This window comes from Lithobates pipiens, unplaced genomic scaffold, assembly GCF_037356315.1.
Source record: "Lithobates pipiens isolate NorthernLeopardFrog02 unplaced genomic scaffold, aLitPip1_a1.2 Scaffold_8, whole genome shotgun sequence".
NCBI classification, from domain to species: domain Eukaryota; kingdom Metazoa; phylum Chordata; class Amphibia; order Anura; family Ranidae; genus Lithobates; species Lithobates pipiens.
In genome coordinates, this window is record NW_027507903.1 from 545,139,968 (window position 1) to 545,206,781 (window position 66,814).

General features: G+C 45.2%; 1 protein-coding gene across 1 annotated transcript; it reads right to left on the minus strand.

Annotated features, from left to right (window-relative positions):
• Positions 1–6,552: 6,552 nt before the first annotated feature.
• LOC143962251 (olfactory receptor 5AR1-like) lies at positions 6,553–42,080 on the minus strand. Its single transcript, XM_077471572.1, has 2 exons — positions 42,054–42,080; positions 6,553–7,496 (listed from the first exon to the last, which is right to left on the minus strand). Exon 2 carries the CDS (start codon positions 7,486–7,488, stop codon positions 6,553–6,555), a length of 936 nt encoding a protein of 311 aa, XP_077327698.1. The 5' UTR covers positions 7,489–7,496; positions 42,054–42,080.
• Between the last annotated feature and the right edge of the window lie 24,734 nt (positions 42,081–66,814).

Genomic DNA, 66,814 nt, shown 5'->3' on the forward strand with positions numbered 1-66,814 from the left:
TGAACCCCTGAAGGTGGAGACAGGTATTCAACAGTCCAGAGGGCACAAGTGCCTGGTAGACGGTATTGGTCCGGGAGGTCAGCTGGGCACAGATAACAGGCTGGTATAGCGGATGGTGCTTGACTGTCGCTGGCAGGCACAAGTGCGGGAACTGGCTGGTGAGCAGATGTTCCGTAATGCAGGAACTCAGGTAGGTAGCAGGAACAGCGGAGTCAGATACAGGCCGGGTCAGCAGGAGACGATCAGCAAGGTACAAAGGGATGAGGCAGAAAACGTGGTCAAACAGGCAGAGGTCGTAGGCAGGCAGCAATCGATCAGAGTCAAGGAACAAGCCGGATGTCAGGAATCAGATAACAGGTTCGGATACAAACAGTACGGATCACGGACACGCTGTAGACTGGACAGCACAGATGGAAGGGAGCCAATGACTAAAGAAGGCTTCAGGGCGCCAAGCGAACGTACGACGGGTCAGCGCGCCCTCGTACGTAGACGTGCACCCGTTCGTGACCTACGTGTGCGCGTGTGCGCGTTCGTGTCGACGCGAGTGCGTTCGTTAGCTTTGACGCGCGTTGACGGGAAACGACGGACTCTCCACGACAGGTTCCGACGGGTAAGGTTTCTATGTCTAGTCGAGACGTTAGGGCGATCGTGACATTGCCCCCCCCCAAGGGGCAGCCCCCGGATGCCCAACCGAGCCCACTTGTTCGGGTGAGAATTCTTGAAGGCGCGGATAAGTCTCTTGGCATGAATATTAGCCTCTGGCTCCCAGGAATTCTCCTCGGGTCCGTAGCCCTTCCACTTAACTAAGAATTGGACCTGGTTTCCTCTTTTCCTACAGTCCAGGATGGCCTCAACTTCGAACTCAATCTCTCCATCGACCAACACAGGTTCCGGAGGGCAGGAGGTCCTGTCAGAGAAAGGATCCTCAACTGCAGGCTTGAGGAGCGATACGTGGAACACCGGGTGAATTCGGAAAGACTCAGGGAGTTCCAACTCAAATGCCACGTCATTTAGTTTCCTTTTGATCGGGAAGGGACCCAGGAATTTTGGACCCAATTTCTTGGAGGGACAGGATAACTTGAGATTTAAGGTGGACAGCCAGACCCTATCCCCGGTCTTGAGATCCAGCTCTCCTCTTCTTCTTCTGTCGAAGACTTTCTTATTATGTTCCTGCGACTTAGTCAAGGTTTCCTGTAAGAGTTTATTATTCTCTTCAAAGAAAGCAAGTCTCTTCTGAAGCGCTGGTACCGGACATTCAGGAAGATCGCCAGACAGGAACAACGGATGGTACCCGAAATTTGCATAAAAAGGGGACTGTTTGGTGGCTGAATGGACTGAATTATTGTAGGCGAACTCGGCCATAGGTAGCAGGGAGACCCAATCGTCTTGTGAGAAGGACGAGAAGCAACGCAGGTACTGCTCTAAGGTCTGATTCGTCCTCTCGGTCTGACCGTTGGTCTGCGGATGGTAGGCTGAGGACATGCAGAGGTCGATCTTCAGAGTTGCACAGAGTGCCTTCCAAAATCTAGATGTGAACTGCACCCCCCTGTCAGACGTGATATTGGCGGGGATGCCATGAAGTCTTATAACTTCCTTTATGAAGACGTTAGCTGTCTCTGCGGCAGAGGGAGTGCCCTTCATGGGCAAGAAATGAGCCATCTTCGTGAGCCTGTCGACTACGACGAAGATCGCTGTATGGTTCTCCGAAGGGGGGAGTTCGACGATAAAATCCATGGAGATCATTCTCCATGGTCTATCAGGAACAGGTAGAGGTCTTAGTAAGCCCCAGGCTCTGGACTTGTTGCCCTTATTCCGAATGCAGGTCGTGCAGGCCTGTACGTAACTCTTGCAGTCGTTCTTCATCCGCGGCCACCAGAAGTTACGCCTGAGTAATTCTAATGTTTTGAATGTTCCAAAGTGGCCGGCCATGGGATGGTCATGACAGGAAGCCAGAACCAAGGTCCGAACTGTCTGGGGGACGAAGATCCTGTTCCCATGCCACATAAGATCATCGCTGGAGGACAGCGGGATACCGGATGGAGGTGAGGCGCCTCTGGAAGCCTGTTTAACTTGAGAGACCACATCTCCTTGGAGTAAGAGGAAGTTTCCAGCAGAAAGGATGGTGTCACTGAGAGGTGGATCTTCCGGCTGGCTAAACATACGAGATAAAGCATCTGGCTTCGTGTTCTTGGATCCGGGGCGGAAGGTTATGTGGAATACGAACCTTGAGAAAAAGAGTGCCCACCTGGCTTGACGAGGCTTCAACCTTTTAGCTGTCTTCAGATATTCGAGGTTTTTGTGATCTGTATAAATCAGGATTGGGTGGATAGCCCCTTCTAGCAGATAGCGCCACTCCTCCAGTGCCGACTTAATTGCCAGTAGCTCACGGTCGCCCACGTCGTAGTTTCTCTCGGCTTCGGATAGTTTGCGGGAGAAGAACGCAACTGGGTGGAGTACGGACTTAGGTCCCTGCCTCTGGGACAGCACAGCTCCGACTGCCACCTCCGAAGCGTCAACCTCAAGAGTGTATGGCAGGGTAGGATCAGGATGTTTCAGAATTGAAGCTGAAACGAATAGCTTTTTCAGGGTTTCGAAGGCCTCTTGTGCCTCAGGTGTCCAGCGGAACTTGGTGCCCAGCTTGGTTAGCCCGGTAATGGGGGCGATGATGGAGGAGAATCCCTTTATAAATTTGCGATAGAAATTCGCGAAGCCCACAAACCGCTGAACTCCTTTTCTATCGGATGGGGCAGGCCAGTCCTGGATTGCAGTTATCTTCTGGGGATCCATCTCGACCCCTCGAATCGAGATAATCAGACCAAGGAACTGGATACTCTCCTTCTCGAAAACGCATTTTTCAGGCTTGGCATACAGGCCGTGAGAGCGGAGGCGAGTCAGTACCTTCTTGACATGTTCTCTGTGGGTGGCTAAAGTGGAGGAAAAGATTAGTATATCATCCAAATAAATGATAACAAACAAATCTAAATAGTCTCTGAAAATGTCGTTCACAAAATGCTGGAACGTAGCCGGGGCGTTACATAACCCGAAAGGCATCACTAAATATTCATAGTGTCCGAAGCGGGTACGAAAAGCTGTTTTCCACTCATCGCCTTTTCTGATACGGACGAGGTTGTAAGCCCCCCGAAGATCCAGCTTTGTAAATAGTTTAGCGGAACCCAGTCTCTGGAAAAGTTCAGGTACTAATGGCAGAGGGTAGCGATTTTTAACTGTGATTTTATTTAGTGCCCGATAGTCCACACACGGACGTAAGGATTGGTCCTTCTTCTCTACAAAGAAGATCCCAGCGCCGGCTGGGGAGGTGGAAGGTCGGATGAACCCTTTTTTAAGATTATCGTCCAGGTAGGTCTTTAGAGTACTCAGTTCGGATTCGGACAGTGGGAAGATCCTTCCGAACGGAATTTCTGCCCCCGGGAGCAGTTCAATAGGGCAATCATAAGGCCTATGAGGAGGGAGAGTTTCTGCGCCCTTCTTGCTGAAAACATCGAGAAACGCATGGTATTGCTCAGGTACAGCTTGTCGGGTTTCTTCATCCGCCTCCAGACAGAGAAGGACTGACGAGTCCCCATTGGGAGTCGGACAACAATGCTGGTGGCAGTAGTCAGAGGGGAACTTGATTACTCCGGTGGCCCAGTTGATGTGTGGATTGTGTGCCTTCAGCCAAGGCATGCCTAGGATGATGGGGAACAGGGGAGACTGGATGACATCTAGGCAAAGGAGTTCTTGGTGAGACCCGGCAATGATGGCGGGTAGAGGACTGGTCTCCTGAATTACTGGTCCTGATTCCAAGGTAGACCCATCCGCCAGGTATACCGAGAGCCCCTTCCCTCGTGGTCTAAGAGGGATCCTGTTCATTCGGGCGAAAGACGAGTCAATAAAGCCACTGCATGCCCCGGAATCGATTACCGCGTGGGTTGAGATAGTCCTTCCTGGGAGCTGCAAGAGAACAGGAACAGCTAGATGGGAGATGTTATCTGGCAACATAGGAGACGAGACAGGTGGAACACGGAGGCACTTACGCATCTTCGCCGGGCAGGAACGAACAAAGTGCCCTGGTTCCCCGCAGTATAGGCATAGGTTATTGACCCGACGACGCTGGCGTTCTTCCGGGGTCAGGGATGGGCGTAGTAGCCCCAGCTGCATAGGCTCCGGAGCGTCCGATGTGGATGCAACTGGAACAGGCGGAGGTGGGTGACTAGGCACCCGTGGTAACATCCAAACCGGACGGGGAGTTGTGGTGGATCGTTCTTGGCGGCGCTCCCTCAAACGCCTGTCAATCTGGATAGCAATGTCAATCAGGGCCTCCAGGGTTTCAGGAACACCCACTCGTGCCAGCTCGTCTTTCAGGGCCTCGGAAAGCCCCATGCGGAACTGGTACCGCAGGGCCGCATTGTTCCAGTCCGTGTCTGCACTCCAACGTCGGAATTCAGAGACGTAGTCTTCTACGGGTCTGCGACCTTGTTGTAGGGCATGTAGGGCTGCTTCGGCAGTGGCGGCTAGCTGGGGATCCTCATAAAGCCTGGACATTGCCCGGAAGAAAGTGTCCATGGAGTCTAGGGACGGATCCTTCTGTTCCAACAGTCGGTGTGCCCAGGCCTGGGGTTCATTGCTTAACAGGGAGATGACGAACCCCACCTTCGTTGCCTCAAGGGAGAAAGTTCTGGGCTGTAGGGCGAAGTAGAGTTCGCAGGAGTTGCGGAATGCCCTGAACTTGCTCCGGTCCCCTGTGAACCGTTCCGGGGTTGGGACCCTGGGTTCAGGTGGCAGCATCACGACTGACGGCGGGGCATGGGCCCCAGGAGCCGCTGGTGCAGAGGCGGATAGCGCCTGGATTTGTTCCTCCAGTCTGCCGTAGCCCTCTTGTAGGTTCTTAACTGCCTGTGTAAGGCCGGCCAGATGGTGGCAGAGTTCGTCCATGGGGGAGGCTCCCTGCGCAGGCTCGGACATGGCTGTCCAGTACTGTCACGTACCTGGTGGTTGAGCCTGGAATGCAGGGAGCGGCCCCTCGTATCCCCTGGCTATTGAACCCCTGAAGGTGGAGACAGGTATTCAACAGTCCAGAGGGCACAAGTGCCTGGTAGACGGTATTGGTCCGGGAGGTCAGCTGGGCACAGATAACAGGCTGGTATAGCGGATGGTGCTTGACTGTCGCTGGCAGGCACAAGTGCGGGAACTGGCTGGTGAGCAGATGTTCCGTAATGCAGGAACTCAGGTAGGTAGCAGGAACAGCGGAGTCAGATACAGGCCGGGTCAGCAGGAGACGATCAGCAAGGTACAAAGGGATGAGGCAGAAAACGTGGTCAAACAGGCAGAGGTCGTAGGCAGGCAGCAATCGATCAGAGTCAAGGAACAAGCCGGATGTCAGGAATCAGATAACAGGTTCGGATACAAACAGTACGGATCACGGACACGCTGTAGACTGGACAGCACAGATGGAAGGGAGCCAATGACTAAAGAAGGCTTCAGGGCGCCAAGTGAACGTACGACGGGTCAGCGCGCCCTCGTACGTAGACGTGCACCCGTTCGTGACCTACGTGTGCGCGTGTGCGCGTTCGTGTCGACGCGAGTGCGTTCGTTAGCTTTGACGCGCGTTGACGGGAAACGACGGACTCTCCACGACAGGTTCCGACGGGTAAGGTTTCTATGTCTGGTCGAGACGTTAGGGCCATCGTGACAGCTGCTCTGATGGGGCATGTAAGGAGGGACTCTGCTGGGGGCACCTAATGGCATCTGGTGGCAGGCAACGTGGCTAGTGACACGCTCATGGCTCCCACTGATTCTGCATTATGGTGAGTTGAATGATTTCATTTTATATTACAATGTAGTAATAGTAATAATGCGCTTCAATCATCCTGACACCATAACAATCATGGCGCAGGGATGATTGAAGCGCTAACACCAGGTATTTGGAGTGAGTATCTTTATCTGCTGATTGTCAAACTCTGGAAAACACATTTTGCTATTGTGGTGTAGGATCTGGGGTTGCTGTCCCTCCATCCTCTCCCCCCCTTTCCCTCTCCATCTTGCATTCATCTCAGACTCTAACCACACCCCTTTGAGCCACGCCCATTAAGCCACACCCACTATTTTACGCAAACCGCACCCATTTTTCGGCACACCACATTTTCACATTTTCATATGCCACGCCTATAAACGCATGTCCTGCCCCCTAATTATAATACAACCCCGCCTACAGCCAAAAAAGTGTCCCGGAATTTTTTTTTACAATGTTGGCAACTATGTAGAGGTTGTAGGTCACCTCTTAATAAGAGCAGCGCTATACCTATCCCCTCTTTTTCAGATAATTCTTGATGCAACCACAAAGCAAAGCATTGTAGCTGCAGCATGTGTGCAATCCAGGCAGCTACCTCTGCAGCTAAAGGGGAAGCATTTGGGGGCTGGAAAAACACAGCTTAACCTATTGATTTTACCACCCCCCACCCTCACATGCCACTGAGCCCTTAGACTGTGGTGCCTTGAGACTAAGAATATTTTTAAAATGTGCCGTGACTTAAAAAAAGGTTGAGAAACTTTGATTTAAATCATTTTGCCACATACTTTTTTAATAGCTTTTAGTACCTCTTTGTTCCTTAAGCTGTACACAAGAGGGTTAAGCATAGGAACAAGAGCAACATACAGCAGAGATATGACCTTATCTATTTCCATTGAGTCCTCAGACTGAGGTTTCATATATAAAATAAGAACTGTGAAGCAATATATTATGACAACAGTGATGTGTGAGGAGCAGCTGGAGAAGGTCTTCAGTCTACCAAATGTTGTGTGGATCTTCATGATGGTAGATATAATATACCCATAGGATGTTAAAATCAGAATAAAGGGCAACATACCACAGAAGACCACTTCAGATGATATTATGGTCTCGAGGCTCGTAGTATCACTACAGGAGAGCTTCAGCATGGTCTTAAGATCACAGAAGAAGTGATTAACTTCATGGGAACTACAGAAATTCAGCTTAGACACTAGCATGGAGCACATTATTGAGTTCAGGGCCCCCAAGAGCCAGGAGGTAACAATCAGAAGCATGCAGGTCCTCCTGTTCATGATGATAAAATAATGCAAGGCTTTGCAGATAGCCACATAGCGATCATATGCCATGGCTGTCAAGAGGAGAAAATAGGTATCAATACAAAGGGCAAATACGGACATCTGGATAAAACATCCATGGAAGGATATAAAGGTGTCTCCTGATAAAGTAATGCTCAGCAGCTTAGGCAGGATGGAAGAGACATACATAATATCTAGCACAGACAAGTTACACAGGAAAAAGTACATAGGCTTGTGTAGTTGGGACACCAGAGCCACCAGTGTAATGATAATGAGGTTGCCAAGGACTGATACAAGATAGATTATTAACACAACAAGGAATACAACAGTCTTTAGCGGAGCATATTTCGTAAATGCCAAGATAGAGAAATCTTCCTTAAATGTGTTGTTTTTTAAATTCTCCCCCATTTTACTTCCTGAAATAAAATATATTTTCAATGTAAAAATAAATGAGCACAATCACCTTTTCCATCTATGCACAGCTAAACACATTCTAATAATATGTTTCTTTACTTGTAAAATAGTCAAATGGAACAATTAGTTTAGTGTAGCAGCAGGTGACTGACATATCCTTCTGGAAAAGAGGCAGGGCAGACTGCTGAAGTGACCAGGGGTGTATTTGTGAGCCCTGACCAATCCCCAACTAGGATTGGCAGAGGGCAGGCCTCCCATATATACCCATGGTCAGCCTGTTGTGGGAGGAGTTGTCGGGTGGAAGAACTGAATGATGTAGTGTTAGGCTGTCATGGTTTGAGGGAACCGACTTTCTGGGTGGGGGGGGTGAACTCAGGCCTGGAGCTTGGAACAGGTCATTGAGAGGTGTTCTGGAACAGGAGGACGACAGCTGGGCAAGTCATTCAGGAGGGATCCATGCTGGGGTCGGTGAGTTAGAAGCACAGTGTGAAGCTCTGGGAGAGACATGCCAGGATGGGATGTGGAGCCAGAGGAAGAGACTGTGGTGTTGTTTTGGAGTCAAGTCGTTGCAGCCACAAGAGCTGGTAGGATTTGCATCGGATGTGCTGGGAGCAGTAGTCCACCAAGAATCAGTTAGCACCATTATCTCCTTCATCTAAAATGGTTAGGAAAATGTTAATTCAGAGTGAGGCCTAGCCATGTGCTAACGGTGACAGGAATCTGGAACTGGACAGTAAGGAAACCAGGTGATCTCAAGTAGTGTGCTAGAGGAGATATGAAGTAGCAGAGATTGTTACTTTAGATTCAACTACATTTATTTACATTACTAAAGATTCATCATTTGGGCATCCCATGTCCCTTTTCCACATCCAAGTTTAATCCCCTAATAAAAACAACAAAAACAAACAAGAGACTGTTCATTGACTGGAAAAGTGTGCCTAAAATGGATGACTGACCAGTAGGGTGATGTGTGGATGCTGAAACATGCAGTGACCCCACAGGGCACAGCTACATCATTATTATTCATTATGTAATAATCTGAGTTCATATGACTATACAAGTGAAGACTGTACAAAAAGCAAACTTTTGGCCTTGGTTTATCACACCATATGTGAAAAAACAAAACACAACTTGTAGACCTTTTGCACCAGTTTGACCAAAGTACACCTTCAAATGTTAATGCATATTAAAATACACAAATCTGATTTTTAAATTGGCAGATTCTTGAGAGAAAAAGAAAATTGCCATCAAGCCCTAGTGGCCTAATGGACAAGGAACTGCCTTCTTAAAGCAGAGGTCCACCCTAAAGTGGAGCTTCCGCTCATTGGAACCCTCCCCCCTTCGGCGCCACAATTGGCACCTTTCAGGGGGGAGGGGGGTGCAGGTACCTGTACAGTACAGGTATCTGCACCCACTTCCGGCGTAGATTCTGCAAAAGCTTCCCCCTTTCCGTAGAATCTACACCCCTTTCCGAAGGTCCCCCGCTGCCTGCTGGGAAACACATGGATCCCAGAGACAGCGGGGACCATCCTTATTGTGCAGCGTGACTCGTGCATGCGCAGTAGGGAACCGGGAAATGAAGCCGCAAGGCTCCATTTCCTGATTCCCATACCCAAGATGGCGGCGGTAGCACCCGAGAGACGATCAAGAGATCGGCTTTGGGTGCCGACATCGCGGGCGCGCTGGGCAGGTAAGTGTCATTATTTTAAAAGTCAGCAGCTGCAGTATTTGTAGCTGCTGGCTTTTTTAAAAAAAAAACGGCGGACTCCCGCTTTAAGTCAGGGTTTGTGGGGTTTGAGTCCCATCTAGGGTACTTGATAAATTGCTTGTCTTTTTTTTTTTTTTTTTTATGTTTCAATATTTTTTATTGAGTTTAATTGCTTGTCTTTTTAAAGTGTAAGTTCACCTTTTCAGAAAAAATAAAACGGTGAACTAGCACCAAACACCCTCCTCACCCCCCAGTCCCAACTGCACTTTCCGATCAGATGCCAGTACCAATGCAACCAGTGCACCACAACGGGGACTTGAAATCCTCGCTTTTGTCCCGTTTTTATTCAGGGCTTCGTGGATCGATCTAAGCTAGTCTGGCTGGTTAGCACATCAGAGCATCTACAGCTTTTATGAAAAGGGTAGTTATATAATGAAGGTCCCTTTTCAGTTAATTTTCATTATATATAGACAGCTGTCTCCTGATTTTTTTCCTACATTGCACCCTTTTATACTGTATGTGCTCTTAACCACTTAAGCCCTGGATCAATTGTCAGCCTAAGGATCAGAGGTCTTTTTACAATTTCGCACTGCACTGCTTTAACTGGTAATTGCGCGGTCATGCAATGTTGTGCCCAAACGAAATTTGCGTCCTTTTCTTCCCACAAATAGAGCTTTCTTTTGATGGTATTTGATTGCCTCTGCAATATAAATTTTTACGATATAAAAGGGAAAAATACTGAAAATTTTGAGAAAAAAAAAGATATTTTCTACATTTTGTTAGAAGAAAAGAATCGAATAAACTCAATTTTAGTCATACATTTAGGCCAAAATGTATTCAGCCACATGTCTTTAGTAAAAAAAAAAAAAATAAAAAAAAAAATTATAAATGTCAATAAGCATATATTTATTGGTTTGCACAAAAGTTATAGCGTCTACAAACTAGAGTACATTTTCTGGAATTTACACAGCTTTTAATTTATGACTGCCTATCTCATTTCTTGAGGTGCTAAAATGGCAGGGCAGTACAACCCCCCCCCCCCCCAAATGACCCCATTTTGGAAAGTAGACACCCCAAGGAAATTGCTGAGAGGCATGTTGAGCCCATTGAATATTTTTTTTTTGTCCCAAGGGATTGAATAATGACAATAAATAAATAAATAAATAAATAAAATGTTTACAATAAGTTGTCACTAAATGATATATTGCTCACACATGCCATGGTTTTATGTGGAATTGCACCCCAAAATAAATTTTGCTGCTTCTCCTGAGTATGGGGATACCACATGTGTGTGTGGGACTTTTTGGGAGCCTAGCCGCGTATGGCACCTGAAAACCAATCACCACCTTCAGGATTTCTAGGGGTGAAAATTTTTGATTTTTTTTTTCTTTTTTTTTCAAATTTCAAAACTTTGTGACAAAAAGCGAGATCTGCAAAATACTCACCATACCTCTCAGCAAATAGCTTGGGGTGTCTACTTTCCAAAACTGTGATTGGCAGTGAGGAGTGAAATAAAACACACGGTCGAACTTTTCCACGGGCAGGCCCACCGTCGGAATTTCGACCGTATGTATGCGCCTTTTACTAGCAAAATCTCTCCTCCGCCCCTGCTGCCCCCATGCTTCGGCATATATGCTCTTTTTTTTTTTTAAACTATAGTGGTGAAATCACCTCCTACAGCATTGGAGTCACAGCTTTATGTATCGTGGGAGCAAACGCTGTTGCTGTCAAGATAAATAAATCCGCGCTGCAACTGAATGGCGTACCTGCTAAGCAAATTATGGTTAACATTAAAACAAAGTAACATTACAGTATAACAGTAAAACCTTACCATACCATACCTGCAAAGCAAATACCAAAAAATAAATAAACCACAGTAAAAAAGAAAACATTTTTTAACGCAGCCTGTGCCTAAAATATATATATATATATATATATGCCGAAGCATGGGGGCATCCTCCCGCAAAAAAGTTATGCCGTGTACACGCGGTCAAACTTTTCCACGGGCAAGCCCTCCGTCGAAATTTCGATGTACGATAAATAAATCCGTGCTGCAGCTGAATGGCGCACCTGAAAACAAAAAAAATGGTTAACAATAAAACACAGTAAACAGTAAAGTATAAAAAAATGTCATACCTGGAAAGCAAGCATGATAAAACATAATAAAATATTGCAGAATAGAATACAGTAAAAAAGCGCAACGATAGAGAGAGAGAGAACAATAAAACGACAACTATTTTCGGTTTTTATATATATATATATATATATATATATATATATATATATATATATATATATATATATATATATATATATATTTTTTTTTTTTACACTTTTTTTTTGAACTGTAACAACTGTAATGGTTCGGGTCTCTCAAAATGCGATGGCATCTTGGGAGACCCTGTGTTAGTGTGTCCTAGCCTGTGAAATGCTGTACCCAATGCTAAAACTTCACTAGTGTGTGGTAGCATTCAAAACATTCACCAATGCAAAGACCAGAATTGCCAGGACAGCGTAGACAATAACAACGGGTGTCACGCCTATATCCGCGCTTGGTACAGACACGACATCTTCTTTGGGGGGCTCGTTGGGTAGGGGTACTCGGGAGAGCCGATCTCCATGAGGACGAGGGTCTCCACGAGGGCGACAAAGTTCATTGTCATTGAAGTGCATGAACCTCAAGATCTGCTTGTATCGTTTCCTGGACATGAAGTTAGAGAACACGGGTATATGGTCAGTCGGATGCGTGGACCAGCATGTCTGCAACGTCATGAATTTATGTGTGCCCATGTTGAGGGAAAGGCCCAGAAAGGTCTTAAATTCGGAAACCGTAATTGGTTTCCAATCTCTGGCAAGGGAAGGCAACTGGGGATTAGCGGCGATGTGTTGACCAGCATATAAATTAGTTTGGTCCACAATAGATCTATAGAGATCTTCTGTGAAATACATCGAATAAAAATCAAGTGGCGTAAAATCAGCTGTATCCACCTGAATACCAGGTTGGCCAGTGAATGGGGGAAGTACTGGTGCTGCAGAAGTGGTGGGCACCCAATCAGGATTGGCGAATTCTGCAGGAAGGGCACTATGGGAACGACAGGCCTGCCTTTGTCTTCTTCTTGGTGGCAGCGGGACACTACTTGTGCTTGCCACCTAGCCAGCTTGAACTGCACTTATGGGACTCACCACGTCACCACGTGTTACTGCAGTGCTGGATGTACGTCCAGGGTGTACTAGGCCGCTGGTGCTTGCCAGTTCACCAGAAGGATGCGCGGCGCTAGTACTTCTCTGCTCCATACGAGGGACCTGCGGTTCTTGCACCTCAACAACTTTAGAAGATCGGGGTCCGGTACACCTGACCTTAGCAGGGACCTCATCTTTGTCCTCAGAGCTATCTGTCAGGGAGCCGCTGTCCTCTACAGGATCTGATTCTGAGCCTGAATCTGACAGATAAGTGTCTTCCTCTCCACTATCTGTCATGCTCAGAAACGTGTAGGCCTCTTCACTAGTGTACCTTCGCTTTGCCATTTTGGGCTCTAAATTTAGTGGTACAACTAGTGAGACTCACAGGTAAAAAAGCACCTAGGCTGTCAGCGACTGTATAAAACGCTACCAAAAAAACTGTTAGCGATCGCAGGGATCAGTTATGTGTGTTGTGTTTTGTAAGTGACAGTGATCGATCGATAATGCACTTGGGTGGGCTGGGCTGGGCGGAGGGACAAAATGCAGGTGCTAGCAGATATCTGGACTGATCCCGCTAACAATGCTTTTTTTTTGGAACCCTAAACTGCTGGGGACGCTAGTATAGATCTTATCAGATCAGATATTGATCTGTTCAGATTCTATACCACTAAGGGAGGTGTATGCTTTGCGCGTGGGTGTTAGCGGTACTGGCACTAACCTAGCACTGCCTGGGGCGACGCAGACCCTATCTGACCCTAAAACCTAATTGATATCACCCGCCGGGTGATCAGAGGGTTAAACCTTTATTGGGTAATAAATGGCGGGTGACCTGATGCTATAAAAAGCGAACTAACTAACCAGCGTCACCTGTGACATATATGTGAATGGCAATCAATGAAGGTATTTAATGGGGACATTCTGTTATTGACCTGGGTCTCTGTGATCCACTGGGAGCTGTGACAATATGGGAGGGGGTTTTCTGGGTGGTAGGTAGGAGCTATCAATGTTAGTCAGGAATGACTGGACCCTGCGTGGTCCTTTCTTTTTTGTGGTTTTTGTTTTTCGTTTTTCGTTTTTTGTTTGCCTTAAATGTAAACTTCAATAAAAAGAATTTTATATAAAAAAAAAAAAACCAGCGTCACCTGTAACACTTATACGGTGATGACTGGTGAAAGGGTTAACTAGGGGCAATCAGGGGGTTAAAACCTTTATTAGGTAGTATATGGGGGTCCCTGACGCTATATAAAAACCTGACACAGAACCTAAATAACTAAATAACTAACTGGCTAACTGGCTAACCAGCGTCACCAGTGACACTTATACGGTGATCACTGGTGAAAGGGTTAACTCTAGGGGCAATCAGGGGGTTAAAACCTTTATTAGGTTATATATGAGGGTACCTAACACTATAAAAACCTGGCGGTGAACCTAAAAAATAACTAGCTACCTAGCGGCACCAGTGACACTAATGCAGTGATCAGAAAAACTATCGCTTAGTGACACTGGCAAAAGGGGGCAATCGAGGGGGTTAAACCTTTATTAGGGGGGGTAGGGGGCTACCCTGGACCTAAAGGGGCCTAACACTAACTGCCCTGACACTTTTTACAGTCACAACTGACACTAAATGCAGTGATCAGTAAAAAATGATCACTGCAATCAGTGACACTGTGACTGGGGGGCGGGGGGTGATTGGGGTGATTTGTGTGCCTATGTGTACCTACGTGTCAGTGTACTGTTGGTGCACTTACTTTGATGTCTTCTCTCTTACGCAGGCAGTGGAAGCTTCTCATTCGCCGGGAGCGATTGCGAGGGGATGGCCATAAACCAACGGCCCTCCCCTCATCCCGGATCACTCCTGAAGCGAAACGGACCGCCGCAGCCGTCAAAATTGATGTCCTTTTTTTCCCACAAATAGAGCTTTCTTTTGGTGGTATTTGATCACCTCTGCGGTTTTTATTTTTTGGGCTATAAACAAAAAAAAGCGACAATTTTGAAAAAAAACTATATATTTTACTTTTTGCTATAATAAATATCCCATTTAAAAAAAAAATAATAATTTTTTCCTCAGTTTCGGCCGATACGTATTCTTCTAAATATGTTTGGTAAAAAAAAAAAACGCAATAAGCGATTATTGATTGGTTTGGGCAAAAGTTATAGCATCTACAAAATAGGGGATATATTTATGGCATTTTTTTTTTTAGTAATGGCGGCGATCTGTGATTTTTTTTTTTCGTGACTGCGACAATATGGTGGACACATCGGACACTTTTGACACATTTTTGGGACCATTCACATTTACACAGCGATCAGTGCTATAAAATTGCACTGATTACTGGGTAAATGTGACTGGCAGGGAAGGGGTTAACACCAGGGGGTGCGGCAGGGGTTAATATGTTCCCTATGGGAGTGATTCTAACTGTGGGGGGAGGGGACTCACAAGGGGAGGAGACTGATCGGTGTTCCTCTGTACTGGGAACACACCATCGGTCGCCTCTCCTCTGACAGGATGTAAACACACAGATCCTTGTCCTGCTGTGTTCCTGGGCAATCGCGGGTACGTGCTTGTGCCTGTCCGTGCCATTGTGCCGACGTATTTTTACATGCGGCGGTCCTAAAGTGGTTATTGTAGATTGCAAGCAGCATTTGCCAACACACATGATTGATCAGAAACAATCCACTGTAGTTCCTTTTAGGAAGCCAGTACAGAGCAAGAATGTACAGAAGCTAGTGCACATGCATACCATGCCTTGAAAAAGTATTCATACCCCTTGACATTTTCCACATTTTGTCATGTTACAACCAAAAACGTAAATGTATTTTATGTGATAGACCAACACAAAAGTGGTACATAATTGTAAAGTGGAATGAAAATTATAAAATTGTTGTAAAAATTTTTTAGGCTCCATTCACATTGGGGCGTTGGGGGCGTGGGCGGTAAAGCACCGTTATTTTTAGCAGAGATTTACTGTTTTTTGCAGAGGTTTTTTAACCCTCGATAGCTGCCGGAAAAGGGTTAAAACTGCCCACAAAGCACCACTGCAGTGGCGCTATGTCAGCAGTTCGGCGGGGCCGCCCATTGATTTCAATGGGCAGGGGCACTTTAGGAGCACTGTATACACTGCTCCTACGGTGCTGCAAAGATGCGGCTTGCAGGACTTTTTTTGGGTCCTGCCAGTGCACCGCTCCACACTAGAGTGAGCGGAGAGGCTCTTTACAGGCACTTTGCAGGTGCTATTTTTAGTGCTATAGCGCCTGTAAAGCGCCTCAGTGTGAAAGCGGCCTCACAAATAAATATGTGAAAAGTGTGGTGTGCATTTGTATTCAGCCGCCCTGAGTCAATATATTCTAGAACCCCCTTTCGCTGCAGTTACAGCTGCAAGTCTTTTTGGGGATGTCTACCAGCTTTGCACACCTAGAGAGTGACATTTTACCCATTCTTTGCAAAATAGCTCAAGCTCTGTCAGATTGGATGGAGAACTTCTGTGAACAGCAAGTTTCAAGTCTTGCAACAGATTCTCAATTGGATTTTGGTCTGGGCTTTGATTGGGCCATTCTAACACATGAATATGCTTTGATCTAAACCATTCCATTGTAGCTCTGGCTGTATATTTAGGGTCGTTCTCCTGCTGGAAGGTGAAGCTCCACCCCAGTCTTTTGCAGACTCTAATGCCCTGTACACACGGTCGGACATTCCGACCACAAAATGCGTCAGTTTTTTCCGAAACTTGTGTTGCACACACATGGTCGTATAAAGTTGTCAGAAAATCAGATTGTTCTGAACGAGGTGACGTACAACATGTACGTCGGGACTATAAACGGGCCAGTAGCCAATAGCTTTCGTCTCTTAGTTTATTCTGAGCATGCGTGGCACTTTGTCTGTCGGAATTGTCTACACACGATCGGAATTTATGCAATTGAATTTTGTTGTCGGAAAATTTTAGATCCTGCTCTCAAACTTTGTGCGTCGGAAAATCCAACAGAAAAAAGTCTGATAGAGCCCACATACGATCAGATTTTCCAACAACATAATCCGATAGGACTTTTTCCATCGGAATTTCCGACCGCGTGTACAGAGCATTACAGGTTTTCTTCTAAGATTGCCCTGTATTTGGCTACATCTATCTTCCCATCAACTCTGACCAGCTTCCCTGTCCCTGCTGAAAAAAAGCATTCCCACTGTGTTCAGGGCAATTCTAAGCCTACTAAGCTATTGCTAGACTTGACTGCCAGGCATCACAAGTTTTTTGCACAATTGCAGAAAATCTGCATTGCATGACATGAGATCAAATTTCTTTTCAGACATTCTGCAAGTCTGCTGCAAGTTCTGGTTCAATTATGTTGTGCAATAGTCATCCCACCACAGGGGTCCCTGTGGCTAAATTTTCATGCTGTAGACTTGCAGAGCAATTGCCGTAGATTCACCACTACAACTTTGCTCTTGCTAGAGACTTTCCATGCACATTTACTACAAATTGTAAAAGTGTCAACTAGAACTTGTGCTTCATATGCTCTGCTATCTGGGTTGTTGCTGGCCACTATGTGTTGTCCTCATTAACAAATTCCATACAAATGACTCCACAAAATGATACCTGGTTCTGTATTCTTCAAAAGGGGCAATACTGCCCAGAAAGCAAGGATAACTTGCCACAAATGTGTGGCAGTGTTGAATTGTAAGGCTGTTAACTTGCTGTACATTTTCACAAATTGTACTCTTGCAGAGCACTTGAAGCACAAGCTCTAGTTGACAGTTTTCTTATTTGTAGCAAATTTAGAGAAAAAGTCTCTAGCAAGAGAAAAGTTGTAGTGGTGAGTCTACAGCAGGAGCTCTGCAAGTCTACAGCATGTAAATTCAGTCACAGTGACCCCTGTGGTCGGATGACTATGGCACAACATAACTGAACCAGAACTTGTAGCCAACTTGTGAAATGTTTGCAAAGAAAGTTGATCTGGAGTCATGCAATATGGACTTGCTGCAACTGTGCAACAAATTTGTAAAGGCTGGGGGCGTGGCTTAGCTATGGCAGCGTGAGGAAGCACAGACAGGAGCTCTGCACAGGACCGAGCTGAGAGCCTCCCGTAGCGCACTCGCAGACGAGCCAGCTTCACATGCCAGGGGACCGCAAACACCCGCTGACCACTGAGGATCGGAGGGGACCCGAGATCACGCACTATTTTCTGCGGCAGCACCCGGTCTCCTCGCCGGCCGCACGGACCAAGATGGCGCCGCCACGAGTTCCTCCGGCGAGCGCTGCAGCATCAAGTAAGAAGGGCGCACTAGCGGGGGCCACAGCGATGGAGGAGGATTTCCCCCCTCTCATACCCAGGGCACACTCACCTATACAGTCCCCAGCCATCCCGGTCACGGACCCACAGCCACACGCTGAGAGTGCAGGGGATATGAGTGGCCTCTCAGAGGGATCCCTTAGGGAGATGGTCTCAGGACTGCCCACTAAACAGGACTTAAATGCCATAGCAGCCTCCATAGTGAGTGCTCTCACAAGGGAGCTGCATGATCTAAAGCAGCAAGTTGACACCGTGGAGGAGAGGGTGACTGTAATAGAAACCTCTAATGCCTCCACCGATGCCCGCCTCACCTCCCTGGAGACAGAACACAGGGCCTTCCGTCGCCATCTTGTAGATGTCCAGCTGCGCCTAGATGACGGCAAGAACAGGAGCAGGCAGAATAATTTGCGCCTCCGAGGTATCCCCGAGGCCACCGCGGGTCCAGATCTCAGCGCCACTGTCACGGCTATCCTGAACCAGGTCCTGGACAAGCCACCTACCGCTATGTTGGAACTGGACAGGGTCCACCGTGTACCGGGCCCCAGGGCCCTACCTTCAGCATCACGGTCCTCTGCCTCCATGGATCTCCCACGAGATGTCCTTTGCAGGGTGCATTTCTTCACCATTAAGGAAGAGATCCTGCCCCTGGCCTGGGAAAAGGGCCCAATTGACTTAGACGGAGCCTCCATACGGATCTTCCCCGATATCTCCAGGCAAATCCGTGTCATGCGGGGAATGCTGAGACCGCTGCTGGGTCTGATACGGGAAGCTGAAGCCACGTACCGGTGGGGTCATCCCTTCCATTTGATCGTTCGGAAGCAAGGTGCGGAGTTCCATCTCTACTCGCCTGACCAACTGCCTGACCTGTTTAGCTTCATCGCCAAGCCGGCAGTCAATGTCCCGAACTGGTTTGACTACCTACTCTCACAAGAGACCCCTGGCCCACCTCTGCCCAGGCAACAACGGGTCCTACGGTCTCGTTCCCGTGCACCGAATCGTGAGGCCACCAGACCGCATCCAACAACCTCTGAGGCTTGACCGTGGCGCCCACTCCTCGGACTGGTAGGACTTTACCGTATCCCCTTTTTATGGCTCCCCGCAACATTCCGGCCATATCTCGAGACCCTACCTACCTAGACTCTCTTGATTGACTGTTCCAACATGCCTTGGATAGAGGTGGAACCTCTGACCCAATGTGATCTCTGCCGGGGGAGTTGTGTGTTTTTCTCTTTCTTTTTTGTTTTTTGTTTTAACTAGGCCGGTGCTGGTTCACATGGTTAGGCCCCCCGGCCTCTCTCAGCCTGCATCTCTCTCTGGCAGGTGATGGGAGATTTGCAATGTGGGCTGGGGGCGGACGAGCCCCTCACTCTGGGCTATACTTATTGTTATGTGGCAACTGTTCAGATGTCCGTGCCTGACTATACCGTAGGGAGACCCATCATCTGGGTCTCAGGTGTGTCCGCTGGGCCCTGCTCCTCCCCCCCCACACTGGGTTTAGGGCGCTGACCTCCCCGCGGTGGGGGGTGGTGGAGCCAGTCGGGTGGGTGGGCCTCTGGCAGGTTGACTAAATGTGTTTTACCTTTATATCTAGTTCTGCTACTGAATCCATAACCATATAGTTTTCTTGCATACAGCGAGTGTCGACTTGCCTGCGGGGGCCGTGCCCTGGCCCTGGCGCCTGGGGGATGGGGTGAGGGGGCTTTGGGCCTGCTTCACTGGCTGATGTAGGTTTTGCGGGGAGGTCCTCCCCGTTGCATTGGCAGTGGGCAACTGCGGATGCCTGACCTACTCGCCCACCGCACAGGCGTCGGATATCAATTAGCACGGTTCATTTAAGTTGTAAAGTTGGATAGAATGTTGGCTCAAATGTTATTTCTCACATGGTTCTCGTTGCTCTCATCCTGTGCATCTCCTTACACGATGATTCTTTTGTTTATATTTTCTTGTTATACCGTTGTTAAGCTTTAAGCTACCCTTGTTGCCTTGTCCACCCCCAATTAGGGCAGCCCCCCGTTTGGGCACTACCAGTGCTTATCGGGGGTCTATTGAGTTTTCACACTTGAAGACCAGTTTTCCCCACCCCCCCCCTCTCCCCTCTTACCTCTCCCTCCCTTCCCCTCCACGATTACCCCTTCCCCCCCCCAGGTGGTGGTGCCTCTCGGTGAGGTCCTTGGCAAGGGATTGCCACTCTCTCTGCTTGGCACATAGCGGTCGCTACCCCATCAGAAGGCATTATGGGTCTCCTGAAGGTCACCTCCCTCAATGCGTGTGGCCTCAACGTGCCGGAAAAGCGCTCGCAGCTCCTGGCTAACTTGCGCAAAGACAGAACTCACGTTGCCTTCTTACAGGAAACGCACTTCCATGGTGAGCGTATCCCTAAATTGACGAACGTGGCCTTCCCGATGGCATACCACAGCATATCACCTATCTCCAAGTCTAAGGGGGTCAGCATCCTCCTGGCCAAGTCGGTACCGTGGGTTTTTAAGGGCGCAGCAGGTGGACCCCCAGGGCCGCTTCCTCCTCCTTAAAGGGAGGGTGTTCGATGTGCAGGTCACCTTCGCCAATGTCTACTTCCCTAACGTTGACCATCCGCAATTTTTGCGGAAGCTGGTACCCCAGCTGCTGGAGTTTTCAGAGGGTATGCTCATCTTTGGGGGTGACCTCAATTTTGCAATGGATCCTTCACTGGATGCCTCACGCGGCGCCTCTCATACGCACGTCTTAAGAGGATGAAAGCGGATCTCCATGCCTTACGCCTGGTGGACCCCTGGCGTCTGCTACATCTTCAGGACCGGGACTATTCCTATTTCTCCCAAGTCCACCATTCTTACACGAGATTGGACTACCTACTGATGTCGCACAAAGACTTACCTAGGGTAGTTTCGACTGCCATCGATGTCATATCCTTCTCGGACCATGCGCCGATACATCTGACACTTCAGGTGGGCCTTGTGACTCAGACCCCTCCATTGTGGAGACTGAATGAGGCCTTGTTGCAATCGGAGGAGACCCGTGCTGAGGTGCTGGCCTCGCTGCAGGAGTACTTCTCTGTAAACGTAGCCTCAGTTGCCAACCCTCTGACGGTGTGGGAGGCCCACAAGACGGTGGTAAAGGGCACCCTAATCAAAATAGGGGCCCGCCTTAAGCAGGAGAGAACTACTTGCTCAGATCCGCTCCTTAGAGTGCGTTCACAAAGCCAGTCTTGCGCGGTCTACTCATCAGGAACTTCTCAAAGCACGCGAAGAGCTTCGCTCAATTCTGTTTCATAAAACGAAGCAAAAACTGGCATGGGCTCACCGTTCGATGTATGAATTCTGCAATAAACCCGGCACAATGCTGGCTAGGGCACTGCGAGGCCCTCGCACCAAAACTTATATTTCTCACATCCTAACATCCACTGGCCAAAAAGCGACCACATCAACTGACATAGCGGCGGAGTTCCGATCATTCTATGAAGGCCTCTATGATTTGTACAGGCCACATTCGGATGATCCCGACTCCACTGGTGGGTTCACCCCACGGTCATATGTAGCCACGTCCGGCATGCCCTCACTCCCAGCTGTGGTCCAGGAGGAACTGGAGGAACCGATAACGACTGCGGGGTTGGGGGCAGCGCTGGCAAGCTCGAAACCAAAGAAGGCCCCCGGTCCCGACGGTTTCACCCCAACTTATTATAAAACCTTTTTTGAGACGCTTTCCCAACCTTTGGTCTCGGCCCTCAACTCGATTACGGAGGGTAACTCCTTCCCGATAGACACTTTGTGAGCTTACATATCCCTCATCCCTAAGGAGGGGAAGGATCCACTGCGGTGTGGGAGCTACCGCCCGATAGCCCTCCTGAACACCGACCTTAAATTGTTTGCCAAGATACTGGCCAATAGGATACTCCCCCACATACCAAGTCTAATTCATAGGGACCAAGCGGGTTTCGTCCCACAACGGGAACCCCGGGATAACACCATTCGGGTGGTGAACCTAATCCACGCGGCCAAGTCCTCTGGGTGACCCCTTCTCCTGCTGTCAACCGACGCAGAGAAGGCTTTTGACCGCGTGGATTGGTCCTTTATACAGGCCACCCTGGAACACATCGGTCTCCGCTCCTCGATGCTCGGTTGGATCCTTTCCCTCTACTCCCACCCCACGGCTGCGGTCAAAGTGAATGAAACGAGGTCCGGTTTCTTCAACATCCGTAATGGCACACGTCAGGGTTGCCCCCTGTCTCCGCTGATTTTCATTCTCTCTCTGGAGCCCCTCCTGTGCAGAATACGGGCAAATCCAGGTATTACAGGTTTTCACAAATCCTCTGGGTCTCATAAGGTGGCCGCCTTTGCGGATGATTTGATTTTTTTCCTAACAGACCCACTCAATTCGCTCCCCAACCTCCTTCAGTCCCTGCAGCAATACGGAGCCCTTTCTTTGTTCTCAATCAATCTGACCAAATCATCCCTCCTGAACATTACAGTGGACAAGGATATTGTCGGCCACTTGCACTCGGCCTACCAGTTACGCTGGGCGGTCAGCACTATTCCTTACTTGGGTGTCGACATTAGCGCAGACCCTTCTGACTTATACAGGCAAACTTTGCCCCACTCCTTCTCCGTCTCAAAACCGATCTCCACCAATGGCATTCACTTACTTTAACTTGGTTCGGGCGATGCAATGCCATTAAGATGACCGCATTGCCTAGGATACTATATCTGCTACAAGCCCTCCCCATCCGTCTCCCCCCGTCTTTCTTCTGTCTTTCGACTGTTCCGCGACTTAATTTGGTCGCATCGAAAACCACGTATCAGACTGCAAATCCTCCACATGGCTAAGCATAGGGGAGGAGTCGGTCTCCCAGACATAAAGGCATACTACAGGGCAGCCCACCTTACTAGAGTGGTCGACTGGTATTGCCACGCGGGGGCCAAACAGTGGGTGGCGATGGAAATGGAGGACTCTGAGGGAATGGCCAGGAGCTGGCCGTGGATCGCTACCTCGCTGCCGAAGGCCCTCAATGACCATCCTACGCTAGGCAGTACGATACGGGTAGTCAGGGATGCCTTCCGGCACTCCTCAGTTTCCCCGATGCCTTCCCCCATGGTGCCAATTTTGGGTAATCCAGACTTTCCGCCTGGCCGGCTGAACCCCATTCTTGGGCGCTTGGCAGCGGAAGGGCGGTTTCATCTCCACGACTTTCTGGGCCCGGACGGCCAACTTGCAATAGAAGCGGGGGTGTCCGCTATAGACCCCCCGTTGGACTTCTGGAGCGGTCTCCAACTACATAACTTCCTGCGCCGGTGTGCAAGGAGGCCTGGCATATCGCGTCCACTCACGGAGCTGGAACGAATTTGCCACCACAGAGAACCGATCCGCCACTGTCTATCTCTGCTCTACTCCTCCCTGATCTCACCAGCAGAAGGGTTCATTCCCCCCTTCCTTTCTAAATGGGAGGCGGATCTAGGAGTCCAATTTAGTGACTCACAGAGGGAGAAGATCCTTCACTTCGCCCAGAAGTCCTCTATTGCCACCAGGGTCCAAGAGACCTGCTATAAAATCTTGACCCGATGGTACAGAGTGCCCACCTCTCTGCATTGTTTCTTCCCACGGGTCCCCAGTCTTTGTTGGCGTTGTAATGTGGAGGAGGGAACGATGCTGCACATTTTCTGGGACTGCCCCAAAATCAAACCCTGCTGGATGGAGGTGGCACGCACGATCGAGCACCTGACTGGTGTTACCCTGGAGGGAGACCCCGCGGCCTGTCTACTGCACCTCTCTAAGCGACCCATTAAGAAATATAAAGCCTCCCTTACCATCCAGCTATTGAATGCCGCCAAGGCATGCATCCCCTTGCGCTGGAGATCGGAGATTCCACCAACTAAATCCCTGTGGTTTGCCAAGGTCAATGACCTAAGAAACATGGAAGATCTCACTGCCACCCTGCACGGAGGGGAGGAGGCCTTTCGGGAGACGTGGCGACCATGGCAACAATACATCTACACGGAAGCTTACCTCCGTGAGGTTGCATTGCCTGATTAGTCCCTGTAGCGTGAATCGCTCTCTGGTCGGGAGGCACCACCACTCCCCTTCTCTGTTCTCCCTCTCATCCTCCCCCCCTTTTTTTCCTTTTTTTTTGCCTCGCTACCCCACTATCCACCTTCCTCCCTACCCCCAACTGGGGTATCCTTCCCCATCCTGCCTTTCCACTCCCTTTGTCCTTCTTCTCCTAATCCGCTCCCAGCCTTGGGCCGGTCTACTCAGATAATTTGAACATCCTACTTTCTATAACCCATCAGTTGTGCCACGTGGCTGGACTTAGCTGGTTGGGAGACAACCCTCCCTGGCAGGTGTAAATGAGTCTCTTACAGTATGGTCCTGGTGACTTCACTAGCAACAGGAGGTTACCAGGGTAACAGTCGGGTAGTCTCCCCCAGAGTGGTGCACGGTTAGCCATGATACACAGCCGTAACCGCCTATGTTTTTCACGGACTGCACAACTGGGGGATTTGATATTTGATAATGCTGTTATAACATCAAACTGTATTCATTTCCCGTTTCTGTTTTTATTTTAATTATTGTCATCTTTTCTGACTGTAAAATTGCCTCATCTTGAAAAGTAAATAAAGGAATAAAAAAAAAAAAAAAAAAATTTGTAAAGGCTGGCAAGTCGAGCAATAGCTTAGCAAGTCATTTTCAAACTTGCAACTCAATTGCTTGATATCTCAGTAGGAGTTGGGTGGGGGGGGGGGGGTTTAACCAAGGGACGGTGCTTGGAGGTGGGTAGGGGGCAGGGAGAAAGGGTGAATTAGAAGGGGAGAGTACCTGCACCTATTATCTGAGAAAAAAAAAGCCCTGGACAGTGTTTTAGTGCAGCATTCCACCACACACTTATTATTTTTTTTTTTACAAACAGCGTGGTGGTTTATTGAGAATACAAGAAGAACAAAAAGGTAATATACAGACATTGGTCAGTACAATGATCACGACAGTGGGAGAGTGAGAATAAGTACATTTTGTGCGGCAGGGGGGGCGCGCAGGTCCCCAGCACATCAATATGAGCAATGAACTAAAAGAAATAAAATATAAAGACAAAATAGTGCAAACATAAATAGCCAGGAGACCCAGTCCAGAAGGCGAATTCTAGGAGACACTACAGCAGGGGATCACAAATAGCAGCATTGTGAAATCATCATTGCACAGCGCGGCGCCGGCCCCCCCCAGGCCAAGTACACAGGAGCACCCAGCCCTATAAGGGAGGCTCATCACAGGTAGCAGCCTCATTCAACCATACATCCCAGACTTTAGCATATTTAGCATGACAGCCCCTGTGGGCATACAGTTCTTTCTTGTATGGGAGTACCTGATTAATCGCAGCCACCCATTCCTGAAACGTGGGGGGCTGGACTTGTAGCCACCTTCTCGCCACCAGTAGCCTAGCCAGAAGCAAAGACTCATGTAAAAAAATCTTGTGGTACTTGTCCGAGTCCGGATCAGGGAAAATTCCCAAAAGGCACTGCTTGGGGCACAGCGTCAGAGGGGACCCCATTTTATCATGGATAAATCCAACAATTTGAGACCAGAAACACTGGATCACCGGGCAAGACCACAGGATATGAAAAAAAGTGCTTTGTAAACTACCACACCTGGGGCAGAGGGGACTGTACTCTGGTTTATATTTAGCAATGCGTGCCGGTGTCAAATAGGTTCTATGTAAGATATTGAGGTGGGTGAAGCGATCCGAGAGTTTAGGCGAGACCTTTTTTCCAGCGTCCAGGGCTTCCTCCCACTCATCATCCTCAAGTCCTCCAACATCCTCCAACCATCTCCCCCTAAGGGCCTCTGTCAAAACAATCGCTGGGGGTCTGATCAAAAGGTTGTATATACTAGAAATCAATTTACGTGGGTCTTGCCCCAAGAGCACGTCCACCACCGCCAGGCTGCCCACCCCAGGCGAAGATTGCCCGAATTGTGCCTGGAGAGCATGGCGAAGCTGGAGGTACCTGTAGAGCATAGAGTTCAAACTCCTCCTTGAGCTCCTGAAACGATTTCAAGACCCGATCTCGATATAAATCAGAAAGGAATCTAATTCCATGCATGAGCCAAATCGAGTATCCCGGGAGCAGACGCAATTCGTCCAAACCGGGGTTGTCCCAAAGCGGGGTGTGGGAGTGGGTCTCAGGAAAAACCAGCTTCCTACCAACCACCTCCCAGACCCTGCAATGTGCGTAAAGGAGTCCCCTGCGGTTCCCCCGAAATGCCGCTGAGGCACAGGCTCTAAATATCACCTGGAAGGGATGGGTAATGGAGTATCCACGCCTGGGGCAAAGAAGTATTAAGTACTTATCCCTGTCCTGTTTATCCAGGTGGTAAAAGTGGGACACCTGGGCCGCCAGGTAGTACAAGGCAAAGTCCGGCAGGGCCGCCCCCCCCAGATCCCCAGGGCACTTCAATGCTTGCCACGATAATTTATGTCGCTGTGAGCCCCAAATGAAGGAATTGAGTAGGGCTTCTATGGATTTAAACAGTCGTAGAGGTAAATAAACAGGGGAGTGCCAAAACACGTATAAAAACCCGGGTAGAATAATCATTTTTACAAGGTTTATTCGCCCCAGAACGCCCAGAGGGAGCTTGGCCCACGCCTTGATTCTAACCTTAAGGGATGCCACCAGGGGATCTATATTTAGCCTGGTGTAATCCTCAGGGGATCTGGTGACATAGATACCTAAATATTTTATCTTACTCACCCTCAGGAGGGGAGCGGACGCCTCCACCTCGGAGGGGACACCCAGATCCATGGGCAAAATTTGGGATTTCTCCCAGTTGATCTTAAGCCCCGAGTATGCTCCAAATAGTTGGATCGTTTCAAGAGCTGCCCGGAGGGAGGGGCCTGTATCCGCCAGATACAGCAACATGTCATCTGCATACAGGCTAATCCTCTCCTCCAGGCTGCCACATTCAAGCCCCCTAATACCAGAGTGTCCCCTGAGAGCCGCCGCGAGCGGCTCCACCGCTATGGCATACAACAATGGGGACAAGGGGCAGCCCTGTCTGGTACCCCGAGAAAGAGGGAAAGGGGACGACACCCGCCCATTAACCAAGATCCTGGCACAAGGGCCGCTGTACAGGAGGCGTATCCACTTAATAAAGCGGGGTCCGAAGCCAAAGCGCCGAAGACAGCTCCACAAATACCTCCACTCCACTGAATCGAACGCCTTGGCTGCGTCCAGAGACACCACCGCTCTAGTTCCTATCAGATCATGATCCGCTTGCAGATTCATATGCAACCGACGCAAATTGTAAGCCGTGTTTTTGGATGGCATAAACCCCGTCTGGTCGGGATGGATCAGATCTAGGATAACCGCATTCAGACGGGTAGCCAGGACCTTGGCCAGGATCTTGATGTCCAACTGGAGTAAGGAAATGGGCCGATAAGACTCGGGGAGCTCCAAGTCTTTCCCGGGCTTGGGGATTAGGACTATATAAGCCTCACACATTGAGGGAGGGAGAGATTCTGACTCGAATATATGAGAGAATAATTCTTGCAACCTAGGGGTCAGGGTATCAGCATATTGTAGATAAAATTCAAGGGGGAGCCCGTCCGAACCAGGAGCTTTGGACTTGTTTAGCAGGGACATCGCCTCCGCGATATCATCAGTACTAATAGGGGCCTCTAAAAGGGCCACCTGAGCCGGCGTAATTGAGGGCAGGTCAAGGGTTTCGAGAAGCCCGTCCACCTCGTCTCCAGCAGCGGTGGTCGCCGAGGAGTACAATGATGCATAAAATGTTCTAAACTCCTCTGCCACCGCATCAGGATCAGTAATCAGCGTGCCGTCAGAGCCCCGCAAGGAGACCACCGTGGGAGGCCGTTGATCCATGTGCGCCAAGTAGGCCTAATCAGACCTAAAATCAGCCCTACTCGGGGATGGGTCCTCAGCAAATTCGCGTTCAGCAATAGACAGTTGATGCTCCGCCCGAAGCAACGCCTCCGCAGACGAACGACGATATTGCGAAATTTGGTGCGCCATAAACGACCGGGCATGTGTTTTAAACGAGTCCCAGACCAGCGTGAAAGGGGCCGTACCGCGATTCGCATCAAAAAATAAGTCCCACTCCGACCCCGCCTCCTCCAGTCCAGGGGTCACCCCCAACCAAAAAGGGTTTAATTTCCAAGAGTAGGATTGTGGAGGGCCTGGGAGACGCAGCACGACCCAGTATGGGGCGTGATCCGAAAGCACCCGCGGATTAAATCCCACTTCCGCCAGATAGGGAAGAAGGGGGCGAGAAATAAAAATAAAATCAATCCTAGACATAGTAGAATACGACGCCGAAAAACAGGAGTATTGTTTAGCCGTAGGGAAACTATGCCGCCAGGTGTCCACCAGAGCTAGCTCCAGGAAAAACCTGCCAAACCTAGTAAGCCCCGGCGACAGCACAGGTGGGGGAGTCAACACAAGTCTATCCAGTTCTCTATGTGCAACATTGTTGAAGTCCCCCAGCCATACCGCCGGGACAGTAGGGAATTGGGCCATAAACGCCAATCCCTCGTTGAGGACAGTAAACTGAAAGGGGGGAGGAACATATATAGCCAAAAGAAGAAGTTCTTTGCCATTAACTCGGGCATGTAAAAAGAGAAACCTCCCCTCAGGATCAGACTTGAGCAGGAGGAGCAGGAATTGCACTGACTTGGACACCAGCAGCGCCACACCCCTGGAGTAAGTAGAGAATGGGGCCTGGTATACCCAGCCCACCCAGGGCTTCTTAAGTGTGAGTAGTAGGTGGCCAGTAAGATGGGTCTCCACCAAGACAATTATGTCTGCCTTCTGAGCCCTGAGATAGGTCAGGACCGCGCTGCGCTTCTGTTTCGCCCTGATCCCCCGAACATTCCAAGTAAGGCATTTCAGGTCACCCATTGCAGAAAACTCACATACTTGCCAGAATATAGGAACCAGCGCCCCCACCCGCCACCCACCACCCAACGGGGAGTCAGCAGAGTACCCAGCCCACTGTCACTTATATACAACGACCAACATTTATTTGTCTTGAAACAGCAAAAATCATACCACCATAGAAAACTTAACCAACTGAACATAGGTAAAGATTTAAAATAACATGCACCGGGCCGTTCGGCGCGGCCCCAGCCCGACCAAGAGGTCAAAGCCTGGGGCCGACCCCGCCCGGCCCGGGGAAACCAAGCTTCAAACCCGAGCCCGCAAACCTGCGGGTCACGGGACCCTATGTAGGGCCCAGTTAAATATAAAACTAACGTGACGGTTAAACTCTGAAGACCCAGCAACACCGCGAGGAGCATGGTCACCGGGTGCAGCCACGGATGGTCAGACGGCCGCGGAGAGCACCTTGCAGGCCAACGTCCCGTGACCGTCCGGGGTACCATGGGAACTCAGAGTCCGCTGGAGGGATAAAAAACAGTCAGTAGGCATACAGTTAAAGGATCCCCTTGGACAGGAAGACCAATAAACTTGGAAGGGAGCGGCCAATGCAACATGGAGGTGGGAAGGGACATGCAGAGGGGGGCCGCGGAGGAGAAGGGGCCCAGGAGAGAGGTCGGGGAAAAGCACCGGGGGTGCGGGATGGGAACCGGGGGGGAGGGAGTCTCTAGTCTATCAGCATAACAAATCTCCGGACCAGGGCATCATGCCACCGTGAGCAGTGGGGCGGTAATACAGTACAGTACCTTGCCAAAGAGCAAACGTAGTCCAGGAGCAGGATCCATGTCACTTCACCCCCCTAGCTCTCCATTAAGCACATCGCCCCGTCAGCCAACAACATCGCAAGGAGCTAAGCCGCATCCCGCCGCGGTGCCGCCCTATTCTCCAGCCAGCCGAACACCGCCTCCGGGGTATCAAAGAAATGGGCCCTGTCCTCTCCCGCAACCCGGAGCCGAGCCGGAAAGAGCATGGCATAGGAGTAATGACGTATGCGCAGCTGGCGCTTGGCTTCAGTGAAGAGTGCTCTTTTCTTTTGAACCTCGGCCGAGAAATCCGGGAAGACCTTGATCTCGGTGTTGTGGTAGGGAATGTTGCCCTTCAATCGCACCAAGCGCAGGATGGCATCTCTATCCCGAAAGTTCAAAAACTTCGCAATGAAGGTCCTGGGGGGAGCCCCCTGCGGGGGAGGTTTTGCAGGCATACGGTGGGCCCTTTCCACCGCGAAAGATGAGGAGAACTCTGCATGGCCAAAGGAGGAGGTAAGTAGGTGTTCCAGGAACGCGGGAGGATCGTTGCCCTCCTCGCCCTCGGGCAGGCCGACAAAGCGTAGGTTGCACCTTCTTAAGCGGTTCTCCATATCATCTTGTTTCGCCAGGACCGTGGAGAGCTGGTGCTGTAGGCGCTCAGTGATCGTCTGGAGCGGGGGCAGGTCATCCTCCACGCGGCTAATTCTTGTCTCCGTCTCGGTCACCCGTTCCCGCAGTTTCTGCACATCTTGCCGGAGGAGGGAGACATCCACCTTTACCTCCTCAATTTTCCCCATGAGGGCACTCTTGCAGTCCAGGATAGCTTCCAAAACTCGTGCATCAGGGTCAGGTGCGGCGGAGGAGGAGGGAGGAGAAGCGCCCTCCGCCGCCATGTTGCCTTTCTCCGCGTGGCGGAATTTAGCCAGTTTAGCCGCCGCTTCCAGCTTCGCTTTAGAAGGAGACATGTCCCCTGCGTGTCTGGGGTGTACAGGGCTTCGTAGCAGCTTGAGTAATAGCAAGAAATAGCCTCAGGATAGAAGTACACGGATAACAATCCAGCGGAGCTCACTCACAATGCTCCTCACGCCATGCCGGTCCAGGCCACGCCCCCACCACACACTTATTTTAATAGTCCGCTATAAGAACACACCAGCTAAAGATTCTGGAAGCACACTTCTATTAGCTTCCTACTAGCTCTGTGAGGTGACTTATGTCTGCTGCAGATGCAATGGATTACAGAAAAATTTGGGTTTTGCTGAAATGCATTCTTAGCCTACTGCTTGCTTTCACTTGTTGCTGGAACTTCTCTTTAATGTTGTAATACTAAATGCTTTGATGGAGACCATTTGAATAATTATCTGCAAGTGCAGAGCAGTGTTCACAGTTTTATTATTCTGTAGATTGAGCCTTAAACTTCAATACAAGGTGCCAGAACTGTTTAATTTGATTACTTGGCTATGGAAACAATACATTAAAAAAATTAAAAAGAATTGCTAAATTTTTCAACAAAACGAAGGGGTGTGGTTTGGCTCCGGTCTGAGATGGCCACTTGCTCTGAGTCTACCTGCAACATGGGGCAAACTATCAGCTTTTGCAGGGCACAATCAGCATCCAAACCATGTGGAAGAGTGATGGGCATTACCTCGGCACCATGCAACCCTGATGACCCGCTCTCTCGCTCATCTGAAAACATGCCAACAATGTTTTGCATTTCTGCTGGAGATGGCCACGGAGAACAGCAGCCAGCCTAATTCTGCCTCACACTCCCTGAGCCTCACAGACTTACAATCTGTCGCAGCCGACATCAAATTCACCCTCTCAGCAGCAATCACTAACCTCCGAATCGACATCCAAACTATAGCAGCTCGGATTCTGGCAGTGGAGCAGACTCAACCCGCCATGCAGACACCATTAGACGAATGCAGAAAGATTCAGACATAAACCTATCCCACAAACTCGAGATTCACAGACATCTAGAGAATCTCAACAACTGGGGTTGCCACCACAACATCTGTATCAGGGGTGTTCCAGAGAGCATTAAACAACCTCTCCTAGAACCATACAACCAGAAATGTTTCCTCTCCACGCCAATACATCCTTCCCTAGTTTTCTATACATTCCTAGCCTACTGTGTCATAAAAGCCTTGCATTGCCTCACACTTCCTGAAATTTAGCATGAAATTGCTTCCTTACCCTGCCTATCTCATCGATAATTTTTCCGACAATGCCCTTACCTACTTCCATAAGCCTTGCCCCACTCAAGGAGGAATTTTCTCTTCAGACCCACCCAAACACACACTCACGCGGAGGAATTAATTCTCTACTCTGATACATCCGGACCTCCCCCATCCTAAAATCTAGGTAGTCTAGCAGGTCTATCCCTACCTCCGGATGCTCTACTTCCCTCTCCCTCTTCTCTCACCCCTTCTTCCCCCCCTTACATTCTAACAACCCTCTCTCATCTTCCCTCTGTTTACTACTCTGGTGCCCTTCTCTCTCTGCACAATAAGAGCACATCTCAACACCCCCATTCAGTCGTTTAACGGAGGTTTTTCACTGATATTTTCTTCTCCCCATCTAAAAAGCGATGATGTTATACGCCATCACAAAAACCTCTCCCTTCTTCTCTTTCCTTGAAATAGTTTTATTTTTACCTGAAAAAACGCTCCTCATTTCTCATAGAATCTCTGATAAAGAATTTTCAAGTGTCTACCATGCAACAAACAAGGAATCCAAAACAAAGGGTGCATCTATCCTACTTTCAAATCAAAATCCATTTCAACTGATCGACACATTGTATGATGAGGCAGGTAGATACATCTTCCTTAAGGGGGAAATTGGTTTGAGACTCATTACGATAGCGAACATTTATCTTTTTCACCAAATGGGACAATTATTAACCTCCTTTTCAACAGGTGTTCTTATCCTTTGGAGCGTCTATAATATTCCTCTAAACTCTTTAGTGGATACATCTTCTGGCATCTCTGCCTTGCCCTAGAGGACACTTAAACAAATTAAACTGCAACTCCATAACCTCATGTTACAGGATACATGGAGAGTATTGAATCCCCAGGGAAGGGACTACACTTATTTCTCTCCCCTACATCAGAAATATTCCCAAATTCACTATTTCTACATATCTCAATAAGATATCCCCTTCCTGCAAAAAGCCACAATAGAACCCATGTTATCACCACCCAATAACCATCACCTTAGTCTTTCCATAAACCATCTCCAGAACTAAAATCTGGGGACTCAACACCTCCCTAATTAAAAAGGCAGTAAACAGTCAAAGATTTACTGCTTGTACCCAAGACTATTTTTCAATAAATTATATGGCATTTCAAAAACATCCCCTCTCATGCAATGAGAGGCTCATAAATGTGTCATCAGGGTTGAATTCCTAAAGACTGCCTCTAAAATTAAAAGAGAAAAACAAGCTTAGATTTCATCCCTTTTGGACCGAATACATTCAATAGAAGCATCACATAAACTAAATATTGCATCCTCAACACATCAAGAATTGACCCAAATGTGAAAGCTCCTCCTTGAGGAATTAAACATTAAAACAAAAAGACAATATATTCTAAAGCCGCGTACACACGGGCGGATTGTATGGCCTACTTAGTCCGTCATACAATCCGACGGACAGTCCGTCCTACTTTCGAATGAACGGACTTGACCACACACGGATGCACAAACAGTCCGTCGAAAGCTTGCGCGATGACGTGTACAGCACGTACGATGGGACTAGAAATAGGAAGTCCAATACACAGCAATGCAACCTTCCGCCGTGTAAATCCTTTCTGAGCATGCGCCATTCTTAGTCCGTCGAACTAGCCTACTCACGAGCGGATTGTCCGCTGAAACCAAAGTATGACGGACAGTATTACGGAAATTCCGAAATACTTAGTACGCCAGACTGCACGCTGAAAAAGTCCGCTGAAGCCCACACACGAGCGGACTGTCCGCTGAAATGTGTTTCGACGGACTAAGTAGGCCATACAGTCCGCCCGTGTGTACGCGGCTTTAGACATAAAATGTATTTACGAACAAGGGAATAAAAGTGGAAGACTTGTAACACCACTACAGAATAAAAAGGCTAGTGCTACAATAGACCACATTGAAGATAAAAAAGGACAACACACTCGTCCAATGAAGACATAACAAATCAATTTGATCACTATTACAACTCACTATACAACATTCCCTCAAACCCTAAGTGCCCTTACGGTTCTGAAAAAGGAGGAAAAAAAATATTCAAGAATTTCGTAAAAAATTTGGACTTTCCCCTATCTCTTTTGAAATATCTTGTGGACTCAATGCTCCCCTATCAGAACAAGAATTTGAAAGAGCTTTAAAAGATATGAAGGTTGGTAAAGAGCCGGGCTTAGATGACTTGCCACTCCAATACTATAAAACCTTTTCGGAAGCTTTAAAACATGGGTTCCTGGCCGCTTTCTGCACATTCCAATCAGACACACAACTTTATTTTCCAACTTCTGGAAGCTCATATTGCAGTTCTCTCTAAAGAAGGCAAAGACACTACTCTCATTACAAATTATCACCCAATATTCCTTATTAATGTTGAATTAAAAAGTTATGCCAAAATAGTAGCTAACTGACTACTACCATTACTTCCCTTCATAATATCTAAGGACCAGGTTGGATTTATTCCTGGCAGAGAAGGCAGGAACAACACAAAGCACTAAACCTTCATCACTGGCTGACCTACAATGCAAAACAAGGTTTCTTCCGTTCCCTAGACACAGAAAGGGCATTTGACAGGGTGGCATGGGACTACATGGACGCAGTACTTTTATACATTGGGATTCCATCTCGACTACGGGCATACATAAGAGCACTTTATTCAGACCCTACGGCAAGAGTCAGTGTAAATGGCCACCTGTCAAACACCTCCAGAATGGTATCAGACAGGAATTCCCCCTTTCCCCACTACTATTTGTCCTTACCCTCGAGCCATTAAATACGCTTAAACCTTGACATTAGAGGTATCACCTTTAACATCCAAACATATAAGCTAGCAGCCTTCGCCGATGACCTCCTTTTTCTAACAGAGCCATACACATCCCTGCTAAACCTCATCAAGGACCTAAAGCAATTCCAAACTCATCTTGCATGTATAGTCGACTGGAATAGTCAAAGACTAGGTCACATTGGAACAGAAAATTATACCCCACTGTCTGAGATCTTTACCCTGGATACATCCACAGCATATCCCATCTCAAGCCAATTTATGCCCTCTCATTGGTCCCACTTTATAAGTCTTCAGACATCCATCCAAGCCAACAACCATAAACCCTTGCCACTACAGGCCAATTCAGACTTTCCCCCTAGAACAAACGATAACATTTCTTTCTGGAATCTGGCCCCATAAGGATGTCTTTGCTCACCACTTCTTTCATAGAGGCCCCCGAATGACAAACTGACACCCCACGCTATTCTTTCATGGACATACATGCAGTTAAACATTTCCTTTCCAGAAGAGATAACATTTGGACAAGGCCACTCACAACTCTAGAAATGCTCTGCACTAAAAAAGCCCCCCAAAGACACCTTATCTCGGATTTATGTTCCTCTCTCTTCGGAAGAACGTTCAACTTTCTCTGCTACCCCATTCATGACATGGGAACATGATTTAGACAAAAAATTCACAGACCTTGAATGGGAAACCATCTGTTCCTGTACACATAAGGGTTCTCTAAACCTCGCTGCACAAGAGTGTGCGGATTTAAAATCCTCACATGAGGGTATAGGACCCCAGATCTCCTTAATACATTTTCTAACTTTATCCCAAACAATTGTTGGTGCTGTAATATAACAGACGGGTCAATGCTCCACATATGGTGATCATGCCCCAAAATGTTACTTTTTTGGAAATCTATTTATGACATTATCTTAGAAGTCACTACAGAAAATGTTGAGTTTTCACCTGCCCAATACCTGCTTCATCATACATCTATTCCAAAGAAAACGTTATCTCAAATCAATGGGGATGTTCATGATAAATGCTGCTAGACACTGTATACCTTGCCATTGGCACTCAGTGACCACCCAACAAAAGAGGAATAGGCTCACAGACTCAATAATATGAAACAGAAGAACTCATCAATATCTCACTAGAAAAAATCTTGAAATTTACGCAAACCTGGCACTACTGGCGACATTTTAACCAGTGGCCGACCGCCGCATGACAATGTACGTCGGCAGAATGACACGGGCAGGCATATGGGCGTAGCTGTACGTCCCTGCCTCCCAGCAGGTGGGGGGCCTGATCAGGCCCCCCCACAGTGCCAGCGGTGGTCGGATTAGCTTCAGGAGCGATCCGTGCTGAGGGGGAGGCCACTGATTCATGGCCACCCCCTCGCGATTGCTCCTGGCAAATGAGAAACTTCCCCTGCTTCTGTAATGTAAACAGAAGCAGAGGAATTGATGTCATCACTCCTCGTGAAGCCTTTTCGTTCTGGCTTCCGAGGACAGAAGACATCCAAGTGAGTGTGCACAAACACTACGCTAACAGTAGCACACGCAGGCACGCTATTCACCCCCCTGCACCCCTTATCACAGTGTTCACCAATAGCAGTTTTTTTTTTACTGATTACTGCAATGGTGTCATTTGTGACTGTTACAAGTGGTAGGGCAGTTAGTGGTAGGCCTCTTTAGGTCTAGGGTACCCCCCGTCACCTCCCGTCGCCAGTGTCACTAAGCAATCGTTTTTCTGATTGCCATATAAGTGTCACAGGTGTCGTTAGTTAGGTAGGTAAGTTTTTATGTTCGCTGTCAGCTTTTTATAACATCAGGTACCCCCATATACTACCTAGTAATGGTTTTAACCCCCTGATTGCCCCCTAGTAAACCCTTTCACCAGTGATCACCGTATAAGTGTTATGGGTGACGCTGGTTAGTTCATTATTTTTTTATAGTGTCAGGGCACCCGCCGTTTATTACCTAATAAAGGTTTAACCCCCTGATCACCCGGCGGGGGATATAAGTTAGGTTTTAGGGTAAGATAGAGTCTGCGTCGTCCCAGGCAAGGTCAGGTTAGGGCCAGTACGGCTAACACCCATGCACGCAGCATACACCTGCCTTAGTGGAATAGTATCTGAACGGATCGATATTTGATCTGATCAGATCTATACTAGCGTCCCCGGCAGTTTAGGGTTCCCAAAAACAGTGTTAGTGGGATCATCCCAGATACCTGCTAGTACCTGTGTTTTGCCTCTCCGCCCAGCCCAGCCCACCCAAGTGCAGTATCGATCGATCACTGTCACAAAACACTAAACACATAACATTCACAGAGTCAGGCCTGATCCCTGCGATCACTAACAATTTTTTGGTAGCATTTTTATACAGTCGCTGACAGTCAGGAGCTTTTTTACCTGTGAGTCTCACTAGTGTACCACTAAATTTAGAGGCCAAAATGGCAAATCGAAGGTACGCTAGTAAAAAGGCCTACAGGTTTCTGAGCATGACAGATAGTGAAGAGGAAGTCACTCATCTGTCGATTCAGGCTCAGAATGCGATCCTGTAGACGACAGCGGCTCCATGACAGATAGCTCTGACGACGGAGTTGTGGTCTGCCAAGGTCAGGCATACCCAATATTCTTCTGCTGTTGAGGTGCAAGAAACGCAGGACTCTTGTATGGAGCAGAGAAGTACTAGCGCCACTTTTCTTTTTGATGAACTGGCAAGCACCAGCGGCCTAGTACACCCTGGTCGTACATCTAGCACTGCAGTAACACTTGGTGATGTGGCGAGTCCCATAAGTGCAGTTTAAAGGGGTTGTAAAGCGTAATTTTTTATTTTCTAAAATAGGTTCCTTTAAGCTAATGCATTGTTGGTTCACTTACCTTTTCCTTCTCCTTTACCTTTTCCTTCTAAATGTTTTTTTCTTTGTCTGAATTTATCACTTCCTGTTTATCCTCAGTAAACTTCACACCATCATCCGAGCGGTGTTTAGTCAGCCAGAACAGCTTACTGAGGAGGAACAGGAAGTGAGAAATTCAGACAAAGAAAAAAAAAAACATTTAGAAGGGAAATCGAAGGAAAAGGTAACTGAACCAACAATGCACTAGCTTAAAGGAACCTATTTAGAAAATAAAAAATTACGCTTTACAACCCCTTTAAGCTGGTGAGGAGGCAAGCACAAGTAGTGTCCCGCTACCACCAAGAAGACAAAGACAGGCCCGTCGAGCCCATAGTGCCCTTCCTGCAGAATTTGCCATTCCTAATTGGGAACCCACCACTTCTGCAGCACCCCCACATTCATTGGCAAACCCGGCATTCAGGTGGAAGCAGTTGATTTTACTTTACTTGATTTTTATTTGCCGTTTTATACTGAAGATCTCTAAAGATCTATTGTGGACCAAAGCAATTTGTATGCTGGTCAACACATCGCCACTATTCCCCAGTCCTCCCTTGTCAGTGATTGGAAACCAATTAAGGTTTCAGAATTTAAGACCTTTCTGGGCCTATCCCTCCTCATGGGCATAACCAAAAAGAGTGAGTTGCGGTCATATTGGTCCACTGACCCAATTCACCATATGCCCGTGTTCTCTGCTTCCATGGCCAGGGCAGGATATGAGCAGATCTTGCAGTTCACGCACTTCAGCAACAATGAACTCTGACGTCCTCGTGGAGACCCTGGATACGATCGGCTCTAAAAAATTTGGCCCCTCATAATCCACTTCAACCAACGTTTTTCAGACTTGTTTACTCCCCATCAAGTTGTCTGCGTTGATCTGTCCCTGATTACATTTTCTGGCCGCTTGTCATTCAAACAGTATCTTCCCAGCAAGCGTGGTAGATAGGAGGTCAAGATGTATAAGCTCTGTGACAGGGCCACAGGCTATAGTTTTATGGTTTACGAGGGAAGAGATAGTAGAGCCAACAAACTGCCCTGACTACATAGGAAGTGCTGGCAAGATTGAGTGGGACTTGGTGTCACCCTTATTCGGAAAGGGGTACCACTTGTACATGGACAATTATTGCACGAGCGTGCCACTTTTTAGCCACTTGTTTGATCATTAGATTGGAGCATGTGGCACCATACGATCTAATCGCTGGGGCTTTCCCCAGCGGCTTGTAGAGTCAAGTCTTAGGCTGGGGGAGAGAGCCTGCTTGAAGTGTAATAACTTGCTCGCTATGAAGTGGAGGAATAATAAGAATATTTTCGCTCTTACCTCTCTTCATGCAGACATGATGGCGACTGGTGTTGTGGAGAAACCCCTCTGTGTCCACAAATATAACCAAAATATGGGAGAGGTAGACCTCAATGACCAGTTGTTGGCACTGTACCTAGTTGCCCATAAGGCCAGATGCTGGTACAAGAAAGTGTCTGTTTATTTATTTCAGTTGGCTTTGCTGAACACTCATGTGCTATACAGAGCTTCAGGACAGAATGGATCCTTCCTTTAATTCCAGGAGGAGATAGTCAGAACCCTTCTGCTTCCAGATGGTGCTCCACCTCACCTTTCCAATCCAAATGCAGTAAGCCGGCTACATGACAGACATTTTCCTTATGTCCTCCCGAGTACCCCTACCCAACGTGCCCCCCAAAGAAAATGTTATATCTGCGCTTTTCTACAGACACAGGTGTGACACCTGTTATTATTGTCCCTGCTGTCCTGACAATGCTGGTCTTTACATTGGTGAATATTTTGAGTGCGACCATACACTAGCTGAGTTTTAGCGTAGGGTACAGCATTGCACAGACTAGGCACACTTTCACAGGGTCTCCCAAGATGCCATCACATTTTGAGAGACCCGAACCTGGAACCGTTACAGTTACAAATAAAAGTGTTACTGTAATTGTAACGGTTCAAATAAAAGTGTAAAAAATAAAAAAAATACGCCAAATAAACACAATTATATATAGTTGTCATTTTATTGTTCTCTCTCTCTCTCTCTATTGTTCTGCTCTTTTTTTACTGTATTCTATTCTGCAATGTTTTATTGTTATTATGTTGTATAATGTTTACTTTTCAGGTATGTAATTTTTGTATGCTTTACCGTTTACTGTTTTTTATTGTTAACCATTTTTTTGGTTTTCAGGTACACTATTCAGCTGCAGCATGGATTTATTTATCTTGACAGCAATAGTGTTTGCTCCCACGATATATAAAGCCGTGACTCCAGCGCTGTCGGAGGTGATTTCACCACCACAGTTAAAAGAAAGAGCATAGATGCCGAAGCATGGGGGCAGTAAGGGTGGAGGAGCGATTTGCTCATAACTTTTGGGGCGGATGCCCCCATGCTTCAGCATATATATATATATATATATATATATATATATATATATATATATATTTTAGGCACAAGTTGCGTTAAAAATGTTTTATTTTTTACTATGTTTTTTGTATTTGCTTTGCAGGTATGGTATGTCTTACTGTTATACTGTAATGTTACTTACTTTTACAAGCAGTGGGAGGGAATGTCCCCCCCCCACTGTCTTCCATGGTTTTCTCTGGCTCTCCTGTCCCAACAGGGAACCTGAGAATGCAGCCAGTAGTTCCGCCAGCTGACCATAGAGCTGATCAGAGACCAGAATGGCTCCAATCATCTCTATGGCCTAAGAAACTGGAAGCTACAAGCATTTCATGACTTAGATTTTGCTGGATATAAACAGCGCCATTGAGAAATTGGGAAAGCATTTAATTACCCCGATCTTGGTGTGGTCAGATGCTTTGACAGCAGAGGAGAGAGCTAGGGTCTAATAGACCCCATTTTTTGTCAAAAAAGATTGCCTGTCACTACCTATCGCTATCATGCTATCTTGGCATTTTATGGCCTTCAAAACTGTGATAGGTAGTGAGGAGTGAAATCAAGAATTGACACCCTTAGAATTCTGAAGGCGGTTTTCGGGGGCCCTGTACATGGCTAGGCTCCCAAAAAGTACTACACATGTGGTATCCCGTACTCAGGAGAAGCAGCAGAATGTATTTTGGGGTGTAATTTCACATATGCCCATGGTATGTTTGAGCAATATATCATTTAGTGACAACTGCAAAAAAAAAAAAAAAGTGTTTTTCATTCCCCCCGCAGGTTTTGGCAAAATATAAAATATGCCATGGATTCAACATGCCCCTCAGCAAATAGCTTGGCGTGTCTACTTTGCAAAATGGGGTCATTTGGCTGGGTTTTGTGCCATCTTGGCATTTTATGGCCTTCAAAACTGTGATAGGTAGTGAGGAGTAAAATCAAAAATATACGCCCTTAGAAATCCAGAAGGTGGTGCTTGGATTTCAGGCTCCTGTATGCTGCTAGGCTCCCAAAATGTCCCACATGTGGTATCCCCATACTCAGGAGAAGCAGAAAAAAAAATATTTTGGGGTGCAATTCCACATAAAACCATGGAATGTGTTAGCAATATATCATTTAGTGACAACTTATATGACATTTCAATCACTGGGACAAAAAAATAAAATATTCAATGGTCTCAACATGCCTCTTAGCAATTTCCATAGGGTATCTACTTTCCAAAATGGGGTCATTTGGGGGGGGGGGGGGGTTACTGAAAATGTACCCTAGTTTGTAGATGCTATAACTTTTGCGCAAACCAATAAATATACGCTTGACATTTTTTTTTTACCAAAGACATGTGGCTGAATTTTGGCCTAAATGTGTGATTAAAATTGAGTTTATTGGATTTTTCTTATAACAAAAAGTAGAAAATATAATTTTTTTATCAAAATTTTCAGTCTTTTTCCATTTATTTCGCAAAAAATAAAAATTGCACAGGCAATCAAATACCATCAAAAGAAAGCTCTGTTTATGGGGAAAAAATTATGCACATTTCGTTTGGGTACAACATTGCATGACTGCGCAATTACCAGTTAAAGCAGCGCAGTGCCAAATTGTAAAAAGTCCTCTGGTCTTTGGCCAGCCAAATGGTCTGGGGCTGAAGTGGTTAAGACGACGCATGATTATTTAGACAATGGATGAATCCTATATACACACAAAGTATTCACTCATTAGCCTAATATAGACACTCTTTAATTTGTTCTTTTCCTGGCCCCATACGGGAACAAAGCTCAAAACAGAAATATATACACTACAAAGAATGAAAGAGGGAAAAAAACAAAAAAAAAACAAACAAAAAAAAACAATAATAATAATAATAAGCTCAATATATATATTGCAACACTACCTCATTTGCTGCCTCAAGTGCGGGGAGAGAGAGTGTGCAGGCACCATCCTTTTCTTCCCTCCCTTTTCTTTCTTTCTTTCTTTCTTTCCTTCTTTCTTGTCTACCCCTATTATCCCCTTATGACCCTTCCTCAATAATCCCTTTCCCCAATCCCAAGATTCAATTATAGTACTGATACCAATACTATCTCTGATATGCAGACATGTAATATAAACTTTAGAAGACATGATTTCCTTACCATCTAGTACTGTTTTCCCTACTTTATTCATTTTATAAAGAACGGAACTATATATTTTTTGAATCTGCAATTATATTTGTTTTATGACTGTTCATATTATACAACAATTATCCTATGCTCATTGTTCTATAATTGTTATACATGTGATATATATTCTATGCATGTTACAACCCTTTCAATAAAATTTATGGGGAAAAAAAAACACACACACAACACAACACACACACACAATACGAAGATATTGGTTTACATTTGTTAAAATGTATCTGAGAAATCAAAAGAAACATGATCAATGATACATTCTTACAGTTAAAATGTGGTGATTCTTTGAAGCTCCAGCTTCTGTTTGAAAATAATGAGGAAAAATTTATATTTTACAGATTGCATTGGGAACTGTTCCCACTGGATTATTTCTATATTTTTATGGACAAGGGATGGGTCCTTAAGGAATTTGAGATGTGTAAGGTATTGCAGTAATTACAATAACTCAGTGTAATTTTTTTTATATGCAAGAATGTATTTTTAAATAGTATAAATATAAAAAGTGCAAACTGTTTTAATAAGGATAATCATATGCCTGATTGATACGTACTGTAGATATTTCCAATACTTAGATGTTATTCATATTACACAGCTTGTATTGATTGGACAATGGGAGGAAGAAAAAGGCTGGACTTCCGCCCAATGTAAATGAGATCAAAAGATTATAACAATGTTTTTCTACAATTCGACTCCAAAACAAAAAGACAGAAAACATTTTTCTTACTTAGCATGCAATATAATGAAGGTATTTTACTGTATAAAACTTAGGTGTGAATGTTAATCTTAATGTTACACCAAGGTCAAACATGCAATGGACAGTAGTGATGGACAAACTTCCGACGGGACGTTTCGCGAATGCGGACCCGTGAACGCGGCCGATAGTTCGCGAACCGGAACGTTCACGGCGGGCCCTATTGACTTCAATGGGAGGCGAACTTTGCAAACCTACAGGTCAAATTTGCAGCCACAAAATAATTAATAGCTGTGTAAACATAGTCCCACCACATGGCCAATTTTTTATATGGGAAATTGTTGTGACAATTCAGGACTGCGGAGCGCATGAAGGCAATGGAGGAGAGGGAAGGTCAGGGACCAGGGTAGGCAAAGAAGAGGGTGCAGGAGATGATCACCAGCAGCGTGACATACAGCAATGACACCTGCACCGTGATAGAGTCATCTGACACCAGCACCGTGATAGAGAGCACTGACATCAGCAGCGTGACATACAGCAATGACACCTGCACCGTGATAGAGTGATCTGACAACAGCACCGTGATAGAGAGCATTGACATCAGCAGCGTGAAATAAAGCACTAACACCTGCACCGTGATATACAGCGCTGACAGCAGCACCGTGATAGAGAGCACTGATATCAGCAGCGTGACATACAGCAATGACACCTGCACCGTGATAGAGTCATCTGACACCAGCACCGTGATAGAGAGCACTGACATCAGCAGCGTGACATAAAGCACTGACACCAGCACCGTGATATACAGCACTGATACCAGCACCGTAAGCAGCCCCAGGAGGAAGTCAGCATAGCACAGGGATGGTGGGAGCCCCTCATAATGAGCATAGCACAGGGATGGTGGGAGCCCCTCATAATATGCACAGCAGAGGTACAGCCCCAGGAGGAAGTCAGCACAGCACAGGGATGGTGGGAGCCCCTCATAATAAGCAGCCCCAGGAGGATGTCAGTATAGCACAGGGATGGTGGGAGCCCCTTATAATAAGCAGCCCCAGGAGGAAGTCAGCACAGCACAGGGATGGTGGGAGCCCCTCATAATGAGCATAGCACAGGGATGGTGGGAGCCCCTCATAATGAGCATAGCACAGGTATGGTGGGAGCCCCTCATAATATGCACAGCAGAGGTACAGCCCCAGGAGGAAGTCAGCACATCACAGGGATGGTGGGAGCCCCTCATAATAAGCAGCCCCAGGAGGATGTCAGCATAGCACAGGGGTGGTGGGAGCCCCTCATAATAAGCAGCCCCAGGAGGAAGTCAGCACAGCACAGGGATGGTGGGAGCCCCTCATAATGAGCATAGCACAGGGATGGTGGGAGCCCCTCATAATGAGCATAGCACAGGGATGATGGGAGCCCCTCATAATATGTACAGCAGAGGTAACGCCCCAGGAGGAAGTCAGCACAGCACAGGGATGGTGGGAGCCCCTCATAATAAGCAGCCCCAGGAGGATGTCAGCATAGCACAGGGATGGTGGGAGCCACTCATAATAAGCAGCCCCAGTAGAAATATGACACCGCTCAACCTCTTCAAAGAGGAGGGTACGGGCATATAGTACGGTGTGCTTTTTTTGGACAAGGAAGTGAGCCAAATGAAGAAAGAAGGTCTGTGTGCTCGATTAAAAAAATGGTTTATAGACATATACATGGTCTACTGGTCACATGTGTTGAATTCCTCCGAGATCCATGCCTCATTAATTTTTAGAAATGTGAGGTAGTTAACACTGTCGTGAGCTAGGCGAGTACGCTTATTGGTCACGATCCCCCCTGCTGCGCTGAACGTCCTTTCGGAAAGGACACTGGACGAGGGGCAAGCCAACAGTTCGATTGCAAATTGGGCAAGCTCTGGCCAGAGGTCAAGCCTGCCCACCCAGTAGTCCAGGGGTTCATCACTACTCAGAGCGTCCACATCGGCCGTTAACCCGATGTAGTCGGACACCTGACGGTCTAGGCGTTCCCTGATGCTGGATCCGGATGACACCTGTCGATGGGTCGGCTGAAAGAATGACCTCATATCCGAAGTCACCAACACATCTTCAAATCGGCCTCTTCTTGCAGGCGCTGTTAGATTGGTACCCGCAACTCCTTCTCTGGGAGTGGGAATTGCTTCTCTGCCAGTGCACGCAAAAGCAGAATGCAGCATTTCTCGAAGCAAGGCCTGGAAGTGCTGCATTCTGACAGCCCTCTGTGATGGCGGTAGCATTTCCGCCATTTTGTGTTTGTACCGGGGGTCTAAGTACGTTGCCACCCAGTACTGGTCCTTGACCCTTATGCTTTTTATACGGGGGTCCCTATTAAAACACTGGAGCATGAAGGCCCCCATTTGCACTAAACTGGAAGCGGTGTGGTGGCCTGGCTCCTGCTCATCATCCAGGATAATATCGTCCTCTTCATTCTCCTCTCCCCATCCACGCACAACAACAGGGGTCCCAGAAAGGTTTAAAGCATGCTCTTCTTGCTCCTCCTCATCCGCCCCGGCACTATCCTCCTCTGACTCCTCTTCAGACTCCTGTTATTGACTTGTCTCAGATAGAGTAGCCCCCCCTGGGAATTCATCCAGCATTGCGACTTCCTCATCTTCCTACTCCTGCTCCTCCACAGCTTGATCAATGACACGACACAATGCACGCTCCATAAAGAAGGCATAAGGTACCATGTCACTGATGGCGCCATGGATGCGACTGACCAGTTTGGTGATCTCCTCAAATGGTCGCAGAAGTCTGCATGCGTCGCGCATGAGCAGCCACTGTCGCGATGAAAAAACCCCCAGCTCCCCAGAACCTGTTCTGCCGCAGAGTTCATACAGGTAGACGTTAACTGCACGTTTCTGCTGGAGCAGCCTATCAAGCATATAGAAGGTTGAGTTCCATCGCGTCGGGCAATCGCAAATAAGACGTCTGACCGGCAGATTGTGTCGCCGCTGAATGTCAGCAAGGCGAGCCATGGCCGTGTTAGATCTTCTGAAATGGGCAGAGTTTTTCGTTGCCTGACGCAAGATGTCCTGGACCCCAGGGTATTTGACAACGAATCGCTGCACGACCAAGTTTAAGACGTGTGCCATGCATGGCATGTGCGTGATTTTACCCTGTTTCAATGCGCTAAGCAGATTGGCACCATTGTCACACACCACTTTACCAACTGTCAAATTGAGCGGTGTTAGTCACTGATCTGCCTGTGAACGCAAAGCTGAAAGGAGTGCCGGGCCAGTGTGGCTCTTGGCTTCCAGGCACAACAGACGCAGCACGGCATGGCAACGTCTCACCTGGCATGTCGAATAGGTTCTGGGGAGCTTGGGCGGCGTAGCGGAAGAGACGCTAGCAGCGGAAAAGGAGGAGTCAGCCGAGGAGGAGAGGGAGGAGGATGGAGTAGGAGGAGGAGAAGAAGAGCCAGGCCTGCATGCAATCCGTGGCGGTAAAACCAAATCTACACGAGTGCCACGGGTTGGTTACATGCTTGACGTCCGTCAGAAGGTTCACCCAGTGGGCAGTAAAAGTGATATACCTTCCATGCCCGTGTTTGCTAGACCACGTGTCTGTGGTCAGATGTATCTTGGCACCGACACTGTGTGCCAGAGATACATTCACTTGCCGCTGGACATGGCCATATAGCTCTGGGATGCCCTTCTGTGAGAAATACTTCCTTCCTGGGACCTTCCATTGTGGTGTTCCAATGGCCACAAATTTACGAAAGGCCTCTGAGTCCACCAGTTTTTATGGCAGTAGTTGGCGGGCTATGAGTTCTGACAAGCCAGCCGTCAACCGTTGGGCAAGAGGGTTATCCGGCGTCATAATTTTTTATGCTCGAACATTAGGCCCACAGAAGCCTGCCTTTTTGCAGAAAAACGTGAGCTTGGCGTGATGGAAGGTGGAGTGGAGGACAATTGTGAGGAGAGAGGAGAAGGAGAAGTAGAAGACGAGGCTAGATGGTGAGAGCCTGGAGTGTGGCTTTGTGTGTTCCGTTGCTCCCACTGGGCTCGGTGATGGCTGCTCATGTGCCTTCTTAAGGCGGTCGTCCCTAGGTGAGTGTTGGGCTTACCGCGACTAATGCGTTGACTGCAAAGATTGCAGATGGCAACGATATTGTCAGCAGCGGACACGTTAAAAAAAGCCCACACTGCGGAGCCATGTGCCGGCTTCCTGAGAGCGCCAGATGTGACCGTACATGGTTGATGCCTTGCTCCTGATACATTAGCAGTCTGCTTTGTCCCTCCTGTGCAATCTATGTTCCGCCTGCTTCTTCTCCCTATTTGCTGGTCCATATCTCCCTCTGAACTCCCCTCCTCTTCCTCTCTTGTGGGCACCCACGTGACATCACTAGACACGTCATCATTGATGTCACCTTCCCCACTGCTATAAGTAGAGATCTCGGAGTAGGCAGCAACACCGGGGACCAACCTCCTCCTTGGGCTGATCTGGGTACTGTCGTCAGACTGCTGAGTAGCGGTTGTTGCTACCTCCTCTTCCTGATCCAATACCAAGAGTGGCTGCGCATCAGAAATGTCTTGATATGGATCGGAAAATAATTCCTGTGACTCAAGCGGAAGGTATGTGGTGGTGGTGGTGTTGTTGGTGGTAGTGTCTTTGGGGGTGCACATAGCAGAGAGTGAAGAAGAGGGTGCAGATCGAGAGGATGAGGAGGGTGCAGAAGAGTAAGGCTGAGCGAGCCACTCAACCAAGTCTGGTGCGTCCTTTAAAGTAATTGAATGCACCTTCTGCAACTTCCCACTTTGGCTCAAGCCTGTTGCTCCTGCCCTACCCCTACCACCCCTGCGGAAGGGCCTGCCTCTTCCTCTGACTGTCATTTTTTAAATGACCCTGTGACAAAACTCTCAGTCCCTATACTGATGAAGGACTGCTGCAGTATAGGGCAGCGGTCAGCAGTAGTGCACCTCAACCCTATGTATTGTGGACCTATACCAGTCCTTATAGAATAGCAGACTGTACCTCACTCAACCCTATGTACTGTAGTACCCTATACCTTACCAGTCCTTATAAGGACCTTTGTGGAACAAGTAGGTTGTGAATGATTAGCAGACTGTACGTCAGTCCCTATACTGATAAAGGACTGCTGCAGTGTAGGGCAGTGGTCAGCAGTAGTGCACCTCAACCCTATGTATTGTGGACCTATACCAGTCCTTATAGAATAGCAGACTGTACCTCACTCAACCCTATGTACTGTAGTACCCTATACCTTACCAGTCCTTATAAGGACCTTTGTGGAACAAGTAGGTTGTGAATGATTAGCAGACTGTACATCAGTCCCTATACTGATAAAGGACTGCTGCAGTATAGGGCAGCGGTCAGCAGTAGTGCACCTCAACCCTATGTATTGTGACTGATTAGCAGACTGCAGCAGAAGGGCAGCAGTCAAGTATAATATTCTTTCTATATTTGGGAGAAAGCATATTATACGTGTACAAGCCTATTACCTGATACCAGTCCTGAAAAGAACCTTTGTGGACCTAATATAGTAACAGCTACTGATTAAACTGACCCTCACTGCCTCACACACTGCTTCCTGCCTGTCCCTATATAAACGGACAAAACAAAGGCTGCTGGAACAATAACTGGTTACTGGAATAGCACTTTTGTGGACCTGATAGTAACAGCTACTGATTAAACTGACTCTCCCTGCAGCACACAGCGTCCTGTCCCTTTCTCTAAACTGACAAAAGACACTCAGGCTGCTGCAACAATCAGTAGCACAGCAAATCTATATACACCTAACACCTATACCAGTCCTGAAAAGAACTTTTGTGTACCAAATAGCTAGCGATTTGGGTCACTGCAATCTCTCCCTGCTCCACACAGCAACCTCTCCCTATAGTGACAGAAGAAAGAATGTAAAATGGCTGCCGGATTGGGTGTATTTATAAGTTAGGGGGAATGTCCAAGTGTCCATGTGCTGTAATGTCTCGATTGGCTGTCCTGTACCCCATGATGGATGTGTCATCATAGGTCAAAGTTCTTTTTCACAGAAAACACGGAAGTCCGCCGGGCAAACGGCGGCAATAGTCCGCCGATCGGGCAAATCGCGAACAGCCGAAATTCGCCACGAAACAACCGCCGGGTGAACCGTTCGGCCATCATTAATGGACAGCATATAACGCCTTCTTACTCCCTGGAAATTCACTGTCCCTTTCCCAAGGGCACAGGGAACTACTGAGAGAACTTTACTGCAACTATCACCACCCAGTAAATTGATATAAAAGAATAGAGATGGACGAACTTCCGACGGGATGTTTTGCGAACAAAAGTTCGAACCTCAAAGTTCGCGGCGGGCCCCATTGACTTCAATGGCAGGCGAATTTTAAAAACCTACAGGTCATATTTCCAGCCACAAAATAATTACTAGCTGTGTACACATAGTCCCACCACATGTCCACTGACATAACACATGTATGAAGCGAATCTGGGATCGACAACTACAAGCATTTTTTTTATATGTGAAATTCTGACAATTCAGGACTCAGGAGCGCATGAAGGCAATGGAGGAGAGTAGACATGTGCAAAAGGAAAAAATTTGTTTAGTTTAGTTTCGTTTTAATTAGTTAATTAATTAATTTAGTTTAGTTATATTCGTTAAATTCCTTAAATTAGTTTTCGTATTTCGTTTAGTTTTCTACCAAATTCGAAAAATCGGTCACATTCGAAAATATTTCAACCAAATTCGAAAATATTTCTACCGAATTCGAAAATATTTCAACATGATTCGAAATTATTTCAACTGCATTCGAAAATATTTTGTGACCCGAATTTAGGGCCATGTATCTCGGGGTCACTTGATGCTAGAAACCCCAAATAGATATGTTGTAGTGCTATTTCTATTGTGTTTGCATACCAAATTTGGTGTTTCTAGCTATAAGTGACCCCAAGATATGTGGCCCCAAATTCGGGGCGAAAAATGTCATTCTCTGCTGCAGAAAAGTACTTTCATATTGCCCATATCTGGGGTCGCTTGGTGGCAGGGGACATGGCAAGTGGACAATCCACAACTTGCTCCCATGGCACTCGTGGCCGGTCACATGGCACTCGTGTTAAGTCATGTGGCACTCGTGGCAGGTCACGTGGCACTCCTGGCAGGTGTCGTGGCAAGTGGACAATACACAACTTGTGGCAGGTGACGTGGCAAGTGGACAATACACAACTTGTGGCAGGTGACGTGGCAAGTGGACAAATACAATACACAACTTTTGGCAAGTGGACAATGACATACAGCATATGCACTTGCCTTGTGATCGACATCTGTGACTTCTTCAATCAGGCATGCTGACAACTTCATTGATACCATAAATAAAAATGAAATAAGATGTGTGTGTTTTTTTTTTTGCATTGGTACACAAGTAAGAAAAGTATGAAAGTATGCAAGTATGAAAAGTTGATGTGACAGATATATATAAGTAAGTATAAGTAACTAACCAAAATTTCTAATTCAAATCGAAAAGATTAGAACAGAATAGAAAAAAAATAATTTAATAGAATAAAATAGAAAGAATATACAACCATCTTCTGAAATTCGAATTTGAATAGAATAAATTTGAATTTAGAATAGTATGAATTCAAATTTTTAAATGAATTAATTTTAAATTTGGATAGAAAAGATTATAATAAAATAGAAAATAGACTAGAAAAACGATAGAACAGAATAATATATATTTTATTTTATTCTGTTCTGTTCTATTGTTTTTCTAGTCTATTCTTTTATATTATATTAAAATCTTTTCTATTAAAATCAAAATCATTATATGCTAAATTCGAATTTCGGAAGATGGTTATATATATATATTTCCGACATTTGAATTTCGTATAGAATGAATTCGAATTTGAATAGAAAAGATTAGAATAGAAATAGAGAATAGACTAGAACAATAGAACAGAATAGAATATAGATACTATCTATTTAAATTTAAATTTTTTTGCAGATTACCATTTGTTTTAATAAGATCTCCTGCAGACTATTAGTATCTATTTCGTTTTTTTTCACCAGATCTCCTGCAGACTATTAGCATCTATTTAATTTTTTTTGCAGATCTCCTGCAGACTATTAGCATCTATTTTTTTTCTTAGCAGATCTCAGGTAGACTATTAACAGCCAATTCACTTCTTTTTTTGCAGATCTCCTGCAAACTGTTAGAATCAAAATTAGAAATAGAATAGAATAGAAACGAAATAGATACTAATAGTCTGCAGGAGATCTGCAAAATAATTAAATAGATGCTAATAGTCTGCAGGAGATCTTATGGAAACAAATAGTAATCTGCAAAAGAAATTAAAAATGAAATAGATAGTATCTATATTCTATTCTGTTCTATTGTTTTTCTAGTCTATTCTCTATTTCCATTCTAATCTTTTCTATTCAAATTCAAATTTATTCTATACGAAATTCAAATGTCGGAAAGAAATATATATAAATTATAAAACCACCATCTTCCCAAAATTCAAATTTAGTATATAATGATTTCGATTTTAATAGAAAAGATTTTAATAGAATATAAAAGAATAGACTAGAAAAACAATAGAACAGAACAGAATAAAATATAATATATTCTATTCTGTTTTGTTCTATCATTTTTCTAGTCTATTTTCTATTTTATTATAATCTTTTCTATCCAAATTTAAAATGAATTAATTAAAAATGTTGAATTCATACTATTTGAAATTCAAATTTATTCTATTTGAAATTTGAATTTCAGAAGATGGTTGTATATTCTTTCTATTTTATTCTATTAAAATATATATTTTTTTCTAATCTTTTCTATTTGAATTAGAAATTTTGGAAGATGGTTAGTTACTTACTTATATACATCTGTCACATTAACTTCTCATACTTGCAGTGTACCAGTGCAAAAAAACACACACATCTTATTTCATTTATATTACTTTTCTGCAGAAGAGAATGGCATTTTGCGACCCGAATTTGGGGCCCCGTAACTTGGGGTCACTTGGTGCTAGAAACCCCAAATTTGGATATGTTATAGTGCTAGCTCCTAGCTATAAGTGGCCCTGAGATACATGGCCCCCTACCCTTAACCCTTGTTCCACAACCTTCATAGAAAGAAAACTCCAGCATGTGGCACCGTAAGGATGAACCGGAAGGGCTTTCCTCAAAGCCTCATCAACAAAAAGTTAAGAAAAGGCGAAGCGGCGAATTCGGAACGAGGAAATTTTGGCTGTGAAGTGGAGGGACAGAAGGGATGTGTACATGCTTTCTTCGATCCACAACAATACATTTGTTGAGATCACCAGGAGGAATGGCCCAATACAAAAGACAACTTGTATCCATGAGTACAACATGTTCATGGGGGGTGTCGACTTCAACGACCAGATGCTCGAACCCTACCTTTCCACAAGAAGAACATACCAGTGGTATAAAAAAGTTTCAATTTCTTTCTTTAATTTGGCCATGTACAACACGTATGTAATCTATCGAAAATCCACTGAAAGACCCATACCCTTCCTTGGCTACTAGGAGGAAATTACCACTGCCCTTATATACCCGAACGGCCCACCAGAAAACATTCGATCCGATGTGATTAGCAGACTCTCTGAATGCCACTTTCCTGATAAAATCCCTCCCAGACCAACAGGTTGAAAACGTCAGAAAAAATGTCGGGTGTGCAGCAAACAAGGATTGAGAAGAGACACCACTTATCATTGTGCCCAATGCCCTTCCTAACCAGGCCTCTGCATAGGTCACTGTTTCCGCTGTTACCATACTTCAGTGAATTATTAGTGAAGTATGGTAACCATAACCCTCACTTCCTGCCATTTACCTTCACACCCCTTATGCCTCTGCTTGCTCTGTAACTAACCCTGGCTTGTTATTCGACCACGCTTCTGCCTACTGATTCTGTTTATGCCTCTGCCTGATCTGGAACTGACCCTGGACTGTTATTCGACCACACTTCTGCCTACCAATTCTGTACATACCTCTGCCTGATCTGGAACTGACCCTGGACTGTTTGACCATGCCTCTTGCCTGCCTCTTGGACTGATCTTGTACCCTCCCAGTGGACTAGTGGAATTCATAACAGGGGTCTCACATATGTGAGGGGCTCCAGAATTGTTTTTCTGGATGAAGAAGACAATTTCATTTGTTTTCTCATTCCTAGTTTAGGGTCTGGAGACTCGGAGGCTTCAAAGAGATTTGGGTGGGAGAAGCCTCTACCCCTATCCCCATTCTGTCCTGAACGAGGCCCTACTTCTGCCTGCTGCCTGTAGGACCTGTGCCATCATGCCTCTGCCTGTCGCATAAACTGACAACACCACATGGATGGACCATGTTCCTGCCTACTACCAGGACCAATATTTTGGCACTGCTGACAATCTCTGCCTGCACTGACCTTGGACTGTATATGGACAGTATCCCTGCCTGCTGCCTATATTGACTATGGACAGTATACCTGCCTGTTGCCTGGAAAATTGTTTTCGCTTTTGCTGACCAAGTCCCTGCCTGCTGCCTGGACTAGTGCTATCATCCTGTGGACAACTGCGCTGCTAAAACCACAGGTAATCTTTTGTTTACTCTTTTCTCAGCAGAATGTATTTTGGGGGGTAATTCTTGGTATGTGCATGCTATGTGTCCCTGGAACACCTGATGGTGTTCCTTGTATGTTGGGCCTCTGTATGTGGCCAAGATGTGTAAAAATCTCACACATTTGGTATTGCCATACTCAGGAGGAGTAGCAGAACATATTTTGGGGTGTCATTTTTGCTATGTACATGCAATGTGTTGGAAATATCTTATAAATGGACAACTTTGCGTAAAAAAAAAGCATTTTCATTTTTTTCACATATTCCCAAAACTTCTGGAAAAAAATGAACTGTTCAAAAGACTCATTATGCCTCATAGATTATACGTTGGGGTGTTAGCTTTCCAAAATGGGGTCACTTTGTGGGCATTTCCATTGTCCTGGTGCTCCAGGGCCTTTAAAAATGTAATAGGTGGTTGAGAAATGAGATGTGTCATTTATGCTCCTAGAACGCCTGATGGTGCTATTTCAATATTGGGCCTCTGTATGTGGCCAGGCTGTGTAAAAGTCTCACACATTTGGTATTGCTATACTCAGGAGGAGCAGCAGAACGTATTTTGGGGTGTCATTTTTGCTGTGTGCATGCTATGTGTTGGAAATATCTTATAAATGGACAACTTTGTGTAAAAAAAAATGCGTTTTCATTTTTTTTCCACATATTCCCAAAACTTCTGGAAAAAAATGAACCATTCAAAAGACTCATTATGCCTCATAGATTATACGTTGGGGTGTTAGCTTTCCAAAATGGGGTCACTTTGTGGGCATTTCCATTGTCCTGGTGCTCCAGGGCCTTCAAAAATGTACCGTATATACTCGAGTATAGGCCGACCCGAATATAAGCCGAGGCCCCCAATTTACCCCCAAAAAAACTGGCAAACTTATTGACTCGTGTATAAGCCGAGGGTGAGACATGCCTGTCCATCCCTGTGTGTGTGTCCGTCCATCCCTGTGTGTCCGTCCATCCCTGTGTGTCCGTCCATCCCTGTGTGTCCGTCCATCCCTGTGTGTCCGTCCATCCATCCCTGTGTGTGTGTGTGTCCATCCATCCATCCATCCCTGTGTGTGTGTGTCTCCATCCATCCATCCATCCATCCCTGTGTGTGTGTGTCTCCATCCATCCATCCATCCATCCCTGTGTGTGTGTGTGTCTCCATCCATCCATCCATCCATCCCTGTGTGTGTCTCCATCCGTGTGTGTGTGTGTGTGTGTGTGTGTGTGTGTGTGTGTGTGTGTGTGTGTGTGTGTCCAGCCTACCTTTGTCCCGAGCCTCCGTCCCGTGCCTTGCCTCCTTGCCTCCGTCCCGTGCCGTGACTTGCCTCCTTGCATCCGTCCCGTGTCGTGCCGTGCCTTGCCGCCGCCGTCCCGTCCCGTCCCGTGCCGTGCCTTCCCTTGCCTCCGTCCCGTGCCCTCTTCGTCGGCGGCCATTGTAAAGTTCAAAAGCTGCGCCGCCGCCTTCGCCTGTGATAGGCGGAACACTGAATTTCCCAGCAGCCTGTGTTCCGCCTATCACAGACGTCGTATCATCCTCGTCCGTAGTACGAGGATGATACGATGTCCGTGATAGGCGGAACACAGGCTGCTGGGAAATTCAGTGTTCCGCCTATCACAGGCGAAGGCGGAGCCGGAGGCGCGGCTTTTGAATAGAATGGCCGCTGTCTGTCTGCTCGACACGCTGATCGAGCGGGCAGACAGCGATGACTCGAGTATAAGCCGAGGAGGGCACTTTCAGCCTCAAAAAAGAGGCTGAAAATCTCGGCTTATACTCGAGTATATACGGTAATAGGTGGTTGAAAAATGAGATGTGTAATTTATGCTCCTAGAACGCCTGATGGTGCTATTTCAATATTGGGCCTCTGTATGTGGCCAGGCTGTGTAAAAGTCTCACACATGTGGTATTATAATACTCAGAAGGAGTAGCAGAATGTATTTTGGGGCATCATTTGTAGTATACACATGCCATGTGAGAGAAATAACCTATTATATTGAAAATTTTGTGAGAAAAATAAATAAAAATGTTGCAAATAATTGTGGGAAAAAAATTACAACATCAAAAACCTCACCATGCATCTTAGTAAATACTTTGGAATGTCTACTTTCAAAAAAGGGGTCATTTGGGGGGTATTTGTACTTTCCTGGCTTGTTCGGGTCACAAGAAATGGGATAGGCCACCAGTACATCAGGTGTGATCAATTTTTTATGATTCGCACCACAGCTTGTGGACTCTTTAACTTTCACAAAGACCAAATAATATCCACTAATTTGGGTTATTTTACCAAAGATATGTAGCAGTATAAATTGTGGGCAAAATTTATGAAGAAAAATTAATAATTTGCAAAATGTTATCACATAAACTAAGAAAAATTCTTTTTTTTTCAAAATTTTCTGTCTTTTTTAATTTATAGCGCAAAAAATAAAAAACCCAGAGGTGGTCAAATACCACCAAAAGAAAGCTCAATTTGTGGGAAAAAAGGACAAAAAATTCATTTGGGTACAGTGTTACATGACTGAGTAATTGTCATTCAAAGTGTGAGAGCACCGAAAGCTGAAAATTGGTCTGGGCAGGAAGGGTGTTTAAGTGCCTAGTAGGTAAGTGGTTAAATGAGCTGATTGATATATAGACAGATGCTGAATAGAGACTTTTCTTTATTTTGGTCCACCAGGTTATTATTTATGACCACTACTGAAGCATGCATCATACGATAGTGTATGTATTGCACGATAACAAAAAAAAAAAACTTAATTATACAGAAAAGACATAACTGCTGAAATCTTATAAATGACAACATTGCTTATTTGGCAATCTAATTACTTACAATACATTTACCACAATTTTTAAAGCATATCTGACCTCCCTCAAGGGCCGGGTCCTTGGCTGATGTCAGGACTGGAGAAGGGGAGCAGCTAAGATGCTCTTGGATGCATCACCTATCACACTCCCAGAGGTGTTAAAGGTGAGTAAAAATATGTTGTATTTGGTGCACACTGTAAAGACACACTAACCACCATGAACAACCACTGATATATATCTACTTCAGTGTTGTTTCTTTTCAGTTATATCATTCAGGCTAAGAATCTGTGGATTCAGGTTTATGACCTACAACGGGTGACAGAGTATTGCTGAAATACCTGGGTCCTCATGGGAAACAAATTCTAGCTGACTGGTGAAGCTCACATCCCTATATCGTTTGTGCAGCCCAGCCTTCCTGTGTTTTTGAATATTTTGGAGGTTGGTGCGGAACCGAATGCCGAGGGCGCAGCTCTTCACTGCTTTTTTTGGAGACCTTGGGGAGGATCTAATGAATTATCCAGGCCCCTTTTTTTCATAGTCTTGTGTTCTAAATTATAGCTGGCTGAGGTGGTGGGGCACCTGGGTGACTTCTTCATTAGAACTCCCTGAAGTTACCCAATAGCTTTGTAGGTGGTAGATCCCATAATTTCTGGCATGTGTGTGTGTGTGTGTGTGTGTGTGTGTGTGTGTGTGTGTGTGTGTGTGTGTGTGTGGAGGGGGGTTTCTTGGTTCTTCTTTATTGTTAAGAGAGGCTTACAGATTCGGTAAGCTCCCACCAATACTGGGCTATGGCTGTGGGAAAGAGACCATTGTCCTCATCAACAGGGGGGCAAGGTGCTTTGTCTTTTGCATTTTTTTTCCAAAAAGGGGAGGGTGAGCAGTGCAACTTTTCAGATTAGCAGCACTGGCCAGATGATAGAAGCTCAGGCCAATATCTGGCATCTATGAAGGGAGATCCAAAGGGAAGATTTTTACAAGAAGCAGCTGCATAACTAACATGTATGGTGATGTATCAAATAAATACTAAACTTCAGCTGTAAGCATATAAAGATTAATCAATGCAAATATAAATGTTTATCAATGTTACTATAATTTTTATATAAGGGCTCCCTTTTATTTCTGTCAAAAAATGTTGAATGTTACAAAAAACAAAACAAAAAACAGCATGTTAGATCCTAAAGTATCTAAAATTCACATTTATACATTTTAATAATTTTGTTTCTTCTGAAAATGTGACCATATAAATAATTCATGAACCAATTAATTTTAATCTTCTGGGAACTTAATTATATATTATGAATTTTATTCTTCTGGAGACTTAATTATATTCTTTGATTGCTAAAAGAAAAGGTGAAGTAAGTAATTAATAACCGCGCTCCCAAATGTAAATACAAAAAAAAATCAATAAAGCATATAAGTCCATCAACCAGCCAAAATAAATCAATAGAAAATATTGGTGAATATAATGCCCATAAGCAGCCACTAGGTGTCTCCAACCAAGTGTGAATAAAATCTTCTTTTGAATTCTACACCACTGTATTAGGGATTTACATTTGGGAGTGCTGTTATTAATCACCTCAATACAGTGCACTTACAACCCCCTTCCTGTCCAGACCAATTTTCAGCTTTCAGCGCTCTCACAGTTTGAATGACAATTACTCAGTCATTCAGTCATGCAACATTGTACCCATATGAAACTTGCGTCCCTTTTTCCACACAAATAGAGCTTTCTTTTAGTGGTATTTAATCACTAGTGTTTTTTTTTATTTTTTGTGCTATAAATAAAGAAACGTAAATTTTGTGGAAAAAAATGCCCTTTTCTTTGTCATAAAATTTTGCTAATTAGTAATTTTTCTTCATAAATTTTGGCCAAAATGTATACTGCTACATATTTTTGGTAAAAAATAACCCACATTAGTGTATATTATTTGGTCTTTGTGAGAATCTACAAACTATGATGCAAATCACTGAAAATTGATCACATCTGATCAGGCTTTCAGTACATCAGGTGTATCTCATTTCTTGAGACACTAACAAGTCAGGAAAGTACAGACACTCCCCAAATGACCCCTTTTTACAAAGTAGACATTCCAAGGTATTAAGTAAGTAGCATGGTGAGTTTTTTTAAGTTGTAATTTTTCCCCACAATTCTTTGCAAAATGAAGATTTATTTATTTATTTTTTTACAAAATTTTCATATTATCAGGTTATTTCTCACACACAGCATATGCATTATGCTACTCTTTCTGGGTATGGCGATACCACATGTGTGAGACTTTTACACAGCCTGGCCACATACAGAGAAGCAAAATTGAAGGTGCTTCAGGTTTTCTACAAGCAAAAATTACACATCTCATTTCACAACCACCTATTATATTTTTGAAGGCCCTGGAGCACCAGGACAATGGAATTGCCCACGAAATGACCCCATTTTGGAAAACAAACACTGCAAAGTATAATCTATGAGGCACAATGAGTCTTTTGAATGGTTAATTTTTTTCCAGAAGTTTTTGGAAAATTTGGAAAAAAAATGAAAACGCATTTTTTTTAACACAAAGTTGTCCATTTATAAGATATTTCTAACACATAGCATGTATATAGAAAAAATTACACCCTAAAAAAACACACTTTGCTACTCTTCCCGAGTATGGTGATACCACATGTGTAGGACTTTTACACAGCCTGCCCATATAGAGAGGCCGAACATTGAAGTAGAACCTTCTCACGTTCTAGGAGCATAAATTGCACATCTCATTTCATTCCTACCTATTACACTTTTGAAGGTCCTGGAGCACCAAGACAGTGAAATTAGCCACAAAATTTACTCATTTTGGAAAGCAAACACCCCAACGTATATTTTATGAGACATGGACTGCAAATCTGTACACGGGTACTCTGATGGGCTGCAGGTAGGTACTCAGTACTCTGATGGGCTGGTGACAGGCACTCGGGTACTCTGATGGACTCTGACAGGTACTTGGATACTCTGATGGACTGTGACGGGTACTGGGGTACTCTGATGGCCTGGTGACAGATATTCGGGTACTCTGATGGCCTGGTGACAGGTACTCGGGTACTCTGATGGCCTGGTTACTGGTATTTGGGTACTCTGAAGGGCGGTGATAGGTACTCAGGTACTCATATGGACTGTGACAGATACTCGGGTACTCAGATGGACTGGGACAGGTACTTGGGTACTCAGATGGACTGTGACAGGTACTTGGGTACTCTGATGGACTGTGACAGGTTAATTACTTGCTTCCATATATATATTCTAATTACCAGCCTCACACTGGGCTTCTCCGGTAATTAAAAATGTAAAATATAAATAATCACAATCCAAAATATTCACAATAAAATTCATATAAATAAGTTTATAATATAAATATAAATCATTTAAACTCACAAATTTCTTTACAAATTTTTTATCACATTACTTTCTTGCCCAGTTTGCGCAGGTTGACGGTTTTTACCTATTTTATACAAAAGTAAAGGCAAATATGTAAATCTTTCATTCTGACCACAAGGCATCGTTGTGTTTTTTTGAAGATCGACTTTACGTCCCTTTGAAGCAAAATTTTGTCTAGTTCCCTTCCTTGGCCCAGATTTTTTTCTGTGAATTACACAAAATTGTAAACAATTTGTATTTCCCCTATGTTTTTCCCAACATGCTCTGGCTAGAATTTTCTCTCTCTCTTCAAACAAAACGATGTTCATATGCTCTAAGATTTATCTCCTGAATAATCTGATTGTTTTTCCAATTAATAATTCTTGATAGAACATCTCAATGCATACTGTATATGACTCCCATTGTGCTACAATTGTGAACAGCATCCCCAGGACATCGCTGTGAAATCCAGGACAGTCTAAGAGAGGTGAGACAGTGGGCACAGATAATTGGAACCCATTGTAGACAATCAGGCAGAATTTGTAACATTATCAAAAGATACTGGCATGTCTTACATGATGATAATGATTTGTCTGAGATACTACCACAGACCCTCAGATTTTATACAGAAAGGGTAGAAGTCCAAATACATGCTAGTACATAGCCATTTTGAAAAAAATCCCATGCATTGCCCTTTGATTTGGCTACCAGATAAACCACAGGAAAGTTTCAAATGCGGACATTGCAAAGCCAGAAAATACATGCCAGCAGTGAAAAGTTTGTTAATTTGAAAAATGGTGAAACAAAAAGGATAGACACGTTTGGCAGAAGCATAGTGGAAAATCTGATTGTCTATGCTTTTGGACTGTTTAACAGGTTAAGTTTGGTCAGAGGAAAGGGGACCTGGACAAACAAAACTGCTTAAAACAGAGGGGAGATGGATGTTTCACCTTGGGTTGGACTCTACACATGGGCTAAATGAGAGCTTCACTTACCTTCTTTTTATGGATGAATAGCTCATCATCATGTTGCTCGTGTATAAATAAATGTATTCATTCATTTATTAGATTGTGGTGATTATTTTATGTGTTTCATAAAAATGGTGAGCATTGCTAATTCTGGCAAGAAATAGTTGTACAAAAGCACCCCTAATATAATACACTATAACTGTAGCCGTGAAAGTAATGAGATGGCATCAATTTGATCATAACAGCAAATTTTGGTATTATAGTGATGAGCATGCGTATGTGATGGCACCACAGTGTACAGAACATATTTTAGACTATCTTTATATAGGGGGCAAACAATGGTTAGCCACTATTTACCATGTGGTAGGTTAATTGCACTGTTTATGATTTCTGGGCACCCCTGACGAAGCTGGTATAGAGCGAAATATGTAGGGTCTTTTTCAGTCTTTTTTCCTTTTGGTGCATTATCCCTTTTGTCAGGCATCATCTGCCATTCAGAGCATGTGGCGACTTAATTCACTGTTTAGTCCTTTTCATTAAAACTATATACCCATTACTCATTCACATTCAGGTTAATATCTGCAGGCCCCTTTATTTTTAAAGGGAGATTTAAGGGTCTGAAATACCCTCTGACCACAGGCCACACAACCACTGGGTCAGGGTTGAAGTTGTGACGAAGAGGCCCTTGTTCCTATCAACATGGGGATAAGGTGCTTTGGCAGAGCACTTGGCCTGGTATAATTGAGAAGGGGGTAGCCACGTGCTCATTCCCATCTTTTCCTGGGCAGCTAGGCTGCCTGTTCAGTTGAGGGTGTGGTAAAGATTGTGGGGTTATTGTGGGATGGATCCTATACCTTTTGTTTTTTGCACAGGTTATCCCCTTGAAATGCCTACCAGACTTGAAAGGGACTCCATGCCACTTTGCAGAGAATAGAGATGTTTGTTTTCCAAATTAGCAGATAGAAAAGAAAAAAAAAAAGGTTAAAAAAGAGGCTTTGCAAAAAAAGTTAGTAAATAGGTTGTGTTGCGTTAACTTTGAACACTTAAAATAGTATTAATCGCAAAACCAAAAATTTTAATACATTGCAGCTTAACAGTCATTAGATGTGGTGGCTGCATACGATTTATTTTTTTTAGAATTTTTTTCTCTCTGTTTTCACCTGGTGATCTGGCCAGTAACACGCTTCCTCTATTTGAATGCATCCACTCTGGATGAAGGAGAACAGTGGGCCTATGGTAATCTGGGGGGAGGGAAGTGTTAGATGTACTAGCAGATTTAGATATAGACACTAACAAACTGAAGCCAACCCCCAGCTCACACTTTATAAGCGGTTACAGCAAAGTTTTGCCCCTTTGTGATAAAGGTTTTGCTTAAATGAACAAAAGCTGATCATTGAAAGTACCCCTGTCTGTGGTAAATGGTTTGTCCCATCCCTCTAACTGCTATATCTGCATGGCAACTTGTCCTTTTGAAAAATAACAGACTTACTGTTTAGATCACCAGATGAAAATAAGGAAAAGAAAGCCTAAAAAATAAAATGTAAACAGCAGACACATATTTGCACACTGGAACTGACTAGTATTCCTGTGTTTCTCTTCTCCCTCATTTTCTCTACCTCACTCGGCTAATGTGACTTCCATGTTGATGGAGAGGAGCAGTGGAGAGGCAAACAATGCCTCTCCACTGCTGTGCTGTGCAGATTTCCCCTTTATCAACCAATAACATTATTTGTTGTTAGGACGCCGGAAGCTGGAAGGTTGTAATGGTGTACCCGTGGCATTGTGACTTTGTGTACGTAAAAGTCTTCATCCATCATCCGCTGACTTGTATACAATTTTTGGTAAATTTTTAGTCATTTTTCAGAGGCCTCCCTGTAGAAATCTGAAAGGCGCCTGAGCACTCTGTTAGAAAAAGGTTGAACTAGAATGTTTTTATAGTTTCACAATATTTCTGTGTCTTCATTTACAGAACACGCTCCTTCTAGTGCAGTGTTAGACTATGAAAAAAAATGTGATAAATTAGCATAAAAAAATAACACTAAATTGAAGTGCTAAATGTTGCAAACCGTAAGTCTCCATGCACACTAGTGTTTTTTAAGCTACTAGAATCAGTTATTTGCATTTTTATTCTGCTCCTAGAAATTAAATCGTGTTATCTTATGTGTATATGAACACTGCTTTAGGCTATTAGCATTTTTTAAACTTCAGCATCTAGGAACAGAAAAAATATATATTTTTGTAGAGTTTTTTGGAGTGTTTTTCTGCTTTTAACTGCTTCTAAATGCTACTAACAGCTTTTTTTTAGCTTTTTTTTTTCTTTTTCATGTACTGCAAAAACACTAATAAAATGCTAATTCATCCAAAAGCTCCTAAAAGTTACTAACATGCTGCTAGAAGCTGGCACAAAAATGCTATTATCAGCATTTTTCATCCAGGATTTTTTTCTAGCTGTTTTTGAGCTTATGAAAAACACAAGTGTGCATGGACCCTAAATATTTAACTCTTTCCTTAAATAAGATTTTTTTTGTGAATTTGCTATTTTTGAGTGTTTATTTTAAGGTAAAAATCCACGTAGCATTTATCTCTTAATTAATTGACTCCATATCTCCACTTGTAGCCCTCTATTTGTACTGGTGACTATTGTCACGGAGAAAAAAAATCCAGAATTTTAAAATTGTCACCAGAACAAGGGGTAATCTTCCAGTAGGGACACCAGGGACAACTGTCTAATAAGGAAATTCTAATCACTTGTTGTGCCTCTGGGACAGAGAGTGTATACAGGTACCAAAAATAAACTGGCAGGGATTTTAACCACTTGCCGACCACCTGCCGTCATTATACGGGGGCTGTTTGAAGGGGCTAGCTGCAATAACCACTGTTGGCTTTCAGATAATAAGCGGTTGGCTTTCAGATAAAAAGTGGTCTCAGCGGATTCACCGCTTTAATCGGGAGCAGGAGAGGCTCCCCTCGAGCCGGGCTCTGGTAGTCTCTGCCGCTTACCGGAGCCATCTTACATTATAAATGTAAAATAATTAAGAATCAAACGCATATGTAAGTTGCGCCTGCATATGAAAGCGGTGTTCAAACCACACATGTGAGCACTAGACCTCCTCTGTAAGGCTGCTTTCACACTGGGGCGGTATTCAGGCGTTACAGCGCTAAAAATAGCGCCTGTGTAGCGCCTGAAAAAAACCGGCCCCTTTCCCTCCAGTGTGAAAGCCGGAGGGCTTTCACACTGGAGCGATGCGCTGGCAGGACGGTGAAAAAAGTCCTGCTAGCCGCATCTTTGGAGCGGTGAAGGAGCGGTGTATTCACCGCTCCTATACCGCTCCTACCCATTGAAATCAATGGGACACCGCGGCAATACCGCCGGCAAAGCGCCGCTGCAGCGGCGCTTTGCGGGCGGGTTTAACCCTTTTTCAGCCGCTAGCGGGGGTTAAAACCACCCCACTAGCGCCCGCAGACCGCCGCTAAAACGACGGTAAAGCGCCGCTAAAAATAGCGGCGCTTTACCCGCCGACGCCGCTCCCGCCCCAGTGTGAAAGCAGCTTAACTCAAATCTTGTAACCTGTAGAAATTTTTTAACGGCGCCCATGGAGATATTTCAGGGTCAACATTTATCGCCATTCCAGCGGGTGCAAATTTGAAGCATGACATGTTGGGTAACAGTTTACTCGGCCTAACATTATCTTTCACAATATAAAAGAAATTGGGCTAACTTTACTGTTGTCTTATTTTTTAATATAAAAAAGTGTATTTTGCTAGCAAAAAAAAAAGATTTTAACGCGTGAATGCCAAATCTCAAAAAGAGGCTCGGTCCTTAAGTGGTTAAATCTAAGTGGTTCCCTAATCTATCCAAAACTATTTAAAAAATTGTGGCTATACATACACTTTGACTTATATCAGAGACTTCAATCTGTGGAACATTCTAATGGTTAAAGTATGAATGTTTGAATGTTGATGGTTAAAATGGAACTTCACACTCTCAATCCACTATTTGTAAGCCTTATGCTGATAGCGTTAGTAAATGGATAGGAACATATATCAAGCTTACTTGTTTTAAACTTTTTCTTACATTTCTTCAGTTACTTCATGTTTAGGCAAATAAGTCTTTAGGAAGGGAGGAGGGGCTTTCTCAGCTAAGCACATCCTCCTGCCTGCATGTCTGAGATAAGGGCAGATGGATTCCAAGAAGTACATGCTACATGAATCATCTGCCCTTACTCAACATGACTATGGCCAAAAATGCTAGGGAGTGTTTTTCAAAGTGATTTCTCGGCAAAATAAAGCATTTGAATATTAAACATAGCGTTTTTGGCTTGTGGTGCTCAGATGCAGTGGACTTCTGCTTTCACTGGGTACTAGACACGTGTAAACTGAAATATTTTGTTTCAGAATTTCGTTTTCGTCAGAAAATTAAATCTATTTAGTTACTCCCGAAATTAGTTTTTATTTATTTTGTTTTCGTTAGAAAATCCAAAATAATTAAGGTAGAATCTGTCATTGAAGGCTTATGGTGTCTGTTGAATGTTCTAAGAAGATTCGACAGAGCAGCTAAACTGTACGACGCCACGATCGTACATTTCCGGTCGAATGTTCTGCCTACAAGCTATAGGAGAATTCTAATGTTGTATGACATTAGTAATAATTATATTTATTATTATTACTAGTCAACCAACATTGGAATTCTTCTATAGCCTATGGGAGGAGCATTTGACCATAAATGTCCACTTGACTGCTTCGTCGAATCTTCATGTTGAATCTTTTCTCTCTATGTCGAATAATCTTGGACTAATAGAGTTAGGTTAGGCACATTCAACCTTTTTTCTATTGTCTCTATAATGTCAAATCTTTTCTCTCTATGTTGACTCTTTTTTCTCTATGTCAAATCTTTTCTCTCTATGTTGACTCTTTTTTCTCTATGTCAAATCTTTTCTCTCTATGTGGAATAATCTTGGACTAATAGAGCTAAGGTTAGGCACATTCAACCACAGGTTCGATGGACACAGATCGCTATTGTCAGCGTCATGTCGAATCTCCTATCTGTATCGAACTGTTGTCACAACGAAAATGAAAATAGAGCATTTTGTTTATGTCAGATCTTTTGGTTTTCGGATTCTGCACGTTCGTTATCGTTTGAATACAAAAATGCATTCGGACGAAAACTAATGCACATGTCTACTGAGTACTCACTCATCAGTGTATGGGTATGACTGCTGTGAGAATGCTACATATTGCCACACACCTATATGTACAAATAGGTTTATTACATAAATATACACTACAAATACAGATATATATATATATATATATATATATATATATATATATATATATATATAATTAATAGTATTATTATTATTATACAGGTTTTGTATAGCGCCAACAGTTTGCTCAGCGCTTTACAACATGAGGGCAGACATTACATTTACATTACAATTTAGTACAAGAGGAATTAGATGGCCCTGCGCGTTAGAGCTTACAATCTAAAAAGGAAGGGGCAATTGATACAAAAGGTAATAGCTGTAGGGGATGATATATATATATATATATATATATATATATATATATATATATATATATATATACACATTATATTTATGTAGAAAATGTATCTGTTACTGATTCACGTAGATGTGTGAGGACCTGGGCAGGTGGTAAGGATGGAGACAACACGTGGAAAGACCTTATGGGGGAACTCCATCAAAAATATCACAACTCATTTTATCTCTTTGGAAGTACATCTTTGGGTAAATGATATTAACAAATATGAGGTATTTCCAACACAAATAATACATAATACTTGATGTATTCATTCAGTGTAATTTTGTTTTATCAACAGACCACCATTTCTCTGAAGAAGACCCCCCAAGGGGTTGAAACGCGTTAGAATTATATATATTTTTACTGTTATTATAATATACAGTGTAATTTATAGATGTGTCTGTTAATGTACGCCCATGGATATCGTTGTACTCTGTATATAAGAGTCCGCTTTTAAACTGCTCAGGTAGAGCTCATGTTTTTTACCAAATATTAAAATACTTTTTATATTATTTTGACATGCGTTAGTACTGTTTTTTTTGCTGCCTAAAAACCCCGTTTTGTGGGGGAACTTGTTCTATTCTGATTCGTCTGGGGTGAGCAGCACTCTCCTAGCTCTACGTAGCAATGTGTTCTTTTCGACTACTACACGTGGAAAGACCTACCAACCAAACACCTATGTAAGGGACCACTGGCATCTCCTACAGGTACCTGAATCATACTGTACTGCCGTTGCCTATGTGTCTATGATCACTTCAGGAGCCCAAGCACAGCCCTCTGCTGCTTTGCCAATTGACACTTTCACCAACGGATGTAACATACAACCACAAAAAAATTATGATGGCGACAGGCAAGAGGTCTCAGACTTGCAAGCCCCACAAGTTGTTACTCAATTTAGAAGAGTGTGCAAACCCAATCCAAAGTTCCAAGACTTTATCACACACTGAATCTTATGCCGCGTACACACGATCGAATTGTATGGCGTACTTAGTCCGACATACAATCCGGCGGATAATCCGGCGGACTTTCTACCGAACGGACTTGGCCACACACGGACA

Excerpts from the sequence above, each read along its gene's own strand:
- LOC143962251 (XM_077471572.1), bottom strand. The coding sequence starts at position 7,488 with ATGGGGGAGAATTTAAAAAACAACACATTTAAGGAAGATTTCTCTATC.